The sequence below is a fragment of the Triticum aestivum genome, chromosome 1B, assembly GCF_018294505.1.
Source record: "Triticum aestivum cultivar Chinese Spring chromosome 1B, IWGSC CS RefSeq v2.1, whole genome shotgun sequence".
NCBI classification, from domain to species: domain Eukaryota; kingdom Viridiplantae; phylum Streptophyta; class Magnoliopsida; order Poales; family Poaceae; genus Triticum; species Triticum aestivum.
In genome coordinates this window covers 493605534-493677622 of record NC_057795.1, presented here as the reverse complement: position 1 = coordinate 493677622, position 72089 = coordinate 493605534, and the positions used below count along the sequence as shown (strand labels likewise).

Sequence of the window (72089 nt, the reverse complement as noted above, 5' to 3'; positions counted from 1 at the left end):
GGCTGCGACAGGGAGGCTAATGATGCCGCACACAAGTCAGCACACGATTTACGTGAGCTCCTGGACAAAAAAGCCGGTATGGCCAGGTCCATCTATGGATCTAGGAAGCGTGCTATGGCACAGGATCACAGGCACCAAAACAATCATATTGATCGAATACCAGCTCGGAATCAACACCGAACACAACAACCTTCGAGAGCATGCCATGACACATCCAAATACAGGGGTGCCACACACCCCCTATGCTTCACCGATGAGGTGCTGGATCATGAGTTTCCAGAGGGAATTAAACCCGTGAATATAGAGGCATACGACGGAGCGACAGACCCTGGGGTCTGGGTTGAGGACTTCATCCTTCACATTCATATGCCTCACGGAGATGGTCTCCACGCCATTAAATACCTGCCCCTCAAGTTGAAAGGACCAGCTCGGCATTGGCTGAAAAGCCTCCCCGAAAACTCAATTGGAAGTTGGGAGGAACTTGAGGATGCTTTTAGGGCCAATTTTCAAGGGACCTATGTCCGACCTCCAGATGCTGACGATTTAAGTCACATAATCCAACAACCCGGAGAGTCAGCCTGTAAGCTTTGGAACAGATTTCTCACTAAGAAGAATCAAATCGTCGACTGCCCGGATGCCAAAGCCTTAGCGGCTTTCAAACACAGTATCCGAGATGAATGGCTCGCCAGACAGCTTGGCTAAGAAAAGCCGAGGACAATGGCAGCCCTAACAAGCATTATGACTCGCTTCTGCGCGGGCGAGGACAGCTGGTTGGCCCGCAGTGGTACCAGCGACCCAGGCACATCCGAAGTCAGGGATGGCAACGGAAAGCCGCAACACAATAAAAACAAGCATCGTAATAATGAAGACAGCCCAGACAACACGGCGGTCAACACCGGATTCAGGGGCTCTTGACCCTGTCAACAGAAAAAGCCATTTAAAGGCAGCAGAGCTGGACTGTCCAGCCTAAACAATATTCTAGAAAGATTATGTTAGATTCACGGCACCCCCAAAAACCCTGCAAATCACACCAACAGAGAATGTTGGGTCTTCAAGCAGGCTGGCAAACTAAACGCTGAACACAAGGAGAGGGAGGCGCCAAGTGAAGACGAGGATGAGCCTCGCCAGCCGAACACTGGGGGACAGAAAAAATTTCCACCAAAGGTCAAAATAGTGAACATGATTTACGCAACTCACATACCAAAGAGGAGGCACAAACGCGCACTCCGAGACGTATACGCTGTAGAGCCCGTCGCCCCCAAGTTCAACCGCTGGTCGGCCTACCCGATCACTTTTGATCGTAGGGATCATCCGACTAGTATCCGGCACGGAGGATCGGCTGCCTTGGTGCTCGACCCAATAATTGACGGGTACCATCTCACCCAAGTCCTCATGGACGGCGGCAGTAGTCTTAATCTGATTATCAGGACAGTGTCCGCAAGATGGGGATATACCCGTCAAGAATCAGCCAAAGCAGTACTACCTTTAAAGGAGTAATACCACGCATAGAGGCCCGCTGCACGGGCTCTCTAGTACTAGAGGTTGTATTCGGTTCTCCCGACAACTTCCGAAGCGAAGAATTAATCTTCGACATCGCTCCATTCAGAAGCGGCTATCATGCACTACTCGGAAGAACGGCCTTCGCCCATTTCAATGTAGTACAGTATTACACTTATCTTAAACTTAAGATGCTCGGTCCATGTGGCGTCATCACAGTTAGCGGAAATACAGAACGTTCCTTACGTGCGGAAGAATATGTGGCGGCTCTAGCAGCCGAACACTAAATGGCCTGTCCAACCAGAATAAATGATTGGTCGTCAAGACCGCGGACACGTTTAGACGAGTCCGGCGCATCACTAGTTGTAGCAGCCCAGATAAACCTGAGCTTGGGTCGACGGATACTCCCCCGTAGGTGGTGCTAGGGGCTGCCCGCATGTAAAAAGGCCCATAGTTCGGCTTGACCCTATTAATACAATAATAGATTGCATTTTCATGGTTCATTAAGAGTAACCAATGTTTCGCACGAAGTCTTTCACCTGGGTTTTCCTTTTTACAGATGATCACCGTGCTACACCCTTCCAGGATATGGCACAACGGAGACAAAGGCGGAGATGTGCAGCAAGGCCCCACTCAAAGGTATCTTTTTAGATTAAGACCCTGTGTAAACCTTTTTTAATGTCTCTTGTTGCTTCACAACCTCCGGGCACTTAACACAACCGAGAGGGATACTAGCGTTATTGGCATTTTGTCACGCCAGATTAATGCATGTACCTGGAAACTCAGGGATCATTATCGAGGGCGTTACTCAGCCCAGTATATGTTGTAAAGTCTGAATACCTTAGGAAGTGTTCGGCGTCGCGAGTTTGGCCTTATATGCATCAGCTCTGAATCATGTGTTTGGTCAATAGTTGGGTTTGCCCAGCTCCCGTGTTTTGCTACCTTACGTTCCGCTCTCTCGGCTAAGGCAGCACCGGGAGAACTACTGCAATTGTGCCCTGGTTCATCTGGATGAGCACCTCAGTGAGAAAGCCGAAAACTGACTATCATGATAAAACGAGAGACTGGTCAACCACTTGATGACTTAGCGGAATCTTCGCGATTCCTCCGCATTAACGAAGGACCGGTTTCCCGGTCTACGCGCACTGTATCCGGATGAACGCGGAAGTACTAGGGGCTATATAATAGCCCCGCCGTCAAACTCCTATGGCTAAGTGAAAGTGTTAAAGCTATATAGTATGATTGCCTTGTTCGCCGCGCTATCACCTCCTCAATGGACCAAGACGTTGGATCAAGTGTGATTACGCGCTTTACCGAACACCCCCGCATTATATGCGTGGGGGCTGAAGTCGACAACGCAAACTTTCAGGTTATATATATATACATACATAAACGGCCGATGAGGCACTACATACTTTCGGGGAAAATTATAAACACAACCTTTATAATCAAAGTAGCATTGTTTTTACAATCAAGATACATGTCAATCGAACATGGTACACTTCGAGCACTGAGCCTCTATTAAACGGGCGCCTTCTAGGACTTCTTCAAAATAGCGCTCGGGCGAGTCCTGGCTTCTAGTCGGACCCCTGGTTGCAATAGCGGTGGCCTCCATCCCTATCTAGTATGTTTTAACACGGGAAAGAGCCATCCGTGCACCCTCTATGCAAGTCGACCTCTTTACAGCGTCGATATGCGTCACAGCATGAAGAAATCGTTGCACTAAACCAAAATAACTATCCGGACTTGGTTCCTTCGGCCAAAAATGATCCACGACAGACCTCATGGCAAGCCCAGACAACCTATGGAGCTCGACCCACTCGGCCATTTGCTCATTCAGCAACAACGGACGCTTTGGAGCACTGAACTGCGACCAGAACAATTTTTCCACCTCATGATCTTTTTGATCTTTGAAATACTCAGTCGCATCAGCAGCACTCTTCGCTAAATCCAAGTACGCATCTGCGGAACTCCATAATTGATCAAGAGGGGCATACTTCGGATCGCCGAACTTCGTCCGCAATAAAAAGGGCCTCCCAGCCGTGATATCTCCGGCTTGACGAAGCTCCTCCCGCGCCGCTCTGATTTCAGAGCGCGTTTCCTTGGCTGCTTCCAAAGCCTTCTTCAGGTCAACCGTTTTCGCTTGGTTTTCCTTTTCAAGGAGCTCATATCGGCCGGCGGCATCCTTCAGCTCAACAGCCATCTTGGCTATTTTATCTTCGCTCTGGCGATGAGCGGCTTGTTCGGCTTTTAACTCTTCGGCCGCCTTTAGGGCGGCCGCATCACTCCTCCTGGCTTGTTCCTTGGCTCAGGCAAGTTCCGCCCGAAGGGTCTCCATGGCGGTAGCTCCATCTGCAGTCAAAGCATATTATAGATACTAGCATCATGCTCCTCTTAATATTCGCTGGCCGCCAGAATATACATACCCTGTGCCTCGTCTAGCCGCTTGTTTACAAGCGTGATGTCGGCATCCGCCACTTCAAGTTGCCGGCTCAATTCGGCAAAATCAGCAGTCCGGTCAGCCGTCGGACCTTCAGTTGTGTGCGCATAAAAGCAGCACGATCATTACCTGGGACTATGATCCTCTGTTTGCCGCCTCTGGACGGCAACCAGAGTCTCAGGGGCTACTATCTATATGGAGCACACCTAGTGCGTGCAGTACAGCCGAAAATATGCATATTTCTTTGTGTACCTCAAATCCTCTTAGCAGGCTCGTAAAAGCTTCATTCAGCCTACTTTTTGCGGATGAAATCCTCTCAACCACCATACCCATTAAGGTACGATGGGCCTCTGAGATAGCCGCTTGCTCCAGAAGACCCATCAATATGTCCGGCTGTGTGTCGGACAATCCCGGACTCTTTATGTTGCTCTCCTTGGGAGCCAAATACTCCAGACATCGAGCAGCCGAAGAGTTACCTTCTGGTCTTGGCGGATCAGGAGAAATCCTCCGTGACGACACCTCGGGGTCGTCCGCCCAATGAGGCGGGGAGGCAAGAGGAGGAGTTTTGCTCTCCATCATCTTCGGAAGAAGATCCCCCAAAGACGAACTCTGTCGAGAAGGGCTACGAGCCAGACTGCAAGATATATGACTCGGTTATTATTCTCAGAGATAAAAAGCAGGATATATTTACCAAAGTACTTCTGTTCACATATAGCTCAGTTGAGGGCTGGCCCCCTTGAGGGCGTTGTGCAATGAGGACGCCCTCCGGGGCAGGGCCCCCTGGCGAAGGTTTCTTCCCTCGTTTGGAAACCTCCGTTTCCAAGTCTTCAGAGGCGGTCCTTTTCTTCCCGTGGGGAGAGGGGATTCTAGATTCACCTCCCCGATTATCCTCCTTTGTGGAGACACTAATTCCCCCGGTTTGGATGTATAATGTATGAAGCTCGCTTTTGGATTCTCTATTCCTCCCTTCATCTTCTCCTGATGACACTTGATAGGGTGCACGCTCAAGCATCCTAGTTAGTATAGGATCCGGCGAGCCTTCGGGAAGGGGGGCTGCACACCTGATCCTCTCCGCCTTTCTTATCCAGTCCTGGCCGACGGCAATTTTTCAGAATGATGTCGTGACAAATATAAAGACGGCATGTTCGGTCGTGGAATTACTTACTTGGGTATCTGGATGGTTGCCGTTGAGACCCGCATCCTCGGTGGTGTCCGGACACTTTATTCGTGATCTGAAGAACAATCTGTACATCCCTTCGAGCGTCACACCGAAGAATTGTTGAATAGTTCACGGTCCTTCCGGGTTGAACTCCATATACGGAGATATCGATGTTGGCATGGCAGGACCCAACGAACCAGCATTACTTGCATTACCTTGACAAGACTAACATCCCTCTTGAGGAGATCTCGGATGCGGCTTTGCAATGTCAGCACGTCATTAACTGGCCCCCAGTCCAGCCCCTTGTTGACCCATGACGCCAGTTGAGGCGGAGGGCCCGAGCGGAAGGCAGGGGCGGCCGTCCGCTTTGTACCTCAGGGAGCTGTGATGTAAAACCACTCCCGTTGCCATAAGTCGGACACCTCCGGGAAGGAACCCTTTGGCCATATGGCGTCGGCGCCTTTGCTTATTATAGCACCCCCGCACTCTATGTGTCGCCCATCGATCATCTTTGGCTTCACATTGAAAGTCTTGAGCCATAAGCCGAAGTGTGGGGTGATGCGGAGGAAGGCCTCACACACGACAATAAACGACGAGATATGAAGGATGGAATCTGGAGCTAGATCATGGAAATCTAGCCCGTAATAGAACATGAGCCCTCGAACAAAGGGATCAAGACTGAAGCCTAGCCCTCGGAGGAAGTGGGAAACAAATACGACACTCTCATTGGGTTCGGGAGTGGGGATGACCTGCCCGTGAGCAGGCAGCCTGTGCGGGATTTCGGCGGTCAGATACCTAGCCTCCCTAAGCTTCTTGATGTCCCCCTCTATGATGGAGGAGGCCATCCACCGGCCTTGAAGGTTGGATCCGGACATGGTTTAAGTTCCGAAGCGCTTAGCCTGGACCTTGGGTGTTGGAACTTGAGGTAGGGGAAGGGAAGGATCGGGCGTGGAGAGAAAAGAACGGGTCTTGGCCCCTTTATAAAGAGGGTGAATATCAAGGGTCCTCCGCGTGGCCGTTTGGAACTCGCCTAAAATCGAGGAGTCATACTAACAAGCACGGTTGGGTTACCCACACCCGTATTGATGAGAATCCCGTGATAAGGGGAACACGATCTCTGCTTCGACAAGACGTTCCAATAAAACCGCCTCGCAATACGTGTGGTAGCAGGCTGGGAAAAAGGTTCGTGTAATGACCGGGCCGCGGCATGATGTCACGCTATGAAAAGTTGTTAGCATATTAGATTTGTGGAATATTGTGCTCTCTACGGCGGTATGTGGAAATTGTTTTGCAGAGCCGGACACAATCCTTGTGTTCAAGATCTTCTATGGAGTATTCGGAGAAGGAACCCACCTTGCAATGTTGAAGACAATCTGCGCGCCAGAATCATCGTCATTGAAGCCTGGTTCAGGGGCTACTGAGGGAGTCCTGGATTAGGGGGTCCTCGGACAGCCGGACTATATAATTTGGCCGGACTGTTGGACTATGAAGATACAAGATTGAAGACTTCCTCCCGTGTCCGGGTGGGACTCTCTTTTGAGTGGAAGGCAAGCTTGGAAATTCGGATATGTAGATCTCCTTCTTTGTAACCGACTTTGTGTAACCCTAGCCCCCTCCGGTGTCTATATAAACCGGAGGGTTTAGTCCGTAGGACAAGAACAATCATAATCATAGGCTAGCTTCTAGGGTTTAGCCTCTACGATCTCGTGATAGATCAACTCTTGTAATACTCATATCATCAAGATCAATCAAGGAGGAAGTAGGGTATTACCTCCACCGAGAGGGCTCGAACTTGGGTAAACATTGTGTCCCCCGCCTCCTGTTACCATTAGCCTTAGACGCACAGTTCGGGACCCCCTACCCGAGATCCGCCGGTTTTGAAAGGATCGAGAAGAGGTGTCTAGACGGGGGGTGTCGGTGTCAAAACCGGCGGATCTCGGGTAGGGGGTCCCGAACTGTGCGTCTAGGCGGATGGTAACAGGAGACAAGGGACACGATGTTTTACCCAGGTTCGGGCCCTCTTGATGGAGGTAAAACCCTACGTCCTGCTTGATTAATATTGATGATGTGTGTTACAAGAGTGGATCTACCACGAGATCAAGGAGGCTAAACCCTAGAAGCTAGCCTATGGTATGATTGTTGTTCGTCCTATGGACTAAGGCCATCCGGTTTATATAGACACCGAAGAGGGCTAGGGTTACACAGAGTCGGTTACATTGGTAGGAGATCTACATATCCGTATCGCCAAGCTTGCCTTCCACGCCAAGGAAAGTCCCATCCGGACACGGGACGAAGTCTTCAATCTTGTATCTTCATAGTCTTGGAGTCCGGCCGATGATGATAGTTTGGCAATCTGGACACCCCCTAGTCCGGGACTCCCTCAGTAGCCACTGAACCAGGCTTCAATGACGACGAGTCCGGCGCGCATATTGTCTTCGGCATTGCAAGGCGGGTACCTCCTCCGAATAATTTATAGAAGATTGTGAACACCAGGATAGTGTCCGCCTCTACAAAAATAAATTCCACAAACCACCGTAGAGAGAATAATATTACACAAGATCAATCTGCTGACGTACTCTGTGGCATGACGTCACACCACTTCCAAGCCTTTACTCGAGTTGTTTTTATTGTTCCGCCTCAGCGTGTTTAGCGAAGCGGTTTCCTTGGCACGTCTTGTCGAAGCAGAGATCGTGTTCCCCTTATTCCGGGATTCCCATCAATACGGACGTGGGTAACCCAACCGCGCTCGTTGCCACGCCCCCTCCATCGAAGGCGGGTTCCAAACAGTCGCGGGGACGGCTCTCGGTATTCTTCCTCTTTATAATGAGACCAGGCTCGTTCTTTATTCAATCCTCTACCGAATCCGCCCCTCTCCCTGAGTTCCAACACCCAGGGCTCCCGATTCGGGTACCTTCAATCTTCGACAATGTCCGGTCCTGACCTACGAGGCTGGTGGATGCCCTCCTCCGTCACGGAAGAGGACGTGCTAAAGCTGAGAGACGCCAGGTACTTAACCTACGAGATTTCGCATAGGCTGCCTGCCCGAGGGTAGGTTATCCCTACTCCCGAGCCTGGCAAGAGCGTCGTGTTCGTGCCTCACCTCCATCGGGGTTTAGGCTTCCCGACGGATCCCTTCGTGAGGGGGCTCATGTTTTACTATGGGCTGGAATTCCATGACTTGGCTCCGGAGTCCATCCTCCACATCTCATCCTTTATTGTCGTCTGCAAAGCCTTCCTCTGCACTACCCCTCACTTCGGCTTGTGGCTCAAAACCTTCAACGTGGAGCTGAAGATGATTGAGGGGCGTCAGATAGAGTACGGCGGGGCGGTTATAAGCAAGAGGGCCGAAGCTCCATGGCCCGAGGGCTCTTTTCAGGAGGAGCACGACTTGTGGCAACAGGAGTGGTTCTATATCACCGCTCCCCGGGGCAGCAGGCAGAAGCCGCCGCCCGTCTTTTGCTCGGGTCCTCCACAACAGCTGACATCATGGGTCAGCAAGGAGCATGACTGGGGGCCGCCCAAAGACGTCCCCCTGTTGCAGGACCGGATTTGAGGCCTCCAAGAAAGGGAGATCAATCTGGTCGCAGTGGTACAGGTCATGTTGATCCGGCGCCTACTACCCTGCAAACGTCGCCCCCTCCGCCTGTGGGAATTTAATCCGGAGGGGCCACGAGATCTTCAACACTTCATGGGTTTGACACCCGTGGAGATGTATAAACTGTTCTTCGGATCGCAAGAGACGCATCCAGAATTGACCGAGGACGCTGGCCTAAGCTGCAATCGCCCGGATACTCAAGTAAGTAGCCCTGTGTCCGGACACACCGTCCATTTATTTATCGTGGGTTTGCCTTTTAACCAGCTATCCCTGGACAGGAGTGGATAGTGCAAGCAAAACTGATACGGTGTCCGGCCCCCCTCCCTGAGACCACGCAGGTTCCCGTGTTAATCAAAATGTTGGAGGTTGCACCTTTAAAGGAGGGCGAAGGGGGGCGCAGGGAAACTACCACCTCTGACAAGGAGGCTTTTAGTAAGGGAGGAATCGAGAATCCCTCCTTCCAGGGGGAGAAGAGGACCGCTTCCGAAGACCAGGAGGCCAAGGCCTCAAAGCGGGGAAAGAAATTTGTACTGGAAGGTCCTGTGCCGGGAAGAGCCCCGGCCGTACTGTCTCCTCAGAGGAATCAGCCCTCTAACGAGCCATAAGTAAAAAAGGGGGAATTTTGTAATAGTAGACACCCCTGCTTAATGTCTAAAGGTAACCGAAGTTTTCACCTTGTAGTTCAGATCTCAGCCCATCTCAGCACAGCTCATCGTCGGGAGACCTTCGTCCGGAGATGATGGAGAGCGAAATGCCTCCATCTGCTGCCCCGTCGTGCGGGGCAGGCGACCCTGAGGTGTCATCATGGAGGGTCTCTCCGAGTCCGGCGGGGCCGGAGAATTCGTCACCCGTTGGAGTACGGCCGGTGGAGCTACAGGATTTGCTAAAGAGGGCGTCTATCTCAGAAGATCACCCCACATTAATGAGTAATGTGATTGAGAGGATCTCGTCCGCCGAAAGAGGGTTGTATGAGGCCGTCGGAAGTTTACTGACGGGGTTTGAGGTACGCAAAAAATGACATACCTTTTGACAGTTTTGCACATAAAGTGCGCCCTGTATAGATAGTAGCCCCTGAGACTTAGTATGCTGTCGAAAGCGACAGCGTGCCTAGGATCATAATCTTAGTAATTAATAGTCGCCTTTCCTATGCAGGTGGCGGAACGTTCGGTGGCCAGCCGGACTGATGGAGTGGCCGAGCTGAAGAGGCAACTCGACGCTGCGGATGCGGACATCTCGCTGGTCAATAAACGACTTGATGAGTCACAAGGTATGTGGTTGCTCCGCGGTCGCCTAGTAAGGGAGCTGACGCCCATTCCTTACAATTTGTATGCTTGATGCAGATGGCGCTACTGCTGTGGAAGACCTTCGAGCAGAACTTGCTCGGGCCAAGGAGCAAGCCAGAAAAAGCGAGGCGGCTGCCTCGAAGGCAATGGAAGAGTTAGAAGCCGAGAAGGTTGCTCACTGCCAAAGCAGAGAGGAGATGGACGGAATGGCCGCAAAATTAAAAGTTGCTACCAACCGCCAGGAGGTTCTTGAAAGAGAACGCCGAGCGGAACGAGAGGACCTGAAGAAGGCCGACGCCGAAGCCAAGGATGCCCGTAGTGTGATGCAGGCTATGAAGGAGGAACTGCGTCAGATCGGAGACATTGTGGCTGGAAAGCCCTTTATGCTGCGTAGGAAGTTCACGGATCCGAAGTATGCTCAGCTGGGCCGGTTGCACGGTGCGGAGGATCCTTATCTGGACTTAGCAGCGAGTGCGGCGGACGCAGTCGTGCACTTCCAAAGCCAGAAGGATCACGAAATGGAAGAGTTGTTCTGGTCTCAGTTCCATAGTCTGGAGCGTCCACTTCCGCTGAGTGATCGGTTGGTTGAGTGGGCCGAGCTGAATAGATTGTCCGGACTTGCCATGACGGACGTGGTCACTCATCTGTGGCCGAAAAGGCCCAAGCCGAAGAGTTATTTTGGCTTGTTACAACAATTCCTTGAGGCGGTGCCGCGTGTTGAGGCGATGAAGCGGTCAGCATGCATAGATGGTGCATGGATGGCTCTCGCCCGTGGAAAGACATACTGGGCGGAGATGGACGCCACCGTTGTTGCATCCCGGGGTTCAGACAGAAGCCGATTCCCCACCGAGCACTATTTTGAGGAAGTCCTGCAGGGCGCTCGTTTAATAGAGTCGCAGTGCTCGAAAGATGTTATGTTTGAATGACTTTTATGATTTCTGAGATCATGTTTATAATGCAATAGCTTTTTATACTTGTGCGTTCAAGTATTGGACTATCTCCTGTGCGGCCGTATATGTATAATCTGAAAGATGGCAGTCTTTGGCTTCAGCCCCCACGCACATGGTGCGGGGGTGTTTGCAAAAAGAAAAGTGCTTTTTCACACTTAATCCAACGTCTTGGTCCTTTTAAGGAGGTGATAGCGTAGCAAACTAGGCAACCGGACTATAATGCTTTATCACTTTCACTTAGCCATAGGAGCTCGAATGTGGGGCTACTATATAGCCCCTGGTGGCACCGCTCTTCTCCGAACTCGGGGCGCGTATGTGCCTGACCGGGAAGTGGCCCTTCGTCAAAGCGGAGGAATTCTAAACATTCCAATGGTCAATCGAGTGGTTGACCAGTCTCTCGCTATATCATGACAGTCAGTTTTCGGCTTTCTCTACTGACGTGCTCGCCCGGCCGAACCGGGGCACAATCGCAGTAGTTCTCCTGGTGCCGCGTTAGCCGATGATACGGAACGTAAGGCAGCAAAACACAGGAGCCGGGCAAACCCAACATTTGACCAAAGACATGATTCAGAGCTGATGCATATAAGGCCTAACTCGAGACGCCGAACACTCCCTGAGGTGTTTGGTCTTTATAATACCGGGCAGAATAATGCCCTAAGCCCCTAGTGTCCAGGTACAGATGGGAACTTCTGACGCGGCCGATGCCAAAACACCAGCCACCTCCTCGGCTATGATAGGAAACCGGGGGATGTGTATCAACAAGAGACAGTAAGAAAGGTTTACGCAGGGTCTTAATCTGAAAAGAATCCTTGCAACGGGTCCCTGCTGCACATCTGCGCCTGTGTCTCCGTTGTGCTGTATCCTGGACGGGTGTAGCACGTGCTTCATCTGTAAAAGAGAAGGACTTAGGTTCTAAGAAATATCGTGCAAAAGTTGTATTAAAATGAAGTATAATTATGAGGATGAAGAAAGTTGAGCTTTATTGGCTCTCATCATTTATACGTGCGGCCCTTTATAAAAAAGGGGAAATGCGACTGGGAAGCCCCTTGTTAAGTTACGCCGGACTGGTCTAACCATGTCCGAGGTCTAAATGACCTATTTTTCAGGGGCTTTGACCTGCAAGGTCTGATTAGTGTGTGGCTGTCGAAGCAGTCGCACATTCTCTGTGGTCGAGGGACACTCGGAGTTATGAGATTATGCCACGTGGACCGGGCATTTCTAAGCGTAAGAGACGCGTAATGTGGTATTGCATTAAAGCGGGCGAAAGCTTCGCACCCCAGTAGTGCTTAAGGGCTACTGCTAAATGGGGCGATGGAGAGTGAGCTTTTCGCGATGAAGGTTGTCGGATGAACCGAACACAACCTCTAGTGGTACAGAGCCTGTATAATTGGCTTAAAGGCCTGGCGTCACTCCTTTGAAGGGAGTGCTGCTATAGCGAATTTTGGTAGGTTCTATCCCCTATCTCCGGACGGTCTCCTGGTATGGCAGGTGCCGCGCTGTGTGATATCACATGAAGTGAGTTCATTGTTTTGACTTCAAGTGGGAAAGCCTTTTGTTTTCCGGAGTGCTGCTTTTGGGCTTCGTCACTTTCACTTGGCGTGTCGAGCCCCTTGTGTTCGGCGTTAAGCCGGCCGGACTGCTTGAAGACCCAACAATCTCTATGGGTATGGTTTGCAGGTTTCCCGGAGGTACCATGTATTTGACACAATCTATCCAGAATCTTGTTTAGGTTGGATAGCTCGTCACTGTTGTCCTTTAGGGGCAGTGTTTTGTTGTTTGGCCGGGAGCTTTTGAATCCGGCGTTGACCGCCGTACTATTTGGGCCATTTTCCTTATTCCAGCGATGATCTTTTCTGCATCGTGATTTCCCATTTCCATCCCTGATTTCGGATGTACTCGGGTCGCTGGTGCTGCATCTAGCCAGCCAGCTGTCTTCCCCCGCGCAAAAGCGGGTCATGAGGCTTGTTAGTGCGGCCATTGTTCTTGGTTTTTCCTGGCCGAGGTGTCTGGCGAGCCATTCGTCTCGGACGTTGTGTTTAAAGGCTGCTAAGGCTTCAGCGTCCGGACAGTCGACTATTTGGTTCTTTTTAGTGAGGAACCTGTTCCAGAATTTGCATGCTGACTCTCCGGGCTGTTGAGTTATGTGACTTAAATCGTCTGCATCCGGAGGCCGGACATAAGTCCCCTGAAATTTTGCTCGAAACGCATCCTCAAGCTCTTCCCAACTTCCAATGGTATTTTCTAGGAGGCTTTTAAGCCAATGCCGAGCCGGCCCTTTGAGCTTGAGGGGTAGGTATTTTATGGCATGGAGATCGTCTCCTCTTGCCATATGTATGTGTAGGATATAATCCTCAATCCAGACTCTGGGGTCTATTGTTCTATCGTATGCCTCTATGTTTACGGGTTTGAATCCCGCTGGAAATCCATGATCCAGTACCTCGTCGGTAAAACATAGTGGGTGTGCGGTGCCCCTGTATTTGGGTGTGCCGTTGTCTTCAAATGCTTGGCGGGTTATGTTGCTTCCTGGAGTCTTCTTTTTTGGCCCATAGATAGACCTGGCTGGGTCATCCTTTTTCCGAGGATCCGTATGTTGATCATGTGCCGGCTTGTGTGCGGCGCCCCTTGTTGCTCTTGGCCTGTCATCTGGTCGTCTATCCGGCCAGGCAGCTTCTTTCTTTTTTGACTGCGGGGGCTCTAAGGCCTCCTCGTCAAATTCGGGCAACAGCTTGCGCTTCGGGTAGCTCTTTGTCTGGTGACTAGCGTCGTATTTATCTGCGGTGTTGAGTACTTTGCTCCATCTCATTCTGAGTGCGTCCTCTGCTGTTTTGAGCTTCCGTTTTTGCTTCTTCAAACTCCTTGCAGTGGCGATGAGCCTTTTATGAAGGTTCGTATGCTCTGGTGATGTGAGATCGCCTTCGCTGGGGATTGGTTGCTTGTCCAGTTTATCATGTCCGGTTGGCTGCTTGGTGACATGTGCGTTGTCCACTGCTTCACCCTACTCTAAGGCCGGGTCCGTATGGGTGCCGTTTTTATCGAGGCCGATCTTCGGGCGGCGTTTGTGTCGCTGTTTTGGTTGTTTGTTGGGGGAGTTGTCCTTCGCCACGTCCCGTTTTTCCTCGTTGTCGCTTCCCTTTGGTGTATCCACCATGCATACGTCGTGAGTTGGGGTGGCTTTTCAGTGCCCAGTAGGGGCTGGTTCTTGGTCGTCTCCGGCATCATCGTCCATACCGTCGATGTCTTCGGAGTCGTAGTCTAGCATGTCGGTTAGATCGTCGACAGTGGCTACCAAGTGGGTGGTGGGTGGGCTTTGAATTTCTTCGTCGTCCGCATCCCAACCGTCCTGGCCGCAGTCCAGCCAGGGCTCTCCTGATAACGAGAGATATTTTAGCGAACTCAAGATGTCGCCGAAAGGTGAGTGTTGAAAGATGTCCGCTGTGGTGAACTCCATGATCGGCGCCCAATCGGATTCGATCGGGGAGGGCGCAGGAGGTTTGGAGTCCAGCGAGGAGTCCGACACCTTGGAGTCACGAGCTTTATGAGGGACCAAGTCAGTGTTCGGCTCTATCGCCGTAGAGGTTGCAGCCCCCGAGGCGATGTCTAGGCATCCGTCCTCGATCTGCGCAGCCGGCTCCGGATTGAAGATCGGAGCGGTTTCGAGTGCAGCCTACAGGGTACTGTCCGGCTGCAGAGCTAAATCATGCTCGCCGTGACAGTGCGGCACGCTCGGCTGTGGCTCGAATCCATCGAGGATCAAGTCCCCGCGGATGTCAGCCGTGAAGTTCAAACTTCCAAATCTGACCTGACGGCCAGGGGCGTAGCTTTCGATCCGCTCCAGTTGGCCAAGCGAATTGGCCCGCAGTGCGAAGCCGCCGAATACGAAGATTTGTCCGGGGAGGAAGGTCTCACCCTGGACTGCGTCGTTGATGATGATTGAAGAAGCCATCGAGCCTATCGGTGACGACACAGAGGAACTCTCAATGAAAGCACCAATGTCGGTGTCAAAACCGGCGGATCTTGGGTAGGGGGTCCCGAACTGTGCGTCTAGGCGGATGGTAACAGGAGACAAGGGACACGATGTTTTACCCAGGTTCGGGCCCTCTTGATGGAGGTAAAACCCTACGTCCTGCTTGATTAATATTGATGATGTGTGTTACAAGAGTGGATCTACCACGAGATCAAGGAGGCTAAACCCTAGAAGCTAGCCTATGGTATGATTGTTGTTCGTCCTATGGACTAAGGCCATCCGGTTTATATAGACACCGGAGAGGGCTAGGGTGACACAGAGTCGATTACATTGGTAGGAGATCTACATATCTGTATCGCCAAGCTTGCCTTCAACGCCAAGGAAAGTCCCATCCGGACACGGGACGAAGTCTTCAATCTTGTATCTTCATAGTCTTGGAGTCCGGCCGATGATGATAGTTCGGCTATCCGGACACCCCCTAGTCCGGGACTCCCTCAGGGTGGCTGAATGGACTCTAAGCAAGAAAAGTTGCAGTTTTTAATTACTTTAAGTTGAAGTGGAGTTTTGGCACAAGTTTAACATTCACAATACATATCAAGCAAGCATGCAAAGAGTATATGAGCAGCGGAAAGTAAAGCATGCAACTTGCAAGAATGTAAAGGGATGGGATTGGAGTGTGCAAACGCAATTGGAGACACGGATGTTTTTTTTGTGGTTCCGATAAGTGGTGCTATCGTACATCCACGTTGATGGAGACTTCAACCCATGAAGGGTAACGGCTACGCGAGTCCACGGAGGGCTCCACCCACGAAGGGTCCACGAAGAAGCAACCTTGTCTATCCCACAAGGCCCGTCGCCCACGAAGGACTTGCCTCACTACGGTAGATCTTCACGAAGTAGGCGATCTCCTTGCCCTTACAAACTCCTTGGTTCAACTCCACAATCTTGTTGGAGGCTCCCAAGTGACACCTAGACAATCTAGGAGACACCACTCTCCAAGAAGTAACAAATCGTGTGTTGTTGATCAACTCCTTTCTCTTGTGCTTCAAATGATAGTCTCCCCAACACTCAACTCTCTCTCACAAGATTGGATTTGGTGGAAAGAATATTTGAGTGTAAAGCAACTTGGGGAAGGCTAGAGATCAAGATTCATAAGGTAGGAATGGAATATCTTGGCCTCAACACAAGTGTAGGTGGTTCTCTCTCAGAAAATGTATGTTGGAAGTGTAGGCACGTTCTGATGGCTCTCTCCATGAATGAAGAGTGGGTGGAGGGGTATATATAGCCTCCACACAAAATATAACCATTACACACAACTTGCCAATCTCGGTGGGACCGAATCGTAAAACTCGGTCGGACTGATTTAGCAAATAATGTGACCGTTAGGATTTTTGGTGGGACCGACATGCAACTTGGTAGGACCGATATGGTTAGGGTTAGGTCATAACGTAATCTCAGTGAGACCGACTACTCAAACTCGGTGAGACCGGTTTTGGTAATTAGCTAACCAGAGAGTTGGTCAGGCAAACTCGGTGGGACTGACTCACTCATCTCGGTTGGACCGAAATGTTACAAAGAGGAATAGAGAGTTTGCATTGTAATCTCGGTAGGACCGATTACACAAACTCGGTGAGACCGATTTTGGTAATAGATACATACAGAGAGATTACAATCCCATCTTGGTGAGACTGAGATCCCTATCGGTGAGACCGAATTGACTAGGGTTTGTGGCAGTGGCTATGACATTTGAACTCGGTGGCGCCAGATAGAAAGAATCGGTGGGGCCGAGTTGGACTTTTGGTTTAGGTCATATGTGGATGTGAGAAGGTAGTTGAGGGCTTTGGAGCATATCACTAAGCACTTTGAGCAAGCAAGCTATTAAGCAACAGCTCATCCCCTCTTGATAGTATTGGCTTTTCCTATAGACTCAATGTGATCTTGGATCACTAAAATAGAAAAATGTAGAGTCTTGTGCTTTGAGCTTGAGCCAATCCTTTGTCCTTGGCATTCAAAGGGGTTCCACATCCTCTAGTCCATGCCACTTCATTATTGGACTTATCTGAAACATACTAGGTAAAAGTGTTAGTCCAACAAGAGATATGTTGACATTAATTACCAAAACCACCTAGGGAGCACTTGTGCTTTCAATCTCCCCCTTTTTGGTAATTGATGACAACATTCATCAAAGCTTTAGATAAAGATATAGAGAATAACAAGTAAAGCTTTGGAAAGACATGTAACATGCATAGGCTCCCCCTACATGTATGCAATCATGTGAATATGGAATATAGGAGCAGGTGAATGCATAATTGTGACAGAGTAGGCAATGTGTTACATGTATCTTGTCTATATGCATTCGAGCAAAAGATGTGAATGTGGGAAATGTACCTTCATGCTCATGAGTCCTTCTTGCAAACAGTATGTACATCAGCAAGAATTCCTCATACACATGACTGTGATGCATATACTTACCTTGTGGTCTTGAGTTGGCTTAGGATGGAATGAACCTACGTAAACAAGGTTAGATAACACAAATACACCTACTGGCCAGAGCAAACAAAATAAACCACAAGAGTACCAAGACTAGGATGACATGTAGAGAGTGAGTACTGAGTACTCCATTTGATATGTACATGTCCCCAAAGGTAAAGATGTGCAATGAATTCAAGGATTTCCTTCCCTTAGATGTCTTGCTCCCCCTGAATCTAGCATGGGATACTGGGAGAAGATAGGGAACAGAAAATTAGAGCTCAAAGAGAATAAACAGAGCTAATGCAGAAAAATAAATATGAACATGTCTTTCCCCTCATAAAGACATGTGACTTCTCTCCTCTTGAACACCAAGCATCTGGGGTCCTTTATGATTACTCTTTCTCCCCTTGAGTATTCTCTCCCCCTAGAGATATGATTAAGCTTTGATGTGATCTCTCTCCCCCCCTTTGACATCAATTTCCAAGAAGGGTTCTTCTGGATTTTTGTCACGAATGGGTTTGGTCCTTGAGTCACAAAACAAAGCAGCAAGTTGAATGTGATGCTGGTAGAGGTCAAGTTTCATTGAGTGGAGTTGGTTCAAACGTAATGCAGGAACAAGTGGCAAGATGTATTTCCTGCTATGAAATCAGTGACTCCGAGTTTTATGCTTCGGTTGCACCAAAATATTTCGGTTGGACCGAAGGCATCCGACCGGTGAGACTGAGTTCATCGCAGAGAAAACACTTGTCACCTCGGCTCACTAGACAAGTAAGATCTCACAAGGATTTGCAAGGAATTAACTGAAAGATTTGCAATGAATTGGATGCAGGGAATGTAGAACAGAAGATAAAAGAAAAGAAATCTAGATGAAGTTTTTTTGAAAGGGGAAACAAATATGCATGAGACAAATGCAAGAGCACAGAAAAGAATACAAGAGAACTTCATCTAGAGATGGTCGGCGACAAAGTCACCTATGTTAGAGTATATTGACTTAGGAGTCAAGTGAGATCACTTGATCATAGGTCATACTCATCGTTTAAGCTCAAAATGGGGTTACCATTTTTCGTTTAAGCATTTTGATGTATTCACATCTTATAGAGTTGCTTTGACTCATGACTTGGAGTAAAGCTTCTCTAAGATGGAATAACATACCTTGGATGGTGCTGTTGATCGTGATCATGTAGTTGAACTTATCTGGGTTCATCAAGATTGATGTAGCTCATCAAGAGTTGGGAGGACCACTTGGAATTTGAGTTCGTCTACCTACATGGGTTAGTTTTGCAAGGAAGAGCACTTGTGTATCCAAAATGACAATCATGATAAACAATAACAAATTTGTTAAAGGATATGTTTGAATGGTTCCGTGCTTCCTTGTCTTCAACCACCATTGTGTAGAGACTTGGTGATGTAGAGATTGCTCAAGATGTGAGTGAGTTGCAATCTCATAGATTTAGATTCATCCAAGTACCTACAAGGGTTAGATAACATGCACGGTGCAAATATATCCAAGACATAAGATTATCATCATAAGAGAAATATCAAGGATTAGTCATAGACTCATGTCTTGCATGTATCAAATGGAGTTCCTACTCCAAGTTTGAAGCATAAATGATGTTCAATTCACCACTTAACCTACAAAACACTTTCTCATCAAGTGGTTTAGTGAATATATCAGCTAATTGCTTTTCGGTGCAATCATGCTTAAGATTAATGTCCCCTTTGGCAACATGATCTCGAATGAAATGATGACGAACTTCAATATGCTTAGTTTGAGAGTGTTGCACGGGATTGTGAGAAATCTTGATAGCACTTTCATTGTCACAAAGCAATGGAACATGTTTCACATATATCCAATAAACGAGTTTGGGTCATCCAAAGTAACTGAGCACAACTTGAACCAGCAGCAATGTATTCCGCATCGGCGGTGGATAAGGATACCGAGTTTTGTTTCTTGGAGGACCAAGACACAAGAGATTTACCAAGAAATTGACAAGTACCCAAAGTGGACTTTTTATCAACTTTGTCACCGGCATAGTCCGAGTCGGAGTAGCCAACAAGATTAAAAGAGGCCCTCTTTGGATACTAAATGCCAAAATTTAGTGTGTGAATTAAGTATCTCACTATCCTTTTCACGTCCTTAAGATGACATTCTTTAGGAGCGGCTTGATATCGTGCACACATGCACACACTTAGCATAATATCGGGACGAGAAGCACATAGATATAACAATGAACCAATCATAGAGCGATAAACCTTTTGATCAACCGGTTCACCATCTTTGGTCAAATCAAGATGTCCACTAGTAGGCATGGGTGTAGTCATACCTTTACATTCTTGCATATTGAACTTCTTGAATAAGTCATTGGTGTACTTTGTTTCAGAGACAAATGTACGTTCCTTTGTTTGCTTGATTTGCAAAGCAAGAAAGAATTTGAGTTCACTCATCATCGACATCTCAAACTTCTCTGACATTAGCTTTCCAAACTCTTCACTAAAGTGAGGGTTAGTCGAACCAAATATAATATCATCAACATAGATTTGGCACACAAATAGTTCTCCATTAACCCTTTTAGTAAAAAGAGTAGAATCAATTTTTCCAATTTCAAAGCCTTTTTCAATAAGGAACTTGGTCAAGCATTTATACCATGATCTAGGAGCTTGTTTAAGACCATAAAGAGCTTTATGGTGTTTGTAAACATGATTAGGTTTCTTAGGATTGACAAAGCCGGGAGGTTGCTTAACATAAACTTCCTCCTCTATTTCACCATTTAGAAAAGCACTTTTAATGTCCATTTGGTACAAGGTGATATCATGGTGATTAGCATAGGCAAGTAAGATGTGAATGGACTCAAGTCTAGCAAGAGGGGCATATGTCTCACCACAGTCCATACCTTCAACTTGAGTGTAGCCTTGGACGATGATACATGCTTTGTTGCGAACTACTTGTCCATCTTCATCTTGCTTGTTGCGAAACACCCATTTGGTACCAATGATGTTGTGGTTGTTGTCGGGCTTCTCAACCAATGTCCAAACTTGATTTCTCTCAAAGTTGTGTAGCTCTTCATGCATGGCGTTTATCCAATCCGGATCTTACAGAGCTTCTTCAACCTTCATAGGTTCAATGCTAGAGATGAATGAATAGTGGTCACAAAAGTTAGCTAAACGAGTTTTAGAGTGAGTGATTTTCCTGGTTTGGATATCATTGTAGATTTGCTTGACGGGATGGTCTTTAGCAACTATTGCTCGAACTCGTGAAAGCTTTTGCTTGGATCTTGGTGGAACATCTTCTTCATCGTGTTCTCCTTCTTGGCCTTCTTCATTGTTGACGTTGTCGTTCTCTTGTCGTGGTGGAGAAGGAGGTTGTTGACGTTCATCTTGGTGTACTTCCTCCTTTTCTTTGTCTTGGTGTGTCCCACTTGTGGATGCTTCCGTATCAACTCTTGGTTCACCTCGTTGTGAGGTGGAAGCTTCCACTTGGACGGACAAGGTACTCTCCTTCACCTCCGTTGGACGAATCTTGCCAATAGACAAGTCTTGGATTTCTTCCAAGGGGTCTTTGTCTCCTACATCAATTGGCAATTGCTCTACTTGCGAGCCGTTAGATTCATCAACTTCACATCTACCATCTCTTCAACCTTTCGGGTGAAATTATTGTAGACACGGTAAGTGTGAGAGTTTGAGCCATAACCAAGTAGGAAACCTTCATGAGACTTAGGAGCAAATTTAGAATGGCGATGCTTATCAAGAATGTAGCACTTTGAGCCGAATACTCGAGAGTATCCAACTTGGGGTTTGTTACCGGTGAGGAGCTCGTATGTCGTCTTGCCGAGTAGCTTGTGAAGATACGAGCGATTTGTTGCGTGACAAGCTGTCTCAACCGCTTCCGCCCAAAAGTGCTTCGGCGTCTTGTACTCATCAAGCATCGTTCTCGCCATTTCGATGAGCGTCCGGTTCTTCCTCTCAACAACTCCATTTTGTTGAGGTGTGTACGTAGCCGAGAACTCATGTGAAATCCCTTCTTCGTCAAGAAAGGTGTCCACATTTGCGTTCTTGAACTCCGTTCCGTTGTCGCTGCGAACCTTCTTGATCTTCACTTCAAATTTATTTTGGGCCTTCCTAGCAAAGTTTTTGAAGATCTTTTGGACCTGCGATTTATCATCGAGAAAGAACACCCACGTAAATCTTGAAAACGCATCAACTATAACTAGGCCCAAAGAATTTCCACCGAGGCTGTTGTAGGCGTTGGGACCAAAAAGATCCATGTGAAGTAGCTCGAGTGGCCTCCTTGTGGTCATGATGTTCTTCACGGGATGCCTTCCTCCAACCTGTTTACCTGCTTGACAAGCGCTGCAAAGTCTATCCTTATCAAATATGACATCGTTAACGCCAAGGATATGATTTCCTTTAATAAGCTTGTCAAGGTTTCACATGCCCACATGACCTAATCGGCTATGTCATAACCAACCTTTAGAGGACTTAGCAATAAAGCAAGTTCTAGGTTGAGCCTTTTTAGTGAAATCAACAATGTATAGATCACATCTACGTATACCGGTAAAGACCATATTATAATTATCTCTACGAAACACTTGGCAATCTACTTCGGTAAATAGGACATTGAAACCAAAATCAGCAAGTCTAGATATTGAAAGTAAATTGTAGCCAAGAGATTCAACGAGCATGAAATTTTGTATGGAGCTATCATGTGAGATGGCCACCTTACCGAGGCCAACCACCTTACCCTTTGAGTTGTCACCAAAAGTGGCATACTTTCGAGGGCCATCATTTTCAGCAAGCTCACGAAACATAACTTTATCTCTGGTCATGTGATCGGTAGATCCACTGTCAAGAACCCATTCCTTTCCTCCTGCCATATATCCCCGAAGATTTGCCATAAGCCCAAAGTGTCTCATTGCATCATCAAGATCAAAGTCACTGTCATCATCCTCATCATAGTCTCCATGTTCAACATCGTCATGTGGTGGATCGATTCCTAGAGAGGGTGATTTGTTAGAGTGAGTTTGACAATGATCTTCTTTATGAATTTTAATAGCTTCGGAAATAATATCACTAATAATTCCAACATCTCCTTTGGCATGCATAATGTTTGTAAGCTCAAATAGACAATCACCAAACATAGGATCATTGGAATTCATCTTACTCAAGGCAATAGACTTATGGAGAATTTCATCTAGATTTTTCAGGGAATAATTCGGAAATCGTTCCTCAAGAAATTTCCATATAGTGTAGGCACACTCAAGAGTAGGCAAACTTCCAATCAAGTTTCTAGGCAAGCCTCTAGTGATAAGATTAACAGTTCTAAGATTGCAAATCATGTTAATTGACTCATCAAGAGTAGGATGCATAGGATCAACATGAGGTGCACAAGGGCTAGCAATGTACTTGTTCAAACGATATTCATTGAAAATCACAAGCATCTCATTTTTCCACTCATGAAAATACTCTCCGTCAAGTATAGGCACTCTATGTCTAAGACTCCCCAAAGTAGACTCATCCATCTTCCTCCGATGGTGTTTAAACCAAAGCAATGGAGACCAAAGCTCTGATACCAATTGAAAGGATCGAGAAGAGGTGTCTAGAGGAGGGGGCGTGAATAGACTCTAAGCAAGAAAAGTTGCAGTTTTTAATTTCTTTAAGTTGAAATGGAGTTTTGGCACAAGTTTAACATTCACAATACATATCAAGCAAGCATGCAAAGAGTATATGAGCAGCGGAAAGTAAAGCATGCAACTTGCAAGAATGTAAAGGGATGGGATTGGAGTGTGCAAACGCAATTGGAGACACGGATGTTTTTGTCGTGGTTCCGATAGGTGGTGCTATCGTACATCCACGTTGATGGAGACTTCAACCCACAAAGGCTAACGAGTGCGCAAGTCCACGGAGGGATCCACCTGTCGGTTTCAAAACCGGTGGATCTCGGGTAGGGGGTCCCAATCTGTGCGTCTTAGGTTGATGGTAACAGGAAGCAGGGGACACAATGTTTACCCAGGTTCGGGCCCTCTCGATGGAGGTAAAACCCTACTTCCTGCTTGATTAATATTGAAGATATGAGTAGTACAAGAGTAGATCTACCACGAGACCGTAGAGGCTAAACCCTAAGAGCTAGCCTATGATGGTATGATTGTAATTGTGATCGGCCTTCTAAGGACCATCCTCTTCGGTTTATATAGACACCGGAGAGGGCTAGGTTTACATGGAGTCGGTTATAAGGAAGGAAATCTAATATCCGGATCGCCAAGCTTGTCTTCCACGCAAAGGAGAGTCCCACCCGGACACGGGCCGAAGTCTTGAGTCTTGTATCTTCATGCTTCGATAGTCCGGACAATGTATATAGTCCGGCTGTCCGGATACCCCCTAATCCAGGACTCCCTCAGTAGCCCCTGAACTAGGCTTCAACGATGATGAGTCCGGCACGCAGTATTGTCTTCGGCATTGCAAGGCGTGTTCCTTCTCTGAATACTCCAATGTACCCATCACGACGAACAATGTCCAGCATCTCATCAATGTTTGTACTCCTCGGCTTCAGTGCTTCAATAATGACCATTTCCACGTGTCAAGCGAATGCAAGGAGTTGAGGCATTTTTGCATTTGCCACCCTCGATCCTTCGGCCCAATCGTCTATTTGAAGAGACGGGGATTATCATATCCAAACCCCACTCTCCCTCCTCGAGCAATCTTCCAACAGAGTGCCCAAAAAAAACCATTCCAACATGGCCGGTCGTCGCAGCTCTTCTGCTCGCTCCCCTTCCCCCAAGCCAGGGGACTGGGGAGAATGTTCAGTTTCGCATGGCCGTCCGATAAAGTTACAAACCCAAGGGTTCCTCCCGCCGGCGTTCATGGTCCCTGTCCGAGCCGGGGTGGCCACCTATAATGGCAGAGAACAAGCGGAGAGATCTCCAATCCATCTCCAGAGGAGCGCGTATGCCTTATCCCGCACCTGTTAAGGGGCGTCGAGTTCCCTATCCATCCATTCCTTCGCGGGCTCCTGGAGTTTTACGGCCTCCAGTTGCACAATTTTACCCCAGCCTCCGTACTACATATAGCTGGGTATGTCGCCCTTTGTGAGCTATTTCTAGGTTGCGAGGCTCATTTCGGATTGTGGAAAAAGTTGTTCTGCCTTGTCCCCCGCAACCAAGGAGAATCCCTATGTCAAGTGGGCGGGGCCAAAGTATGGCGCGTCGCTGAGACCGGATACCTATCCGGCACTCCCAAGAAGGAACCGGATAATTGGGCTTCAGAATGGTTTTATATTGATGACACTCCCCTTCCGGATCCAGTCCGGACAGGGCTCCCCAAGTTCAGTAACACCCCGCCGAAGGCACGTCTAAGCAGGCGGCCCCGAGGCCCCCAAGAAGAGGATTCCAGGGAAATACATTTTCTGATGAGCAGGATAAAGTTACTGAACAAATCCGGACTGACGATAGTCGAGGTTATGGCAATATGCATAATGCGGGGAGTGCAACTGCTTCAATATCGGGGCAATCCCATGTGGCATTACAACGGGACAGACAATGCCACCCGCTGCGGCCACAAGGGTCTGGGCTCCGCCACTGCACTGGCAAGGGTATTGTCTGACCTATACAAAGGAGAAGAGGAAGACTTCCTTCATATCAAACCGCGAGACGGATTCTCCATGTACAATCCCCCCAACTGGGTAAGTCGTCATTTATGTTCCCGCTTCACTTATCGTGGTTTTTTTTGCTAAGGTTACCTGTCTTGATATTCCCAAGCAGGAACTGAGGAGGGCCGTAGAAGGAACCTCCAGCCCTTCCCCGCAGCCAGAGTACCCTGAAAGGGCCCTGGACCCAGGACTCGAAGAGGACTCGGATGCGGCTGTGGAGCTTGTAGACGGGATATTTTACCGGGCGAGCCGTGACGGCGCCTCAGTGGCTATTACTGCTGACTATCCCGGACTGCTACGTTCGTCACGTGTAAGCCATGCCGGACACTCGGTCCTCCGAAGAGGATTCTTTCCTGATATCACATTTTACCCCTGATGCGTCGTGTTTTTGCATAAACGACGCTCGGAGCGCAGGGCCGAGCCCCTAGGGACCCGTCAGCCACATGCGTCCGGATTGGGTAGGCTCAAGAGGAAGGCGGTTAGGGCCGACACGCCTCTACGGAGGTAAGGAAACAACCCATTATGTAATTATTGCTACTTGAAGTGTAACAACGCCCTTTACATCCTGGCAGGAAGAGGGGTATCCGGACTATATCCGGGGATCCTACCAACCATGCCTCTACTAGTCGGGCTCCAGGGCCAACTTTGAGAGAGGAGGCGGATGTAGGGCCAATGCCGCATAGTCCTCCGACAGAGGATGCGGATATGCTTTCGTCCACAAACTCCAAAGTGGAGAGCGCCAGAATCACCGGCGCTGGAGGGCCGTGCTTCAGAACAATATCTTTTCCAAAGAGGCCTTTAATGCCTTCAATTCAGCAGACGCATATATCCGGGCTGCTCAAGGCGGGCTTTCCCAAGCGACGAACCAGTATACCAAAGATATACGGGTAAGAAATTGTGATAAGTATGTATAGCAGTAGCCCTTGAGACTTGAAGCGGTTGGAACAACAGTTTTAAGTATCAATGTACGCGCAGGTTCTTGTAGATAAGAATGAGCAATTGTCTCGGGAGCTGGAAGAGTGCAAGACTCAACTAAGGGCCACAATTGCCAAGCTAGAGGAATCCCAGAAGGCCTCATATGGTAACATTCATTTCGATTGTACAAAAATGTATTGGTTAGCAACTGGCTGTTTGTGATAAACAGAGAATTCTGTAGATAACCCCGGGGTGAATCCAGAGGACGAGAGAGAGGAGCCGCATCTCCAGAGGCAACTAAAGGCTGGCGAGCGCATTCTCACGCAAGTGCGGCAGGAGAAGAACAATCTTCAGGATGCCAATGTCCGACTGGATGTGGAGTTAAAAGACGTCCGCGCCCAGCTGACGGACTCCATAAAGGAGAATAAAAGGCTTTGACGCGGCATTTATGGTGAGTGCCTAGACGAACTGTATGATAGTTCGGCAAGGAAGTGTATTGAAAGAATTTTTCGTGTAGGAATGTTAACGAGTCGCCCCAAGGAGGAGATGCCCTCATCTACAGGTGATGTACTGCAAGAACTTTCACAGTTGCACGAGCGAGCTCGTCGGGTGATGCACGTCGTTGCCCAGGCCTTGTGGCCCTCAAGCCCCTTGCCAAATGGCGTAGGGGAGCTTGTGGACCTGCTTCAAGGAGCCCGGCGGTGTTTCCGGCTATGGAAGATATCGGCATGCCGGCAAGGTGCAAGAGAAGCTTGGGCAATGGTGAAGACGCGCTACACCAAGCTGGACCCAAACCATATGGCCGAAGTAGGACCGGCGGGGCCCTATGGGCAAGAAATTCCCGTAAGTCTGGTATATGACCAGGTAGCATTAGCCGCTAAGTATTCTCAACAGGATTGTAACCAAACATAGAGGAGGAATATAGTCAGTCCAAGTGACTGTGTAATGTAAGGGCATGAGTAGCCCCTAGCCGGATTAAAATCATTTGTCATGATGGACCTTTTCGCTTCAGCCCCCGGATCCTATAGTCCGGGGTGTGTCCGAATACCCGCTTAGTTATATAAGACCGAGGTATGCGTGGAGACCAGGCGTAGAGGTCATAAGTGCTTGAACAGACAAGTACCCATCTAGTTATGTTATATTACATGGATAGTAAGAAACATCTTCCAGGGAGAATAGTTTCGTTAGGGGTTCCTTTCCCTGGGGGTGCATGCGGCAAAGCACATGCCCGGACTGCGAACAGAGGCATAGGATACAAGACTTCTGGGGATTTAAGTTATGAAAAACGGAAACATCTTTTGTTCACCGACCGAATATTCTCTTAAGGAAACTAGCTTTCGGCTTCACCCTGTCTGAGGTACACATCCGGCTCAACCGGCAGTAACAATCGCAGAGGTGATCCCCTTATGCCCTAGCCAAATTAACGAGAACGTAGGGCATAAACACAGGAGCCAGGCAACCCAGCTTGGCCACGTCTTAAGTCATATCGATGCATATAATGGTGAAGAAAAGGCACACATTAAAAGAAATTCATGTGTGATGGGCAAAAAGCCTTCAGAGTAATTTATATTTAGCTTCCGTATAGGAAGCCCCCAGGTATTGTTTACACACGTAGTGCGGCCGGAATAATCCGAGAGTCCGTACTGTATGAAATACTTTGTGTGAAGAAAAAAATGGATCAAGAAAGGAAGATGGGGGGAGCATAAATAAAAAGGAGGAGGTGAAGAGACAAACACTGGGTTCGGCGCTAGGCGTAGAATCTCCGGAGTCTGGCCGTGTTCCATGGGTTCGGCTCAAGTCTGTTATCGAACGCATTACGTAAGCAGTACGCTCCTCCGGTGAGAACTTGGTCGATGACGAAGGGGCCTTCCGACTTGGGTTTGAGCTTGTCCTTCTTCTTCTCCGGTAAGCGTAGAACGAGTTCGCCAATATTATAAGTTTTGGCCCGTACTTCTCTGCTTTGGTATCGTCGAGCCTGTTGCTGATAGAATGCGGAACGGGCCTTAGCGACATCGCGCTCCTCCTCCAGGGCGTCCAAGTTATCCTGCCGGTCTAGCTCGGCTTCCTTTTATTTGTACATGCGTACGCGTGGCAAATCATGTATTATGTCACAAGGTAGTACTGCTTCCGCACCGTACACCATAAAAAATGGTGTATATCCGGTGGTGCGATTCGGTGTGGTCCACAGCCCCCAGAGTACGGAGTCGAGCTCTTCGACCCAATGATTATCCGACTCTGTCAAGGATCACACTAGTCTGGGTTTAATGCTGCTCATGATGAGACCATTTGCCCGTTCGACCTGGCCGTTTGTTTGAGGATGGTATACGGAAGCATAGTCAAGCTTAATGCCCATTTTGCTGCACCAAGATTTCACCTCATCGGCTGTGAAATTTGAGCCATTATCGGTGATGATGCTGTGGGGGACACCGTATCGGTGTACGACCCCGGATATAAAGTCGATTACTGGTCCGGATTCAGTCGTTTTCACTGGTTTGGCTTCTATCCATTTGGTGAACTTATCTACCATGACCAATAGGTATTTTTTCTTGTGGCTTCCACTTTTAAGGGGTCCAACCATATCCAGTCCCCAGACCGCGAAGGTCCAAGTTATGGGGATTGTTTGGAGGGCGGTAGGGGGCATATGACTCTGATTGGCGAAGAGCTGGCAACCGACGCAATGTTGGACGAGGTCCTGTGCGTCTGCTCGGGCCGTCGACCAATAGAAACCTGTACGGAAGGCCTTGCTGACTAATGCTCGAACCGCGGCATGGTGCCCGCCCAGTCCGGCATGGATTTCACCCAAGAGTTGTCGCCCTTCCTCTTCGGAGATGCACCTTTGGAGCACTCTAGTCGCGCTTTTCTTGTAGAGTTCCCCTTCATGGACTTTGTAAGCTTTAGAACGTCGGACGATGCAGCGTGCTTCATTTTGGTCTTCGGGGAGCTCCTGCCTATTTAGGTAGGCCAAGAAGGGTTCAGTCCACGGGGCTATGATGGCCATTATTTCGTGGGCTGATGTTGTTATATCAGTGGTAGAGCCTCCGATTATGTCTGTTAGTTCGGAATCTGGGGATGTATTAGGATCCGTGCTGGTATTGCCAGACTCCCCTTCCCATACCACGGATGGCTTGAACAGCCTTTCCAGGAATATGTTAGGTGGGACAGGGTCGCGTTTAGCACCGATACAAGCAAGTACATCTGCCGCTTGATTATTTTCTCGAGCCACATGGTGAAATTCGAGCCCCTCGAACCGAGCTGACATTTTGAGGACGGCATTACGGTAGGCTGCCATTTTCGGATCCATGGCATCAAAGTCTCCATTTATTTGGGATATTGCAAGGTTTGAATCCCCGCGGACCTCTAGGCGTTGAATGCCCATAGAGACTGCCATCCGAAGACCGTGCAACAGAGCCTCATATTTGGCTGCATTGTTGGAGTCTGTGTATAATATCTGGAGGACGTATTGGACCGTGTCTCCGGTGGGAGACGTCAGGACTACAACTGCTCCCAATCCGGCCAGCATTTTAGAGTCGTCGAAGTGCATGATCCAGTTAGAGTATGCGCCGTACTCTTTAGGGAGTTCGGCTTCCGTCCATTCGGCGACAAAGTCAGCTAATACTTGCGACTTAATAGCCCGTCGAGGCTTGTATATTATGTCAAATGGGAGGAGCTCTATGGCCCATTTGGCAATCCGGCCCGTGGCATCGCGGTTGTTTATTATATCATTTAGTGGTACTTCGGAGGCCACCGTAATCGAACACTCTTGAAAGTAGTGTCGTAGTTTTCGGGATGCCATGAAGACCGCGTATGCTATTTTTTGATAGTGTGGGTATCGGGATTTGCATGGGGTGAGCACCATGGATACGTAGTAAACCGGCTTCTGTAGCGGAAATTTGTATCCGTCAACCTCTCGTTCGACGACGAGTACCGCGCTTACAACTTGATGTGTTGCAGCTATGTACAGCAGCATGGGTTCGCCGATATTTGGCGCTGTTAGGACTGGATTATTGGCCAATAAGGTTTTTATTTCATCGAGTCCGGCCGCGGCTGCATCCGTCCACACGAAGTGTTCGGTGCGCCGAAGAAGGCGGTAAAGCGGCAGTGCCTTTTCTCCTAACCTGGAGATAAAGCGGCTCAAAGCAGCCACGTATCCAGCTAATTTCTGGATGTGTTTGAGGTCTGTTGGTATAGCCAACTGCGACAAAGCTCGGATTTTTGCCGGATTAGCTTCAATTCCTCTGTTGGAAACGATGAAGCCCAGCAGTTTTCCAGAGGGGACGCCGAAAACGCATTTCTCCGGATTCAGCTTGATGTCGTATGTTCGTAGGTTGTCGAACGTAAGCCTCAAGTCATCTATTAGGGTTTCGACGTGTCTTGTTTTTATGACCACGTCGTCCATGTATGCCTCCACTATTTTGCCAATTTGCTTTTCCAGGCATGTTTGAATCATGCGTTGGTAGGTTGCTTCGGCATTCTTGAGCCCGAAAGGCATAGTGTTGAAGCAGAAGGGGCCATATGGCGTTATGAAAGCTGTAGCAGCTTGGTCGGACTCTGCCATCTTTATTTGATGGTATCCAGAGTATGCGTCGAGAAAACACAGCGAGTCGTGTCCTGCTGTGGCATCGATGATTTGATCGATGCGAGGGAGGGGAAAGGGATCCTTGGGGCAAGCCTTGTTAAGGTCTCTGAAGTCGACGCATAGGCGCCAGGATTTATCCTTCTTTGGTACCATCACCAAGTTCGCCAGCCAATCCGGATGTTTGATGTCTCTAATGAATCCGGCTTCAAGTAGCTTGGCTAGCTCCTCCCCCATGGCTTGTCGTTTGGGCTCTGAGAATCGCCTTAGGGTCTGTTTGACGGGTTTGTATCCCTTTAGTATGTTAAGGCTGTGTTTGGCCAATTCGCACGGGATGCCTGGCATGTCTAACGGGTGCCAGGCGAAGATGTCCCAATTCTCGCGTAAGAAGTCCCGCAGTGCAGCGTCCATGGTGGGGCCTAACTGTGTCTCAATGGAGGCTGTCTTCATAGGGTCCGTAGGGTGGACTTGGAATTTGACTATCTCATCTGCGGGCTTAAATGAGGTGGACTTGGGTCGTTTGTCGAGTATCACGTCGTCCCTGTCCATGGTGGCGCACAGCGTTGTTAATTCTTCCGTTGCTAGGGCTTTGGACAGTGCCTCCAAGGCTAGTGCTGCGGTTTTGTTTTCGGCGCGGAGTGCGACGTCCGGATCACTGGCTAGAGTGATGATTCCATTGGGTCCAGGCATTTTAAGCTTCATGTACCCATAATGGGGTATAGCTTGAAAGCTTGTAAACGCGTCCCGCCCTAGAAGGGCGTGGTATCCGCTGCTGAAAGGGGCCACTTGGAACACGATCTCTTCGGACCTGTAATTCTCCAGAGTGCCGAATACCACATCGAGTGTGATTTTCCCCGCGCACCGTGCCTCTCGACTAGGGATAATTCCCCTGAAGGTTGTGCCGCTTTGCTCAACGCGGCCTTTATCAATTTCCATCTTCTTGAGTGTTTCTTCGTAGATCAGGTTTAATCCGCTTTAGTGAGCCGAAAGCCGTCCACTATTGGACTAAGAACCAAAGCGGCTGGAGCCCGGATGGTCTGGAATTGAGGCTCGTCACTGGCATTGAAAGTTATAGCAGTGTCGTTCCACGGATTTACCTTTGCCACATGGCATATTTCGGCGGAGCTTCGATGGGCCCGCTTGCACCTATTGTTTGAGGCGAAAGTCTCGAAGACTGTTAGTACCGTATTGTGTTCCTTGGCGGGATACTGTTCGGCCTTATGGCTCTCGAGGAGGTCCTCGCCACTCTTAGCTACCTGCCGGAGTATCCAACATGCTCTTAGGCTATGGGTTGGTGTTGCGTTCGGCGTACTGTGAAGCTTGCATGGCCCATTAAGCCATCCTTCCAATACGGTTCCACGCCCTGGGGCAGGTTTTGGTTTCTTGGGAATTGAATTGGCCGACTTACAAGAGTTCGGCCGTTTAGTTCGGACCAAGGTACTGGTGAGGGTCGTACTATCCCAAAATTCTGTTTGGGTTTTCCAGGCGCTTTCCATCGCGCAGTACTTCTCTACTATGGTCGCTAAGTCCGCAAAGTGTGCTATGTCACGGCGGCTTGTAGCATTAAGGAGTCCTCTGTTGGTGCAATTTTTGCAGAAAAGTGAGACTACGTCCCCCTTGGGGCAGTCCTCGACCTTGTTAAGCGCAAGGAGGAAGCTGGCCCAGTAATGGTGTACCGTTTCCAGGGACTCTTGCCTGATGCGGGAGAGACGATTTAAGTCCAAGCGAGTGTTGTTGGCTGAATCCAGATTTTGATCCGATCTGATCCCGGGGGCGCGGAAGGTTCCGAGCCCGACAATCTGAGGTCCGGAGTATCATCCGATCTCTTCAGCCTGATGCCCGGCTCTAAGTCCGGAACTCGGGTCATGTCTCCCTTTGGGCAGGTGTTCGGTTTATTGAGTTCGGCGATCCAGACATAATTCATCCTCAAAGTTGAGGGACGACTCGTGTGTGGTTCCTCCACTACCGCTATCTCATGGGTGGCCGGCAGGGATTTAATGTCCCTCTGGTCGGGTTTAAGCCCAATCCGTTCATAGTCCGTGGCGACTCCCAAAGCGGCGATGCGGTCCAGGAGCTCATTAAGAGAGGAGAGCTCTACTGGATCCATCTGTTCGGCAAGTTCCACATTGATGCGAAGGTCATGTGTGATGACCTGAGAGGTCACCGTCGGTGCGACAGCCAATGGTGTGGCCATAATGAAGCCGCCGAGTCGAAGGATCTGGCTGACAGCCAGCGTTCCTCCGGAGATGATGTCGTCCTTGACAACGAGACGAGCCATCAAGCCTTGCAGCAACGACACAGAGGAACTCTCAATGAAAGCACCAATATTGGTGTCAAAACCGGCGATCTCGGGTAGGGGGTCCCGATCTGTGCGTCTTAGGCTGATGGTAATAGGAAGCAAGGGACACAATGTTTACCCAGGTTCGGGCCCTCTCGATGGAGGTAAAACCCCACTTCCTACTTGATTAATATTGAAGATATGAGTAGTACAAGAGTAGATCTACCATGAGATCGTAGAGGCTAAACCCTAAGAGCTAGCCTATGATGGTATGATTGTAATTGTGATCGGCCTTCTAAGGACCATCCTCTCCAGTTTATATAGACACCGGAGAGGGCTAGGGTTTACATGGAGTCGGTTATAAGGAAGGAATTCTAATATCCGGATCGCCAAGCTTGTCTTCCACGCAAAGGAGAGTCCCATCCGGACACAGGCCGAAGTCTTGAGTCTTGTATCTTCATGCTTCGATAGTCCGGACAATGTATATAGTCCTGCTGTCCGGATACCCCCTAATCCAGGACTCCCTCACCACCCATGAAGGGTCCACGAAGAAGCAACCTTGTCTATCCCACCAGGCTGGTCGCCCACGAAGGACTTGCCTCACTAGGGTAGATCTTCACGAAGTAGGCGATCTCCTTGCCCTTACAAACTCCTTGGTTCAACTCCACAATCTTGTCGGAGGCTTCCAAGTGACACCTAGCCAATCTAGGAGACACCACTCTCCAAGAAGTAATAAATGGTGTGTTGTTGATGAACTCCTTGCTCTTGTGCTTCAAATGATAGTCTCCCCAACACTCGACTCTCTCACACAGGATTTGGATTTGGTGGAAAGAAGATTTGAGTGTAAAGCAACTTGGGGAAGGCTAGAGATCAAGATTCATAAGGTAGGAATGGAATATCTTGGCCTCAACACAAGTGTAGGTGGTTCTCTCTCAGAAAATGTATGTTGGAAGTGTAGGCACGTTCTGATGGCTCTCTCCACGAATGAAGAGTGGGTGGAGGTGTATATATAGCCTTCACACAAAATCTTACCGTTACACACAACTTGCCAATCTCAGTGGGACCGAATCGTCAAACTCGGTCGGACCGATTTAGCAAATAATGTGACCGTTAGGATTTCCGGTGGGACCGACATGCAACTCGTTAGGACCGATATGGTTAGGGTTAGGGCATAACGTAATTTCGGTGAGACCGACTACTCAAACTCGGTGAGACCGATTTTGGTAATTAGCTAACCAGAGAGTTGGTCAGGCAAACTCGGTGGGACCGATTTGCTCATCTCGCTTGGACCGAAATGTTACGAAGAGGAACAAAGAGTTTGCATTGTAATCTCGATAGGACCGATTACACAAACTCGGTGAGACCGATTTTGGTAATAGATACATACAGAGAGATTACAATCCCATCTCGGTGAGACCGAATTGACTAGGGTTTGTGGCAGTGGCTATGACATCTGAACTCGGTGGCGCCGGATAGAAAGAATCGGTGGGGCCCTGTTGGACTTTTGGTTTAGGTCATATGTGGATGTGAGAATGTAGTTGAGGGCTTTGGAGCATATCACTAAGCACTTTGAGCAAGCAAGCCATTAAGCAACACCTCATCCCCTCTTGATAGTATTGGCTTTTCCTATAGACTCAATGTGATCTTGGATCATGAAAATAGAAAATGTAGAGTCTTGTGCTTTGAGCTTGAGCCAATCCTTTGTCCTTAGCATTCAAAGGCGTTCCACATCCTCTAGTCCATGCCACTTCATTGTTGAACTTATCTGAAACATACTAGGTAAAAGTGTTAGTCCAACAAGAGATATGTTGACATTAATTACCAAAACCACCCAGGGTGCACTTGTGCTTTCAGGTTTTGACACCGACATCTGCCACCAGGGGCGCTCCTTCCCGTGAAGTTGGAGCCAGCATCCCTTCCACGCTCTCCGCCATCGTGCAGCAGCGGCGTCCAAATTGGACGACGCCGCATCAAGGAAGAGCGGCTCTTCTCGCCGCCCTGGCATGCCGTGAAGGAAGAGCCGCGTGAAGGTGGAGCACCACTCGCTGCCTCCTCGCCGAGTCGTCAAGGAAAAGCGCCGCTCGCCATCGCCCCCTGCCAAGGCGCGCGGGTACATTTCACACTACCTCTATGGCGGCTCCTCCTCGTCATTGTCATCGCCCTAGAGCGCCATGAAAACATAGGAGTACGCCGACCAGGAGCAGCGCCGGCGGGACAGGCGCAACGTCGCGCACTGTCCCAGTCCGCGGAATCTGAAGTCCCGCTGACACACATCGCAACGGATCCAAACCTGGCGTATGCCTGGGCCCTAGACCGCTCCATGAAGACGTCGGAGACGGCCAAGCGCCGTCTCTGCCACCTCGACGGGGAGATGGCTATGTACAACGAGGAATGGTCCCTCGCCGAGATCCCCGTAGCCAGAGACGACGCCTTCAACAACCGCCGCCCTCTCCCCCAGCCAATGTCCTTGGTGGCGGCGACCGCACCGTGCATGGCATAGGACGAGGCGGAGAGGATCATCCACGAGCGTCAGACGGCCGCCGGAAAGGCCTGCCGCGACGTGACACGTCTTCAACGTATCTGTAATTTTTGATTGTTCCATGCTAATATAGTATCAATCTTGGATGTTTTATATGCCATTATATATTATTTTTTGGGACTAACCTATTAACTTAGTGCCAAGTGCCAGTTGTTGTTTTTTGCCTGTTTTTGGTTTTCCAGAAAATCAGTACCAAACAAAGTCCAATTGCCACGAAACTTTTTGATGACTTTTTCTGGATATAAGAGACCCTGGAAGGTTCGGGAGAGGGCCAGAAGATGGAGTGGGCCACGAGGCACCAGAGCGCGCCCTGGTACCTCGTCGGCCCCTCGTTCCCCCGTTTGACCTAATTCTAGCTCTATAAATTATCTAAAACCGGGAAACTAATAGGGAGCCCCCCGAAACACTTTTTCTGCCACCGCAAACTTCTGTTCTCTCAAGATCCCATTTTGGGGCCTTTTCCGGCACTTTGCTGCAGGGTAAATCAACCACAGAGGGGCTCCACGTCAACCTTCCTACCCTTCCGATGATGTGTGAGTATTTTACCACATACCTATGGGTCCATAACTAGTTGCTAGATGGCCTCTTCTCTCCTTTTGATCTTCAATACAATATTCTCATTAATGTTCTTGGAGATCTATTTGATGTAGTCCTTTTTGCGGCGTGTTTGTTGGGATACGATGAATTGTGAGTTTATGATCAGATTATCTATGATTATTATTTGAGTCTTCTCTGAACTCTTTTATGCATGATTCCTATCGCTTTGCATTTCTCTCCGATCTATTGCTTTGGTTTGGACAACCGGATTGATTTTTCTTGCAATGAGAGAGGTGCTTTGTAATGGGTTTGATCTTGCGGTGCTCAATTCTAGTGACAAAAGGAGACATGACACGTATTTGTATCGTTGTCATTAAGGATAAAATGACTGAGTTTATTCATACTGATTGAGTTTACTTTGTCTACATCATGTCATCTTGCTTAAGGCGTTACTCCATTCTTTATGAACTTAATACTCTAGATTCATGCTAGATAGCGGTCGATGTGTGGAGTAATAGTAGTAAATGCAGGCAGGAGTCGTCTGCTTATCTTGGACGTGATGTCTATATACATGATCATTGCCTTAGATATCATCATGATTATTTACTTTTCTATCAATTGGCCAACAATAACTTATTTACCCACCGTATGATATCCTCAAGAGAGAAACCTTTAGTGAAAACTATAGCCCCCGGGTATATCTAAATCATATATTAAAATCCAAAAATATATTGTTGCACTTTAATTTAATTTAATTTATTTCTTGTTTTTATCTATCTATCTATCAGTACGAGATTTGATCTTTGCAATTAACCGGCAAGGGATTGACAACCCATTGTTTGCGTTTGGTGCAAGTATTTGTTATTTTATGTGTAGGTACTGCTAAGGAGTTGTTGCGTGGTTCTCCTGCTGGATTGATAACCTTAATTCTTAACTAAAGGAAATATTTATCTCTACTGTAGTGCATCATCCTCTACTCTTGGGGCGAATCCCACCTTCTGCCGCCCCAAGCCCGATTCCGACGACTTCGACAGCAGGTCGGGCGACGATGACAGAGGAGGAGCAGTCAATTAGCCTGGTATCGGCTACGAGGTCACCGTGAAGTGTGTGATAGTTTAGGATTTTAGTTTTAGGTTTTAGTCCACCGGACGAAATATCGTCCTGTTTTATGTATAAATTATCCTACTTTCAATGAATTCTGTCGTGTTTATATCAAAATTCATCGTGTTTCCATGTATTTCGTCCGATTAGTTTGAATTATTGTGAAAATATGTGCGACTAGTGTTGTATGACTGCCTCCCGCATCCATGTCCGCGAACAGATGCGGAAGATTTTTTGCCGGTTGCCGTTGGAAATGCCCTTAGTCAGCCAACACACACGAGTCATAAGATAAAAGATTGAAATAATGTCTTCACCACGTTTTGTAAAAAGGGCATCAACGTATGCACGCAGCCACAATCCACAAATAAATCAGACTCGCAAACAGATCAGTCAACAAAACCACGACACAACTCACGCACCACAAGTGACTGGCTACCAAGCCACCCAAACCAGGTGAATAAACCGTGATTAATGACGTGCAATTAGATGGTGTTGCAGGACACACGCCATTTCTCTTTTGCTTCAAGATGGATCGAAGACGACAGAAAACGAGAGACCACGACTTGCTCTTTGCCCGGATGAAGATGAACCCATGACTGCCGAACAACCTTCTACACGGTTTCGTAGGAAGCGTGCCCGCTTTGGGTTTGCCGTCCGCTAAACGGCGAGCATGTGTATCCAGAAACGGGGCAGCACACATTTCGTGGCTCGTTTAAGGATAACAATGGAAGACTGTTTAAGCCAAACAGAAAGTTTAAGTATAGCATTGGACAGATATTCCCCGCGGTCGCTATCACCGGCCGCAAGTTTCAAAGCTGTACTAGCCCATATCTTCCAACGCACAGGTAATCCGATTGGTTAGGCGCGCTAATAACGACGGGCCGATTTAGCTGCTGCTCCGCATGCTTTCCAGAGCAGAGCAAGTGTTGTCATGTCACTCAGTCAGCCAGCCCGTGTGACATGACAGCGATCTCTACTAATTAGAGACGGCAATCTGACAGTGGATGCTTGCTTGGCGTACATGAACCGGGGCGGCTTAGCATAAAGTTTAGAGATTAGATTTCTAATAAAATTACAGACCCCAGTAGCATTTATTCCACTGGTTTCTTGCAGCGCCGTCAAAACAAAACCTCGGCGATGGCGTAGAAGAAAATGGCAGCTGTCCGTCCTCACTGTTCTTGACTTTCTTCCGAGAAGAAGGCAAAGAAAAGGAAGAGAGAGGGGGCGAAAGCAGCAGAGCAAAAAGGTTGGTGTCACGCGAAGCAATAATACTACACCTACGAAAACAACCTAGGCGCCTCCTGCGGGGAGTGGGGAGTGGGGAGTGGGTGGACCCAACGGCAGCGGTCTACTCTACCTAGGCGCCTCCTGCGCGAGGGCCCTGCTCGCTCTGCTGTGCTGGCTCTGCGTCGCGCATGCTTCCAGCAAAGCAAACACCAGCCAGCCCTCCCTCTCCCTACAAATCTCTCGCCTCCCTCCCTCCCTCTCCCCACAGATTCTTCTCTCTAGCGCACGCGCTCCTAGCTCCCACCGCCTGCACGCGCACACTTCCATCCCGTTCCAGCTGCAGCCGTGTCGGGTAGTATCATGGCCGAGGAGACCAAGCAGGAGGCCGCTGCGGCGGCGGCGGTGGCGGAGGTGGCCGTGACGGAGCCGGAGCCGGAGACCAAGGCGGAGGACAAGGCCGTCGAGGTGGAGAAGGTGGACGAGGCGGCGGCCGCGGCCAAGGAGGAGGAGGAGGAGGAGAAGAAGATGGAGGAGGCGGTGGCGGAGGCCGGCGCCGACGAGGCGGCGGTGATCGAGGGCAGCACCGCCTCCTTCAAGGAGGAGAGCAACCTCGTCGCCGACCTCGCCGACCCCGAGCAGAAGGCGCTCGCCCAGCTCAAGGAGCTTGTCGCCGCCGCGCTCGCCAGCGGGGAGTTCGACCTGCCCCCGCCCCCGCCCCCGCCCGCTCCGGCGGCCGAGGAGCCTGCCAAGACCGACGAGCCAGCCAAGAGCGATGTGGCGGCCGAGAGCAGCGAGCCCAAGGCCGAGGCCCCCGCACCGGAGGAGCCCAAGGCGGAGGCGCCGACCCAGGAGGAGCCCAAGGCCGAGGAGCCTGCCAAGGAGGAGTCCAAGGCGGAGGCGCCGGACCAGGAGGAGCCCAAGGCCGAGGCACCGGCGGCGGTGGCTGTCGTGGAGGAGCCCAAGGCGGAGGCACCGGCGGCGGTGGCTGCCGCGGAGGAGCCCAAGGCGGAGGTGACGGCCGAGGAGGCCAAGCCGGAGGAGAAAACCGTCGTGGTGGCCGAGGAGGAAGGCACCAAAACCGTGGAGGCCATCGAGGAGACCGCCGTCCCCGCCGCGTCGGAGCCGGAGGCAGCGCCCGCTGCCGAGCCGAAGGAGGAGCTGATCTGGGGCGTGCCGCTGGTGGGCGGCGACGAGCGCTCGGACACGGTGCTCCTCAAGTTCCTCCGCGCGCGCGAGTTCAAGGTCAAGGAGGCCATGGCGATGCTCAAGGCGGCCGTGCTGTGGCGCAAGAGCTTCGGCATCGACGCGCTCCTCGGCGCCGACCTCGGAGTGCCGGAGCTGGAGAACGTGGTGTTCTACCGCGGCGCCGACCGCGAGGGCCACCCCGTCTGCTACAACGTCTACAGCGAGTTCCAGGACAAGGACCTCTATGAGAAGGCCTTCGGCGACGACGAGAAGCGGGTGTTAGACTGAATACCGCTTCTACAGGCTACTCAACGACTGCATCTATCCATGCAGCATGCAACGTCGGCAAGTCCTACTAGATAGGATCTCTAACTGTAATTGGTTACAGAGTGTGCGTGCGTGTGTATCTTCTTCTCCTCATCCTCCCTGTAACTCTATATATTGTACCCCTTGAGGATGAATACAACACGCTGATTACTTCTTCTATGCACACTAAATACATTCTACATGGTATCAGATTAGATCCTTCGGCCTCCATGTCTCCTACCACACCTGCCACCGGCGCGGCCACCCTCGGTGCTCTCTCCGATGGCACCAGCGCCTCCACGGCCGCCGGCACTACTCCATCCTTCTCCACTTCCTCAACCTCCTCGTCCGAGTTGGCTGGCTCTACCTCGTCCGGCCCCAACCCGTACGCACTCGGCCTCTTCGGCATCCGCTCCGTGATCGACTACAAGCTCGACCTCCACACCGGTCCCTACTCCACCTGGCACGATGATATGGAGCTGCAGGTTGCCAAGTTCGGCCTCCTCCATCACCTTGAACCTGATGCCGCTGCTCCGCCCGGTGATCCGACCTGGCGCCTCCTCGACCTCGACATCAAATCGTGGATCCTGGCCACGATCTCCGACGAGCTCAAGGCCATGGTGAAGGGCAAGCCCTCCGCCCGCGATGTGTGGGCAGCCATCGAGGCGATCTTCACCGGCAACCAACGCGCTCGCCAGATGCAGCTGACCACGGAGCTCCTCCACCAGGTCCAAGGGAACCAGCCCGTCGCCTCCTACTGCGGTCGTATCAAGGCCATCGGCGACGCGCTCGCCGACGTCGCGCTGCCCCAGTCCGACGACGCGCTCATCGTCGCCCTCATCCGCGGCCTCCACGCCCGTCACAAGATGACGGCCAAAATCATCCAGCGGGAGGCGGCCACGATCTCCTTTGCGGAGGCTCAGAACATGCTCGTCCAGGACGAGACGATGGAGAAGTCCGCCGACCGGCTCACCTCCAACACCGCGCTCCTCTCCGTCAATCGGTCGGCGCCCTCCGGTGGTCACGGCGGCCAGGGATCCTATGGTGTCTCCGGCGGCCCGGGCTCCTCTGGTGTCTCCGGTGGCTCTTCTAACGGCGCCCCCAACCCCGGCAGCTACGGCGGCAGTGGCCTCCCGCCGGGTACTCCATCGCCCAATCAAGGTAAACCGAAGCGCAAACGGTTCAGCAACCACGGTGGCTATGGCTGGTCTCCACCGACTGGCGTCCGTCCTTGGACTGGTGTCGTCCAAGCATGGCCGCAGCAGCTTGTTCCTCCACCTCGTCCAGGCAGTGGCGGCGCTCCTGGGCTCCTCGGACCTCGGCCCATGCCACCCCAGGCGTACACCATGTACGCGCCGCTCCATCCTCCTGCGCCTTATGGTGGTCCGGCGGGCTTTGCGCCGTTCCAGTACGGCCAGCCTCCACCGCCGCCCACGTTCCAGCACGGTCTTCCCCAACCCGCCTTCGCCCCGCCGACTGCACCCAGCTTCGAGCAGTCCGCTCTGATTGGAGCGCTGCAGGACATGTCGCTCGCCCAGTCCGGCGGCTGGTACGCGGACTCTGGTGCCTCTGCCCACCTCTCGGCAACGCAAGGTATTCTCTCTCACGCTAGCCCTGTTGCTCATCATGCACCGGTTATTGTTGGTAATGGCGATCACCTTCCTGTCACCCACCTCGGTTACTCATCTATTCCTTCCCTCTCCCGTCCCCTGTATTTACAACATGTCCTTGTTGCCCCAAACGTCATCAAAAATTTATTATCTGTCCGTCGCTTTACTACTGATAATCTCGTTTCTATGGAATTTGATCCTTTCGGTGTTTCTGTGAAGGACCTGCGAACCCGGGCTCTTCTTCTCAGATGTAACAGCAGCGGCGACCTCTACCCGATCTTTCCGTCAACATCTACCGACCCGCCCGTCGCGCTCGTCGCCGCCACCTCCAACCTATGGCATCGTCGATTAGGCCATCCCGGCGTTTCTTCCAATTTTAATAAATCTTTTCCTTGTAATAAAACCGACGGCCTATGTCATGCTTGTCAATTAGGAAAACACACGAGATTGCCCTTTAGCTCGTCAACACGTTTGACTTCCGCTGCATTTGAGCTTGTACACTGTGATCTATGGACAGCACCGACTCCTAGTATATCTGGTTGCAAGTATTATTTGATTATTGTTGACGATTTCACACACTTCATGTGGAGTTTTCCTATGCGTTTCAAATCTGATGTACACCCCGTTCTCTCAAACTTTCATGCCTTTGTTCGCACTCACTTCCATTGCTCCATCGGCACGATCCAATGCGACAACGGCAAGGAGTTTGACAACGTCGCCAATCGCACCCTTCTCGCTCCATTCGGGACTTCTCTCCGCTTTTCTTGTCCCTACACTTCACCACAAAATGGCAAAGCGGAGCGAGCTATCCGAACCACTAATGACGTTATTCGCACAATCCTAATCCAAGCTTCCATGCCACCGCCCTATTGGGCTGAAGCCCTCACCACAGCCACCCATCTTCTTAACATTCGCCCCACAAAACCCCTCTCTCTCTCCACACCGCATGAAGCCCTATTTCGTGTCCCTCCGTCGTATGATCATCTACGCGTATATGGTTGCCTTTGTTTTCCAAACATCAGCGCCCAAACCCCGCACAAACTTGCACCACGATCTCTTGCGTGTGTTTTTATTGGCTATGCCACGGAGCACAAAGGCTACCGCTGCCTCGACCCAAAAACACAGCGCGTACACATCTCTCGACATGTCACGTTCGATGAGAACAAATTTCCGTTCGCCGAAACCCACACACCCGATCCTCCCTCCTACAATTTCGCCCACGATCACAGCGATCTCCTCCTCCTACCCGACGCGATTTCCCCTCTGCATGGCCTCGATTCCCGTGGCCATGCACGCCCCGCCGAACCGCCTACGTCTCCGCAGCCTGGCCCAGCGTCCCCTAGCCCAGCCCAGACTCCCGCTTCTTCCTCTCGCTCTGGTCCATCTTCTCCCGAGCCTAGCGCCCCTCCCCCTCGCCGCAACCCTCCCTCTCGCCCCACTAAACCGCCACCGGTGCCCTCTACTATCCAAACCAGATCACAGCACGGCGTCTTCCGACCCAAACGGATCTTCGATCTCTCCGTCACCACGCCTCCCTCCCCCATACCCCGCAACTATCGCGCCGCCCTCCTTGACCAGAATTGGTCCGACGCCATGCATGCCGAGTTCACTGCCCTTCTTCAGAATCACACCTGGACGCTTGTTCCCAAACCTCCCGGCGCCAACATTGTCTCTGGTAAATGGGTATATCGACACAAATTCCATTCTGATGGTTCCCTTGCTCGTCACAAAGCTAGATGGGTTGTTCGCGGCTTTTCTCAAGAACACGGCATCGACTATGATGAAACATTCTCCCCTGTCGTCAAACCAGCCACAATTCGTATCGTTTTGTCCCTCGCCGTCTCATCTCATTGGCCAATTCATCAACTCGATGTTAAAAATGCGTTTCTTCACGGCACTTTAGCAGAGACTGTATATTGCCAGCAGCCACAGGGATTCGAAGACCCCTCTCATCCCCACCATGTTTGCCTTCTTCAAAAATCCTTATACGGCCTCAAACAGGCTCCTCGCGCGTGGTTCACCAGGTTTTCTTCCTTTATTTCTACCATCGGTTTCTCTGCTTCTAAATCTGATTCCTCCCTATTTACTTTCCACTCTTCTACAGCCACTGCCTATATTCTTCTTTATGTCGACGACATAGTCCTCACAGCATCTTCCACTGAATTCCTTCAGCAGGTCATTTCTACTCTCAGCTCCGAATTCTCCATGACAGATCTTGGGCCTCTTAGTCATTTCCTCGGCATCGCTGTCTCTCGCTCTCCCGACGGCCTTCATCTATCTCAGCGCCAATATGCCCTTGAACTCGTCCAGCGCGCGGGCATGTCTGAATGTAACCCCGTCACTACTCCCATCGACTCCGGTTCAAAAATTTCCATCAACGACGGCGATCTCTTAGACAACCCTTCCGACTACCGTAGTCTCACCGGCGCCCTTCTCTATCTAACTCTTACCCGTCCCGACATTACCTACGCCGTTCAGCAGGCATGTTTGTTCATGCATGCTCCCCGCTCCACGCACCTAAATCTTGTCCGACGTATCCTCCGGTATGTCAAAGGTACACTCCACTTCGGCACCTTAATCACTCCCTCCTCCAGCACTTCCCTCACCGCTTACTCGGATGCCGATTGGGCCGGGTGTCCCGACACCCGCCGATCGACCACCGGTTTCTGTGTTTATCTCGGTGACAATCTTATTTCGTGGTCGTCCAAACGCCAACTAACCGTGTCCAGGTCTAGTGCTGAAGCGGAATACCGCGCGGTCGCCCATGTCGTGGCTGAGACATGTTGGATCCGACAGCTCCTACAGGAACTTCACCGGCCGCTCGACAAAGCTTCTGTTGTTTATTGCGATAACATTTCTGCAGTGTACCTCAGTGCCAACCCCGTGCAGCACCGTCGTACCAAACACATTGAGATCGATATTCACTTTGTTCGAGACAAGGTTCAGGTTGGCGACATTCGTGTTCTCCATGTGCCCACGTCTATGCAGTTCGCCGATGTGTTTACAAAGGGCCTCTCCTCTACAGCGTTCTTGGACTTCCGCAACAGTCTCACCGTCGGCGAGCCTCCCGCTGCCACTGCGGGGGGGTGTTAGACTGAATACCGCTTCTACAGGCTACTCAACGACTGCATCTATCCATGCAGCATGCAACGTCGGCAAGTCCTACTAGATAGGATCTCTAACTGTAATTGGTTACAGAGTGTGCGTGCGTGTGTATCTTCTTCTCCTCATCCTCCCTGTAACTCTATATATTGTACCCCTTGAGGATGAATACAACACGCTGATTACTTCTTCTATGCACACTAAATACATTCTACAGCGGGAGCGCTTCCTCAAGTGGCGCATCCAGCTCCTCGAGCGCGGCATCCGGGAGCAGCTCGACTTCTCGCCCAGCGGCATCTGCTCCATGGTGCAGGTCACCGACCTCAAGAACTCGCCACCCATGCTCGGCAAGCACCGCGCCGTCACTCGCCAGGCGCTCGCGCTGCTCCAGGACAACTACCCTGAGTTCATCGCCAAGAAGGTACTAAACTTCTTTCTTCCTTTTGTGGCATCGTGTCCTAACTTTTATTCCAAAATTCGGTAACATCAGCACAGGGATTATGCATTTATTTGCTTTATTAGGCAGCGATTTTTTGTGTTTGTAGTGGGTTCAACTGAATTCGTCTGATGTAGCTAGTGTAATGCTGTGATTTCGTCCTGTGGGAAATTTGACTGGTGTCATTCTTATAGCACCCGTAGCACAATAATCTAACTATATATGGTGGATTGGTGGTGCAAGTAGGATGACATAGTGGCACCATTTCACCTATAGTTTTCTTGTTTGAGTTATGTTCCTTGCTATTGAAAATGGTATTTGCTTATTACGAACTGGAGCGACTTCATTATATGATGAATTCATCTGATGAACATGACGTTGTAGTAGGTTCAACTGAATTCATCTGATGTATGTATGCTGGCATGACTACTATATCCTTAGGGGAAATTGATAAATGTCTTTGTTATAGCACTTGTAGCTCAGTAATCTAACTAGACAAGGTGGATTAGTGGTGCAAGTAAGCTGAGATGGTGGCATCATTTCATCCTCTCTTGTTTGAATTATGTCTTTTACTATTGAATATGGTATGTGCTTGTTATGAGACTGGAGTGAATTGGATATATGATGAATTGCGTGAACTGAATTAGGATCAATTTGTTCGACCATATGCAGGTGTTCATCAATGTGCCATGGTGGTATCTCGCGGCAAACAAGATGATGAGCCCGTTCCTCACACAGCGCACCAAGAGCAAATTCACGTTTTGCAGCCCAGCCAAGACCGCCGAGACCCTATTCAGGTTTGCACATGATAATCTCTGCAAGTCTTCTTTTCTCGTTTAACAGTCATACTTTCTTACCATGTTCTTACATGTTGTTTGCCTTCACTAATCTGATGCAGATACATCGCGCCGGAGCAGGTCCCTGTCCAATTTGGCGGCCTCTACAAAGAGGATGATACTGAATTCTCCACTTCTGATGGCGTGACCGAGCTCACTGTCAAACCTTCTTCCAAAGAAACTGTTGAGATTCCTGCTACTGAGGTTGGTTCCTGCTTCTGTCCTCAAATTTACACTACAATGCTAGAATAAACACTCAATAGTTCATTTTGTCAATGTGCTATCATTGTAGAACTCCACGGTCGTGTGGGAGCTCCGTGTGCTTGGATGGGAGGTGAGCTACGGCGTGGAGTTCACCCCGGACGCAGAGGGCGGCTACACTGTCATCGTGCAGAAGACGAGGAAGGTGCCCGCCAACGAGGAGCCAATCATGAAGGGTAGCTTCAAAGCGGGCGAGCCTGGCAAGGTCGTGCTCATCGTCAACAACCCGACATCGAAGAAGAAGAAGCTGCTGTGCCGATTCAAGGTGAAGAGCTCCACCGAAGCCTCCGCCTGAGGCTCCAGCTGATACAATCGCCAACCAGGTCCATACCACCACCATTTGAACATGTCGCATGATAGGAGATGGCCGTTTTGTGTCGGGTTCTTTAATTTGTTGGCTTGCTGTTTTTTGGGGGTCGGATTTGTATGTGTTTACTTGAAACCAAAGTGGGCTTGTTCTATGAATGAGATACCCCTAGCTGGGATCAGGAGGTGGGGAAATGTTGAGATAGTGATGGTTTGTTGACATCTTGGAGGGGCCGAAGAAGTGTTGCTGATCTGTAAAAAAAAACCTGTCTTGTACATGGTATCCATGGATTCTCTTTCGTCGGCATGTTGATTTTGTTTAGAAATTATTCATGTTTGGTTGGTCACCAACCCCATGTTGCTCTCCATGTTCCTCTGCTCCTTCCCTTTTGTCGCTGTTCTTGCCTGTTTGGTGCGTTGCATATGGCAATGATCTGTGAGGTCAGGGTCTCGGCCATTGTTTTGCTTGCCTATTTGCAGTAAAAAAAAGACACCATGTCTTGTTTGGGAGCATCCAGTTTTTGAGAAGAGAGATTCTTTGACATCCATTTGGATGAAAGAGAAGCGTTCTGAAAGTGGCAAGACGGACAGGGTGCGCAGGCCGAACCAAAAGCGGGCATTTTTTGATCGTTTATACGCTGGTAATGATGAGCATCAGCCATGCTTGGGTTGGGTGGTACAGTTAACAAAAGGCAAAACACCCCAAGCAAACAGCGAGAATGGCAAGAAAGCAAGCTGTGGACAGATGGATGGACTGTGCCAAGGAGCAGGAACTTTCCCTTTGACCACCATAGCATACCACAGGCAGGCAGGACCATGAAATCCAAAAGTGGAGGCCGCGGCATTATGCTTGTCCAGCTTGGCCATGATCCCCTCTCTGAATAATGGTGGTGGTGGCCGGGGATGCAGTTGGAGGGGGTTGGCTGTCTGTGATACTTGGAGGGGCAACGGACAAGCTGGTGAGCTGCTTCCATCTTTATCAGAAGGTAAGGTATTGGGGATCTCATGATCAGGGGGGAAACCTCATGATTGTTGGCATGGACATGCGGCACTGTCAATTGCCATTCCATGCTGTTTTTACGGCCAGGGTCATTGGACGTGTCTGGTGTCTCCACTTCCATTGTTCCCTCCGTATGTTAGGGCCTGGTTAGGAGCGGCTGCGACAGTAATCTGCATGTCTTTGACTGCAATCGGCATGAGTTTTTCTATCTTTTTTCGAGAACCTCGAAAAGGCCAGGGTGTTAATTGAGTACTCCCTTCATCCGAAAATACTTGTCATCAAAATGGATAAAAGAAGATGTATCTTTTAGTTCTAGATACATTTCTTTTTATCCATTTCGACGACAAGTATTTCCGGAAGGAGGGAGTATTACAACAAAAAAAAGAAAGAAAACGAACATAAGGGAAAAGCCTTACTGCATTCCCTATCCCCATTGCAGTGCAAACAACTAAGCGATTTCATTGCGCATACAAGCATCACCACGCATGGTATGAGGCCAACTCCACCGCGCGACCCTATCCTGTCCGGCTCCGTCCGTTTGGAGTAAAACGGACAAACCGGAAGGCTCAGCGCGCGGGAGCAAACGGACTTTTGTCCGTTTTGTGTCCGCTTGCGACCCATCCACGGCCCAAGTTTGCGCCGGTTTTGGGATGAAACGGACAGCGCGCGGACGGGCGGGACGCATGCGCGTGTCCGCCCCTGGCCCGCCTGTCGGTGACACAAACAAAAACCTCCCCGCGGCCCCTTTGGCGCCACCCCCCTCCCCCCAAACCCTCCTACGTCCCGCCCGTCCCGCCCCCTCCCCGTCCATGGCCGACGCCCAGCCGAACTCCGGCGGCCCAGCCGTCGACCCGCCCGGAATGGCCAAGAAGAAGAAGAAGGGCAAGGCGCCAAGGAAGCCGCGGTCGGAGTGCACGCCGGAGGAGATTGCCAAGTTGGACGCGGAGTCGGCGAAGAGGAGGGACCGGAGGGCGGTCGCCAAGAACAACATCGCCGCGGCCAAGAGAGCGGCCGACCGCGCTGCGATTGAGGCCGCGCGGCACAAGGAAGAGGTCGATGAGAAGGAGGCCATCGTCAGCAAAGCGCACGCCCTTCTCTGGCTGGCATTTGTCGTCCGGCCGGTTTCTCTGGAGGGGCCGTTGGTCCGGCGAGCACAGGGTCGTCGGTCGCCCGGCCTTCGCACTGCCAGTCGCCGACGTCGCGGACCACGCCCTTGTCGCCCGGCTTTCCTCCACCAAAGCACGACAGCCAGACCCGTTTCGGGGGGTCGCTGGACGTTGGCATGTTCGCGTCGTCCACGCCGCGCCCCTCGGCCGTCATCGACCTCAACGTCACCCCTGGGTCCAGCAGCGGCGGCCGACCGTTCGTTGAGATGCAAAGAAAGCAAGCACGACCGCCGTTTACCGGCATCATGTCGTCCTCCCTGCGTCTTGTTCGACGGAATGCCAACACCAACGCCACTGGTCGACGACCCCTACTATGACCAGTTCATGGAGGAAGTGACTACGAGGGTGGGCACGTCCCTGTCTACGACCTCGAGGAGACCCAAAGTCAGATGGCCGCGGCCAGTTCACTGCCGATGAACAGGCCGACGACCGTGCTGACTACGACCATGGTGACTCGTGGCATGAAGACGATGACATCTATGTCGAAGGTGATGGTGATGAAGAAGAAAGCAATGACGTTGACATTAGTGGCGAGCCATTGTTCATCGACGAGCTGACATAAAGAGCGGAAGCATAAAAGAAGAGGAAGAGCATTCGCACGGGTTCATACACACAAGATGAGGACAAGTTGATTTGTCAAGCTTGGATGGAGATTAGCCAAGATCCAAGGACCGGCGCACAACAAAAGGGTATTGTTTTTTGGACGAGAGTCCACAAAACATTCCATGAAAGGAAGTTCTTTGAGCCCTACCAATTTGAAAGCAAGCGTGGCATCGGCTCGATTCAAAAGAGATGGTTGTTCATCCAACAAGAGTGCAACAAGTATCAAGCCGCATTTGAGAGCGTTGAAGCACGGCCTGTGAGTGGTCTCGGCGTTGGGGACTTGGTATGCTCTCCTCTTCCTAGCCCTTTCCTTGCTACGGCCATGAGATTTCGGCCTTGTACATGTTTGCATGTTTACTTGTTGTTGATCATGTGGTGTAGGCATTTCAATCTTTGGAGGCATTCAAGGCCCGGCACAATGACAAGCCGTTCACTCTTACGCACTGTTGGACTATGATCAACAATTTCCCAAAGTTCAAGGACCAATACCATGAACTCCAAAGGAAGAGAGGCCTGAAGACGGCCATGTTCGCCGGAGGTGGAAATGGCGAGGCGTTGAAGAGGCCGAGGGGCAAGACCAACTCCAAAGTTGACGACATACGTGATGCCTCATCCATGGAATTGCATGACACTTTGCATGGCATGATGTCGCAAAAGGATGTGAGGGACGAGAAGAAGCGGCAAAGCAAGGACGAGCAAATGAAGCAATACCTAGAGCTTCAAAGGAAGAAGCTTGAGATGGAGGAGACGACCAAGAGAAGGAATATCGACATGGAGGAGGCAGCCCGGCAGAGGCAGCTCGACATGGAGGAGGCGGCCCGACAAAGGCAGCTCGACCTCGAGGCCGACAACGTCAAGGCTAGGCAAAGGCAGCTCAACATCGAGGCCACCAATGCCGCCACCAAAGCGAAGGAGGTGGCCCTTGCGATCATGAGCGTGGACTTGTCGAAGATGAGCGAGAAGACGAGGGCCTGTTTCGAGGCCAGGCAGAAGGAGATGCTCGACGCCGATGGCCTGAACTAGGTCGTCCGATCGGCCGTGGCCGTTCTTTTTTGGAGGCTGGCATGGGTGCCGCCCGCCCGCTGGGCCGCTGGCTGTGTGGCGGTGAGAAAAACATTCATTTTGAAGGCCGGTTGTGTTGCCGGCGAGGACAACCATTCATTTTGGAGGCTGGCTGTGTTGCCGGCCGCTGGCTGATGCCGGCGATGGACGTGTAGGCCGTTGGCTGATGCCGGCGTGATGAACTTGGGCCGTGAACTAGGGCTTGGCATTTGAAACGTTGCTTTTTTAAAAATAGACGCGAACAAGATGGGGTAAAGGATGCGGCCGCGCGCTGGGGCACAACCACCGCATCCCAGAACAGGCCCGGACACGACTCCATCGCCCTGCCGAAACGGACAGAATCCGGACAAAACAGACGTCCGTTTGGGGTCGCGCCGTGAAGTTGGCCTGATGATTGTAGATTTTTTTTCCGAAACGGAGGCAAAAGATTTGCCTCGTCGATTAATTAAGCAAAATAGAATTGCCCAGTTAATTAAACGGAAAACCAGGCGAAAACCGATACAAACCAACCATATGCACGGAGCATGCAACCCTATAAACACGTAATCCGACAACCAACCCTCACACCGCAACATCCCAAAGATAGCCCCAACAAGAGTAATTCGGCCGAAGACCACGCGCACCACCAAAGCCACGAAGACAAGTCAATCCATAAGGATAACCCAAGATACCGATGACCATCCATCAAGTAGCTGCAGACGCCTTTCCTGTGACACCACTCTTCTTTTCTTTGCTCCTAAGAGCCTCCTCCACAATTGCCTTGCCAGACCCCGGGCTAACTCTCTCCAAACATTTGAGCAAGCCATGAAGCTCTATTTGGAAGAGAATCTCATTGACCTTATTACGCACAGAAACCTATCCAACGGTCAGTAGATTTGAAACGCGGTAGGGAAGCATGGGAGGACAAGTCACGGGCGCGGCGACAAGAGCTCTCTGTTCGGCTGACCACTGGTCACTAGAGGCTCCTACTTGCTTTGCACCTTCGTGGTCACCATCTCCTGTTTAAAAGAAATGGACGTGCTCATGCGCAGCTGAGCTTGGACGGATGGGGCAGAGAAACCAGGAACAGCAACTTGAAGTGCAAGCTAAGCCGTCGACCTGGTTCACGCTAGTATATTTTTTGCTCTGTCGAGGAGTGGTAACCAGTTGACCAATAAAAAGCTGCATTCACGTTTGGGGATTTCTGAACCATGGATTCTACGTCCACGCCGGTGCCGTGCCGCAAACGGTGAGAGAGAAGCTAGGATGCATCTCCAGCTGCCATAGTTTTTAAAAACCGAACCGGACCGAACCAACGCCTTACCCGATTTTGTAAGCTGTACTGGTCTTTTTAGTAAAATCAGAAAAAAAAATACATAAACAAGGAATCGAAGCCTTGAGGCAAGGGTGCGCCTTTTTTTTGGAAACAGGCAAGGGTGTCTCGCGTTCAGCGAGTCGGGGCTTCCGACTCGATGATGAAGCGTGCACGAGGCCGGCCTAGTTCGCGGGCACAACACCGCCTTGTTTTCTTTTCTGTTCTTATTACGTTTTTATTTCGTTTTTTGATTCCATTTTTTAATTTGGTTTACACTTTCAAATGGTCTAAGCATATATATTACAAATATAGACTTTAGATAATATTTTAAAAAATGTTAATCATGCATTTGAAAAATGTTGATCATGTATTAAAAAATGATGAATTCTTTTGGCTATGTATATAAAAGTATTAATCAAAGCATTTGAAGAAAATAGTGAGCATGTATCTAGAAAATGTTAGACAAAACATTTGAAAAATGTTAAATGTGTATACAATTTTTTCTTGACCATGTATTATAAAATTGATGAAATTTCTTTATCATGTATAACAAAATGTTAATCAAGTATTTGAAAAATGTTTAAGAAGTATTTGTAAAATGTTGGTCAAGCATTTAAAAAATGTTAAATGTGTATAAAAAATGTTTAACATGTACTAAAAAATGATGGATTTTTTATTATGTATATACAAATTTTTATCAAGCATTTGAAAAATGTTGAATAACTACTTAAAAATGCTAATAAAGCATTTTATAAATGTTGAATGTGCATAGAAAAATGTTGAAAATGTGTTCCAAAAAATGTCAATATTGCATATAGAAAATCTTAATAAAGCATTTGAAAAATGTTAAATGTCCATAGAAAAAATGTTGACAATGTATTAAAATTTTTTGGTCTTGTATTTGAAAAATGTTAATCAAGCATTTGAAAAAGTTTTAAAGTGTGTAGAAAAATGTTGATCATGTATTAAAAAATGTTAAACATGGATTGGAAAAATGTTGTTAAGATATACAAAAAATGTAGATTGAAAACCAAAAGAAACAAAGGAAACAAAAGAAAAAGAAAACCGAAGAAATAAAAAAAGAAATAGAGAAATAAAAATGAAGAAAAATGCAATAAGAATAAAAAAACGGACAAGAAAAAAGAAAAGAAATAACAGAAAACCAAAAAAAAAAACTGGAGAGAACCGGCTGCAGTCGCTTCAAGTAGATCACGTCCTTATACATATCACGGATTGTATGCTGACATGATGGCTAGTAGGCTAGTAGCGCTGGTTATCTTCACGGTGACCAGGGATCGGTCCCTCCAATTTTCATTTGCCTTCTCTTTTTCCCATTAACTATGCGCGAAAATGGGCCGGCCCGTAACGACCACGACCGGGAAAACTCGACGCAAGATTTTCTACGGATTGGCTTAATGCGAGATATAGACGCCGTGTTCAGGCAAGGCAGGCTAAAGAACGATCTAGAAAAAGGCACACTAAAGCCCAGTAACCAACTAGGCTAACAACAATGTGATTTGTTAATGTTTTATCATCAATATTACGTGTATTCAGTCGATGTAAAGTAGAAAAATTTAAAAATTATCTTAAATATTCCCCTTTTTTGTTGCAAATGAACCAATGAACTGGCGGTTCGACCAATAATAAACTGAACCGACAGCCTCATCATTTTGTTTTGTAAACTATGCCAGCAACAAACCAACAAGGCAGTCGTGATCAATTTTGTCCACTCTGTAAACCCTGATGATAGATTTTTTAAACAAGCGGCCAAAGGGTGTGTGGAGGGCCCGCGCGGCCGCCTGGTGCTTTTCCATCGCCTCTCGACGCCTATATTTTATGTTCACTCTGAAAACCCTAATGATCGAGGAGTTTTTCTATTTTCGCCACCGCACCTCTCTATTTCATGTCGATCCAATCTAGAGGCCTTCTGCCGAAGGGGGAAGTCATCACGGTGGCATATCCGTTAACTTGAAGGTCACTATGATTGCCCGTGAGTAGTTCCCTTTGGACCATAGCAGTAGCTAGATGCTTTTCTCTCCCTTGCTTCTCAATACAAAGATAACATGAGTTGCCCTACATGATTATGATCCATTTGATGCAAGTGTGTTTGTTGTGGTGTGATGAATTGTCACTTTATGATTAGATTTATCTATGATTCCTTTTGAGATCAAGATGGTTTCTTTGTTGCATAATTCTTATTCATATATGTTCTCCAATCTATTTGTCTTTCTTTAACCAAGTTTGGTGAGTGATCTCCAAGAGAGAGTTGTGTATGATAGTTGGGTTCAATCTTGCAAGTAATCCACCACAACTACAGAAAATGGAAAAGTCTTGTATTTTGTTGTTCTCACTGGGAATAAAAAATTGATTGTATAATTGTACTTTGCACGCAGGGTGAAGACAATATATCATGTACTTCATGTCATCATACTTAATGCAATAGTTTGAACCTATGGATCCCGGTCCATTCTTTTTTCTATTTCTCTCAACCTCGATCAATGCTCTCTTTTACAATCCCTTACTTTTACTTTTTCGTTGGAATCAACCATTCATACACAATGCATTTAATCCTTGTAGCTAGTAAGGCTATGGAAACTAACAACCTCCTAGTTTTGTTGGGGGCCAAGGCAATTTTATATTTTTATGTGCAAGTACTTACCATTGGTTGTGTTGCAAACTCCTACTGGTTCGATAAACCTTAAGGTTATCCACTTGAAAAAAATGGTTGATTGCAACAAACCCTTGCACTTGGGGCCCAACACCTTCTCCCAACTTGATGCAACAGTGCATGACCTTGGAAGTAGACAACTCATCGTGAAGATAGCTAGTAGTCGCGCAAAGTGCTTCCCAGAAACCTAATTCTCTCTCTACCGGCGCAGGATCATAAGGATGAGAGGTTTCGAAGACCCGCTCTCCCGCTCGTTTACAAGCCGGCGTTTTGGACGGAGTAGACTAAGATGGCAACGCAAACATCGAGAGGAGGCAAAACCCTAACTTGATTCCAGTATGTCCTTGGCGGTGGACGGTAAGTCATATATATAGGAGATCCCACGCGGTCTCATCTCGGCCACGATCTAAATCAACTTGGTTTTCAACGTATTGGTCAAGAAAATAATAAACTTTTATGCTAAGAAACCAAAAAATAAAATGGAAAAAGGAAGTTGCTTTTACAAGGACATGTGTAGGATTTCGGTGGATCCTTCATGTGCATTTCACATGCCTATGCCCTTTGCCCTCATCCCGACAAGGCGAGGCGCGCTCGTGTGTGGTGTTCTCTTTCTCTTCTCATACCAATCAGTTAGTGGTGTGGGAAGACACTATTTAAGTTGGTCATCCACCTCCTACACTAGCAAGGTGGTACTCAAGATCGCACCTTCACTTTTCATTTATTTATGGGCCTTTGAGATTTAATTAGGAATTTCAGAAAATGTGTGGGCCAAGCCCATTAGTTCAAACAAAGCTGACCCGCAACTCCCAGTCGTGCAGTGGACTCTATGTTGTAATCACCTGAGTCGCATTCCTCGCCAGCGATCAGTCATGCACTCCCCGCCGACCCCAACGTGGACAAGGGCAACTACGCCGATGCCAGACCAACCCACAGACACTAAAACCGCTTCTGATGTGACTCAAAACCACTCAAGTGTTTGATTTATCCATTATTGACAGTTTTAGGGTGCAAATTATATGGTATTGAAGTTCAGGGGACATGGAGACATTGAGATGGATTTGAGGGTGAAAAATACAATTTCCTCCTTTAATAAATAACTAATTACGCGTAGGTTAGGTTTGGTTTTGTTTAGAGAAGTTTAGCTATGATATCTTTTATTTTGTCTATGCTCGTATCGCCTAGTGTGACCATCAAGACATTTTATCGAAATACCAAATATTTCATCAATGAGATTTTAAACAAATAGCATATTCTCAACTTGAGATTGCTTATTTTGTTATTTTGTTGCTTTTTCTTCTATTTCCCTGCAGAAAAATCTTTCGTGGATAGGTCTATCGTGCTTGGTCGATAACACCATGAAGTTAGTTTAACGATTGACGTGGTTGTTAGTTATGTACAGTTCTTTTTGTATGATTGATAGCCGGATCATGAGGCTCAAGTCCTCTAAAATTGTAGTTATCTCTTCTCATCAAATGATCGGGACTTCAGTTCATATCATATGCGCCAGCCTACCAGGAACTTTGCATTGAGGAGTGGTATATATCTTGATGCAAAGTTTTTGTGTGAAATAGACAAATCAATGGCATGGGTGGAGTTTGTCTTGCTATATAAGAGCATCTACAGCTGGGCGCCTCAAATCCGACTCAAATGCCCGGGCGGGCTAACCGGTCATAAAAAATTGACCCAGTCGGGCGCCTCAAACGGGCCTCAAATGCCCGGGCTGACTGACACTACCCGTCATATCCAGCCCAAATGTAAGACGGATATGGGGCGGCCCGAGCATGTCGGGCGCGTCTGTCTGACAAGTCCGGCCCACCACTGACCCCACGACTATCCCACAAAAAACATCTGGCTCATCGAAGGAAATATGCCCTAGAGGCAATAATAAAATTATTATTTTATATTTCCTTATTTCATGATAAATGTTTATTATTCATGCTATAATTGTATTAATCGGAAACTTGATACATGTGTGGATACATAGACAAAACACTGTGTCCCTAGTAAGACTCTACTAGACTAGCTCTTTAATCAAAGAAGGTTAAGTTTCCTAACCATAGACATGTGTTGTCATTTGATGAACGGGATCACATCATTAGGAGAATGATGTGATGGACAAGACCCATCCATTAACATAGCATATTGATCGCTCAGTTTTATTGCCATTGCTCTCTTCATGTCAAATACATATTCCTTCGACTATGATATTATGCAACTCCCGGATACCGGAGGAGTGCCTTGTGTGCTATCAAACGTCACAATGTAACTCAGTGATTATAAAGATGCTCTACAGGTATCTCCGAAGGTGTTTGTTGAGTTGGCATAGATCGAGATTAGGATTTGTTACTCCGAGTATAAGAGAGGTATCTCTGGGCCCTCTCGGTAATACACATCATAAGCTTGCAAGCAAACGACTATGGAGTTAGTCATGAGGTGATGTATTACGGAACGAGTAAAAAGACTTGCCGGTAACGAGATTGAACTAGGTATGAAGATACCGACGATCGAATCTCGGGCAAGTAACATACCGATGGACAAAGGGAATAACGTATGTTGTCAAAACGGTTCGACCGATAAAGATCTTCGTAGAATATGTGGGAGCCAATATGAGCATCTAGGTTCCGCTATTGGTTATTGACTGGAGAGATGTCTTGTTAATGTCTATATAGTTTTCGAACCCGTAGGGTCCGCACGCTTAACGTTCGATGACGATATAGTATTATATGAGTTATGTGATTTGGTGACCAATTATTGTTCGTAGTCCCAGATGAGATCACATGCATGACGAGGAGTCTCGAAATGGTCAAGAGGTAAAGATTGATATATAGGACAATGGTATTCGGACATCGGAAGTGTTCCGGAGGGTACCGGGTACATATCGGATCACCGGAAGGGGTCCCGGACACCCCCAGCAAAAGATATGGGCCTTATGGGCCAAGAAGGGAAACACACCAGCCACAAGGGGCTTGTACGCCCCCCATATGGGCCATCCTAAGTGGAGAAGGAAAGGGGAAGAAGGAAAGGAAAGAAAGGGAATATGATTCCCCCTTCCTTCCCCCTTCCCCATCTTTCCTTCCCCCTCCGATAAATATGGTAGGGGGGCCGAATTGGGGAGGGACCCCAAGTAGGATTTGGCCTACTTGGGGCACCCCTTGGCTGCCTCCCCTCTCGCTCCCACCTTTATATATGTGGGGAGGGGCGCTCGAGCACACCCAGACAATTGCCTAGTCGTGTGCGGCGCCCCCTCCACAGTTTAATCTCCGGTCATATTTTCGTAGTGCTTAGGCGAAGCCCTGCGGAGATCACTTCACCATCACCGTCACCACACCATGGTGTTGACGGAGCTCATCTACTTCCTCGATGTCTTGATGGATCAAGAAGGCGAGGGATGTCACCAAGCTGAACGTGTGCAGAACTCGGAGGTGTCGTATGTTTGGTACTCAATTGGTGGATCGCGAAGAAAGTTCGACTATATCAACCGCGTTGTGAAACGCTTCCACTTACGGTCTACGAGTGTACGTAGACACACTCTCCCCCTCGTTGATATGAATCTCCTAGATAGATCTTGCGCGAGCGTAGGAATTTTTCTGAAATTGCATGCTACGTTCCCCAACAGTGGTATCCGAGCCAAATTTATGCGTAGATGATATGCACGAGTAGAACAAAAAGAGTTTGTGGGCGGTGATAGTCATACTTCTTACCACCAACGTCTTATTTTGATTCGGCGGTATTGTGAGATGAAGCGGCCCGGACTAACCTTACATGTCCACGCACATGAGACCGGTTCCACCGGCAGACATGAAACTAGTTTTGCATAAAGGTGGCTGGCGGGTGTCTCTTTCTCCTACTTTAGTTGAATCAAATTTGACTGCGACTGGTCCTTGAAGAAAGTTAAAATAACAAACTTGATGAAACACCGTTTGTGGTTTTGATGCGTAGGTAAGAACGTTTCTTGCTAGAAGCCCATAGCAGCCACGTAAAACTTGCAACAACAAAGTAGGGGACGTCTAACTTGTTTTTGCAGGGCATGTTGCGATGTGATATGGTCAAGACAAGATGAGATATACGTTACTGTATGAGATGATCATGTTTTATAGAAGTTATCGCAACTGATATGTCTCTGTCATATCTAATTTTCCTAACGCTTTTCCTCTTGTTTTGGACTCTAATTTGCATGATTTGAATGAAACTAACCCGGACTGACATTGTTTTCAGCAAAACTACCATGGTGTTGTTTTTGTGCACAAACAAAAGTTCTGGGAATGGAACGAAACTTTGCGAGGATTTTTTATACAATAAAAGGGAATTTCTGGAGCCAGGTACCACCGGAGGGGGGAACCTGGGTGGGCACAACCCACCAGGGCGTGCCACCCCCTCCATGCACGCCCAGGTGGGTTGTCCCCACCTGGTGGCCCTGCAGACCCTGAAACCGACGCTATAAAATAATATATTTCGAAAAAAACCAGGGAGAAAGAATTATCGCGTTTCACGAGACGGAGCCGCCGCCGGCTCCCGTTCTTCGTCGGGAGGCCAGATCTGGAGTCCGTTTGGGGCTCCGGAGTGGGGGATCTTCGATATTCGTCATCACCAACACTTTTCCATCGCCAATTCCATGATGCTCCCCACCGGGAGTGAGAAATTCCTTTGTAGGCTCGCTGGTCGGTGAGGAGTTGGATGAGATTCATCATGTAATCGAGTTAGTTTTGTTAGGGCCTGATCCCTAGTATCCACTATGTTCTGAGATTGATGTTGCTATGACTTTGCCATGCTTAATGCTTGTCACTTTGGGCCCGGGTGCCATGATTTCGGATCTGAACCGTTTATGTTATCACCATTATATCCATGTTCTAGATCCGATCTTGCAAGTTATAGTCACCTACTACGTGATATGATCCGGCAAACTCGGAGTGACAATAGTCGGGACCACTCCCGATGATAACCGTAGTTTGAGGAGTTCATGTATTCACCGTGTGCTAATGCTTTGTTCCGGTACTCTATTAAAAGGAGGCCTTAATATCCCTTAGTTTCCAATAGGACCCCACTGCCATGGGACGGTAGGACAAAAGATGTCATGCAAGTTCTTTCCATAAGCACGTATGATTATTTACGAAATACATGCCTACATTATATTTATGAACTGGAGCTAGTGCCGTATCGCCCTAGGTTATGACTGTCTCATGATGAATATCATCTAGCAAATCACCGATCCAATGCCTATGAATTTACCTTATATTGTTCTTGCTAAGTTACTACTGTTTCTACTGTTATTGTTATTGCTAAAAAATCACTGCTATCACTGTTACCGTTACTATTGCTTTTGCTACTACTATCAAAACTATCATATTGCTATGCTATTGATCACTTTGCTGCAGATAATTAATCTCCAGGTGTGGTTGAATTGACAACTCAGCTGCTAATACTTGCAAATATTGTTTGGCTCCCCTTGTGTCGAATATATAAATTTGGGTTAAATACTCTACTCTGGAAAACTGTTGCGATCCCATATACTTGTGGGTTATCAGCAATCGGTGGGAGCCTTATGGTTGTATCTTTATTGTATGAAATGCAAACACCATGTAATTGCTTTACTTTATCGCTATGAGTTAGCAATAGTCATAAAAGCAATAGTTGGCGAGACGACCACGACACAATGATGGAGATCAAGGTGTCGAGGCGGTGACGATGGAGATCATAACGATGCTTTGGAGATGGAGATCAAAAGCACAAGATGATGATGGCCATATCATGTCACATATTTTTGATTGCATGTGATGTTTATCCTTTATGCATCTTATTTTTCTTAGAACGGCGTTAGCATTATAAGATGATCCCTTCACTAAATTTGAAGGTAAAAGTGTTCTCCCTGAGTATGCACTGTTGCTATAGTTCATCGTGTTGAGACAACATGTGATGATCGGGTGTGATAGACTCTATGTTCACATACAACGGGTGTAAGCTAGATTTACACACGCGGAATACTTGGGTTAAACTTGACGAGCCTAGCATGTACAGACATGGCCTCAAAACACTGGAGATCGAAAGATCGAACATGAATCATATAGTAGATATGATCAACATGGAGATGTTCACCATTGATGACTACCCCATCTCACGTGATGATCGGACACGGGTTAGTTTACTTGGATCACGTTACACTTAGATGACTTGAGGGATGTCAGTTTAAGTGGGAGTTCTTAAGTAATTTGATTAATTGAACTTTAATTTATCATGAACTTAATCCTGATAGTATTTGCAAATTATGTTGTAGATCAATAGCTCGTGTTGTAGCTCCCATAGATTTTTTGATATGTTCATAGAGAAAACTAAGTTGAAATATAATAATAGCAATGATGCAGACTGGGTCCGTTATCTGAGGATTATCCTCATTGCTGCACAGAAGAATTATGTCCTTAATGCACCGCTAGGTGATAAACCTATTGTAGGAGCAGATGAACGTTTGGCAAGCTCAATATGATAACTACTTGATAGTTTAGTGCACCAAGCTTTACGGCTTAGAACCGGGACTTCAAAAATGTTTTGAACGCCACAGAGGATATGAGATGTTCCAAGAGCTGAAATTGGTATTTTAGACTCATGCCCATGTCGAGAGGTATGAGACCTCTGACAAGTACTTTGCCTACAAGATGGAGGAGAATAGCTCAGCTAGTGAGCATGTGCTCAGAATGTCTGGGTACTACAATCGCTTGAATCAAGTGGGAGTTAATCTTCCAGATAAGATAGTGATTGACAGAGTTCTCTATTCACTATCACCAAGCTACTAGAACTTCATGATGAACTATAATATCCAAGGGAAGACGAAAACGATTCCATAGCTTTTCGCCATGCTGAAATCGGCAAAGGTAGAAATCAAGAAAGAGCATCAAGTGTTGATGGTTAACAAGACCACTGGTTTCAAGAAAAAAGGCAAGGGAAAGAAAGGGAACTTCAAGAAGAATGGCAAGCAAGTTGTCACTCCCTTGAAGAAGCCCAAAGATGGACCTAAGACTGAAACTGGGTGCTTCTACTGCAAAGGAAATAGTCACTGGAAGCGGAACTACCACAAATATTTAGCAGATAAGAAGGATGGCAAAGTGAACAAAGGTATATTTGATATACATGTTATTGATGTGTATCTTACTAGTGCTCATAGTAGTCCCTAGGTATTTGATACCTGTTTGGTTGCTAAGATTAGTAAGTCGAAACAGGAGTTGCAGAATAAATGGAGACTAGTTGAGGATGAAGTGATGATGTGTGTTGGAAGTGGTTCCAAGATTGATATGATCATCATCGCACACTCCCTATACTTTCGGGATTAGTGTTGAACCTAAATAAATGTTATTTGGTGTTTGTGTTGAGCATGAACAAGATAGGATCATGTTTATTGCAATATGGTTAGTAATTTAAGACAGAGAATAATTGTTATTCTGTTTACATGAATAAAACCTTCTATGGTCATACACCCAATGTTAATGGTTTATTAAATCTCAGTCGTAGTGATACACATATTCATAATATTGATGCCACAATATGCAAACTTGATAATGATAATGCAACATACTTGTGGCACTGTCGTTCAGGTCATATTGGTGTAAAGCGCATGAAGAAACTCCATATGGATGAACTTTTGGAATCACTTGATTATGAATCATTTGATACTTGCGAACCATGCCTCATGGGCAAGATGACTAAAACTCCGTTATTCGGAACAATGGAGCAAGCTAATAACTTACTGGAAATAATACATACCGATGTATGCGGTTCGATGAGTGTTGAAGCACGCGACGGGTATTGTTATCTTTTCACCTTCACTGATTATTTAAGTAGATATGTGTATGTCTACTTGATGAAACACAAGTCTGAAACATTTGAAAAGTTCAAATAATTTCAGAGTGAAGTGGAGAATCATCGTAACAAGAAAATAAAGTTTCTACGATCTGATCGTGGAGGCGAATATTTGAGTTACGAGTTTGACCTTCATTTAAAACAATGTAGAATTGTTTCACAACTCACGCCACCTGGAACACCACAGTGTAATGGTGTGTCCGAACATCGTAACCGCACTTTATTAGATATAGTGCGATATATGATGTCTCTTACCGATTTACCACTATTGTTTTGGGGTTATGCATTAGAGACATCCACATTCACGTTAAATAGGGCACCGTCTAAATCCGTTGAGACGACGTCGTATGAACTTTGGTTTAGCAAGAAATCTAAGATGTCATTTCTTAAAATTTGGGTTGCGACACTTATGTCAAAAAGCTTCAGCCTGATAAGCTCGAACCCAAGTCGGAGAAATGTGTCTTCATAGGATACCTGAAAGAAACAATTGGTATACTTTCTACCACAGATCCGAAGGCAAAATCCTTGTTGCTAAGAATGGGCCCTTTCTATAGAAGGAGTTTCTCTCGAAAGAAGTGAGTGGGAGGAAAGTCAAACTTGATAAGGTAATTGTACCTCCTCTCGAAATTTAGAATAGTACATTTCAGAAAACCATTTCCGAGGTGCCTACATCAACTAGAGAGGAAGTAAATGATAATGATCATGAAACTTTGGATCAAGTTACTACTGAACTTCATAGGTTGATACGTCTCCAACGTATCTATAATTGTTTATTGTTCCATGCTATTATATTATCCAACTTGGATGTTTTATATGATTTTTGGGACTAACCTATTAACCTAGAGCCCAGTGCAAGTTTATGTTTTTTCCTTGTTTTTGAGTTTTCCCTTTGAAGTTATCTTATCGGATTGAGTCTTTAAGGATTTGAGAACACTTGATGTATGTCTTGCATGTGTATATCTGTGGTGACAATCGGATATTCACGTGATCTACTTGATGTATGTTTTGGTGATAAACTTGCGGGTTCAGTGACCTTGTGAACTTATGCATAGGGGCTGGCACACATTTTCATCTTGACTCTCCGGTAGAAACTTTGGGGCACTCTTTGAAGTTCTTTGTGTTGGTTTGGATAGATGAATATGAGATTGTGTGATGCATATCGTATAATCATACCCGTAGATACTTGTGGTGACATTGGAGTATCTACGTGACATTAGGGTTTTGGTTGATTGTGTCTTAAGGTGTTATTTTACTATGAACTCTAGGGTTGTTTGTGACGCTTATAGGAATAGCCAAGTGGATTGATTGGAAAGAATAACTTTGAGGTGGTTTCATACCCTACAATAATCTCTTCTTTTGTTCTCCGCTATTAGTGACTTTGGAGTGACTCTTTGTTGCATGTTGAGGGATAGTTATATGATCCAATTATGTTATTATTGTTGAGAGAACTTGCACTAGTGAAATTATGAACCCTAGGCCTTGTTTTGAAGCATTGCAATACCGTTTTCGCTCACCTTTACCACTTGTTACCTTGCTGTTTTTATAATTTCAGATTACAAAAACCTATATCTACCATCCATATTGCTCTTGTATCACCATCTCTTCGCCGAACTAGTGCACCTATACAATTTACCATTGTATTGGGTGTGTTGAGGACACAATAGACTCTTTGTTATTTGGTTGCAGGGTTGTTTGAGAGAGACCATCTTCATCCTACGCCTCCCACGGATTGATAAACCTTAGGTCATGCACTTGAGGGAAATTTGCTACTGTCCTACAAACCTCTGCACTTGGAGACTGTCTACAAGAAGAAGGTTGTGTAGTAGACATCAAGCTCTTTTCTGGCGCCGTTGCCGGGGAGGTTAGTGCTTGAAGGTATATCTTTAGATCTTGCAATCGAATCTTTTAGTTTCTTGTTTTATCACTAGTTTTAGTTTATAAAAGAAAATTACAAAAAATGGAATTGAGGGTGCCTCATATGCTTCATCTTTTTAATGTCTTTCATGAAAATAAGGATGACGATAATTGTGCAAACGTGTTAGAAGAAGAATGCAATAAAATGTTTGGCACTAAATCTTTGAATGATGAGCATGATTGCAATTTTATTAGTATGAATTCCTTGAATATCCATGATGCTAATGATATACAAAGCCACAAGCTTGGGGATGCTATGTTTAATGAAGATGATATTTTTAGTCCCCCAAGTTTTGATGAGCAAAATTATTATGATGAAAGCATGCCTCCTATCTATGATGATTATATTGATGAAAGTGGGTCTGGAAGAGTTTCAACTTTAGGTAGTAATGATCCCACTATTGTGGAGGGAGTTGAATCTTATTGTGATAATTATGAAAGTGGACTTGGAGAGGTCATGACTTTATTTAGTGATGAATCCACTATTCCGGAAGAGGTTCCAATTGATTATGAGAACAAAGTTGCTACGTATGACGATTATTGTGATTACATGTATGATATAAAGAATAATGATAACCATGAAACTTGTCATCTTGATTTTAATTTTCAATTGGATTATGCCTCACATGATAGTTATTTTGTTGAGTTTGCTCCCACTACTATTCATGAGAAGAAATTTGCTTATGTGGAGAGTAATTAAATTTGTATGCTTGTAGATCATGAAAAGAATGATTTATGTGACGGTTATTGTCGTGGAATTGTCACGTCAGATATCCTAGTGGAAGGACTTAGTCGTGGAGCCATCACAACTAGGAAGTTTAAAGGGGTTAATCGGGACAAAGGACACGAGGTTTATACTGGTTCGGCCCCTTACGGTGAAGGTAAAAGCCTACGATCCAGTTTTCAGTGGGATTGCTTATGACTCGTTAACCAGGGAGCAAATCGCTTGACCTAGCTCTCGAGTTGATGTTACTTGCCCTGAACCGCCGCCGGGTCGTCCCTTTATATACAGAGGTCGACGCCCAGCGGCTCTACAGAGTCCCGGTCGGCTCATAAAGAGTGTCCGACTCGGTCTCTTAACTATTCTTGCCTTACAATACAAGTCACTCATACATGGCGGTTTATCACTATGGGCCTTAAGTCACCTCTGGGCTTTGGGCCCTTACTTGAACCGCCATCTCTCTCCTGGGTCTTGAGCTTCAAGAATATTTCTAAGTATAACCCGACCCCTCCTAGGCGGGTCATACCAATAGTTATATCCCCAACATTAGGCCCCAGATTGATTTGAACTAGTTCATGTCAATCTTCGACACTTTAGAAAAAAATCTTCTGCTCTTATAAGAATTTTTTGTAACCCGCCATGACGTCACCTGTCATAAAAACACATTTCATTCAATGCATCCCAACAGATCTTTGTCTTGATGACCATCCTGAAAATCGAGGCATCCTTGTAGTTGGTTAACTTATATTTCTGGCCTCCTTGTTTTTCGTGCTCTTTTAGTGGCCCTTCCTTATAAATAGACCCGATTAGGTCTTCCTCATTCTTCCCTTCCGCGTCTTGTTCCTTTCGCCCCCATCTGTCACTGGAGCTCCGCTGCTGCCACCCCAGCGCATCTCGTCTCCATCAACCTGAACTCGACCAAAAAACGGCGGCGACCCTCCGCAGCAGATCTACCGTAGTAAGTTTTCCCCTTTTTGCACCATAGATCCATGCTAGGGCTAGCTTGTTCATTTGCACAGTTCCTTGTTCATCCCAGTTCTTCGCATTTGCTTTTGCCATGGCTTCTTTGATCTAGCAGTAGCATATATCTTGTGCGGTAGTTGCTCCGCATCCATTTTCAATACTAGCAGATCTTCTTTCTTTATAAAGAATCCTCAGTAGAACGCATGAACTTCTCCGTACCATGTTTTTTAGGTCTAGGAATTTTTCTTTTCTGAACGTCTGTTTGATCCAAAATAATAGCTGCAGTTTGTGAAATATGTTTATGCAACACTTAGGCAAAAAATCTGCACTTGTTAGATTCCTCTAGCCATGGCGACTCTGATTACCGGCTTCGAAGAAGCAATGCTCAATTGATAACTTGAACCACCCATGGCGGTTTAGATAGAGCTGACGGCTTATAGAGCATGTGGCAGCTAAAATAACCATGGCATAATCATCCTTATACCATTAGGCCCCTTCATAAGCCGCCATCTGAAATATATACTGCAATATTTTCCTGCTCGGCTTAAATTTGAACCGGTACTTTTTACTCTGTCTTAGGCTTTCAACATAATGGCACCAAAGGCGCCCACTTCTTGCAACTGGGTTAAATCCATTGTCACAGACAGTACCTTTGACGACTTTGTGAAGACCGGCTATCCGACGAAGAAAGAAATCATGACTTATCGTGCTCCTAACCCGGAGGAGGAATTTCCTCAACCCAAAGAAGGAGAAGTTGTTGTCTTCACGGATCATATGAACTGGGGTTTTACTCCACCTGGTTCAAAATTCTTCAGAGACGTGTTGCATTTCTTTGATCTTCACCCACAAGACATCGGACCCATTTAAATGTCTAATATCCACAACTTCCAAGTATTCAGCGAAGTATACCTTGGAGAAGAACCCAATCTGCTGCTCTTCAGAGAGCTGTTTTATTTGAACCGCCAGAATGAGTGCACCAACGGTCAAAGTTTAGAGCTTGGTGGTGTCTCCATCCAGCGTCGTAGAGACGTGATCTTTCCTTATGCTAACCCGCCGAGCCACCTGAAAGACTGGAATCAGATGTGGTTTTATTGCCAAGACACCTCTCGTGCTGGTGAAAACCCTCTGCCCGGCTTTCGTGCTCTTTGTCTAGGGCCCAATCATCATCTGGCTGACAAGATTACAGCCGCCGAACGCAAATCACTCGCCCCCACTTTGGCCAAGATCAAGGCTCTTCTGGGGAACGGGTTAATAGGTATTGACCTGGTCCGGGCTCACCTGGCGGGTTATTCCGTTGAGCCGCCGCCCCGGCTTGATGTGCGATTATACCGGCACAAAGAATGACCATCTGCGTCATAGTCCTGATGATTTGCCTAAAGACGTCATTGATGATATGACCAAATCCCTTTTGAACGAGAGCCTAGCGGATTGTGGTAAGGTGGGCTTAGCCCCCTTCTATAAAGCTAACCTGGCTCCAAAGGTAAAACGCCCATATGAATAAATTACTTTAATTTTTTCCATGATTCCACCCATATTTACCTCTGTTAACTCTTACAGGCGGGTGATAAATTCTGGAAGGTCAAATATGACCATGAGGCTGCCAAGAAGGCCAGGAAGGAGAAGAAAGCTGCTAGGAAAGAGGCTGCCAAGAAGAAGGGCAAGAAAGCCACTGCCTCTGATCTGCTTCGGCTAGCAGATTCTTCTGAGTTGGAGGTAGCCCTTGACCCTCTTGGCTCCTTTTTTAACCATCTTATTGACACTAATTATCAGCAGGAGGACACAGGAGCAAGCCGTAACAAGGTTGATGAGGTAGCTATCCTTTCCTCTGACTCCGAGCCTTTGCCAAGACAGAAAATCCGCAGAGTGACCCGGAAAGTAAGGTTTTCCCATCCTTTAGCTTATCACGATCCTCAATTTCTTTTGAAGCGGTAGATTCATGAGAGCCAGAGGCATACCCGGACCAGCAAGGATGCAGAGCTCTCCTCCGGCTTACCAAACACTCCAAGGAAGCGCCGGAATGAGGTCACTTCCATTTTAAATATTTTTTACCCTTAGCGGGTCTTACTCGTCAACCACTCAACTCTTCTAACTCGGATTATCAGGAAACTTCCCATTCCTCCGGCGACTCAATGCAGTCCAATCTACCAGCTTTTAAGACCGCACCAGGGTAACAATAATCTCCTTATCTTGTATTTACTTTAATCCCTTGCATCTGTACTAACCTTTGTTCTGATGAAGTGGACAAGCCAAACCCAGCAAACGGGTTAGAAAGAGCAAGCCGGCTGAAGACACGGTCGTGACTGGGCCTGTTCTTGAAACAGCTGTACCAGACTTGGCAACTCATGAGCCGCCGTCTGAGCCAGCTCAAGACATACCAGCTCTCGCTGCTAACCTGCCTGCTGAACAAGCCGCTGATGACTCAGAAAATCCAGAAGCCCTTAGCTCGGTCAGGACAGATGACCCGCAAAACACTGATGTTGAGATTAACAGAACTGGTTTTGTTGAGCCGAGAAGGCCAACTGTACTGGCCAAGTGTCCCACCAAGGAAGAACTTTTGGACCACCGTCGAGTCAAGCTTGATGTTCAAATTATGCTCACATGAGTATTGGAGACATCTTTTCGGACTACATGAGCCAAGTGCACAGCAGTCGGAACCTCGAGATTGACATGGTGAAACAGATGCACCATAAATTTGAGGTATAACCTCCTCTTTCCCCCAAGTCTATTGCTTATGAGGAATATGCTGTAGACTTAGGAAAACATCAGACACTCATTAACAATACCTTTAGATTAAAAACCTGTAAAAATCTGGCTTAATCCGTAGCCCCCAAGGGCTGGGTTAATCAAAATGAATGAGCCAGTCCTTCACATGCTTGTATAGGTCATGTTAACTGTGTAATTTTGAACTGCAATATGCATTAGCCCCCAAGTGCCAAGTAGTCTTGCTTGCAAAGTGCTTGGGACTTTAATTTTGTGAATCGCCAAGCTTTATAAACCACCATTATAAATAGACTTCCGCGGTAGACATTAGCCCCCAAGTGCCAAGTAGTCTTGCTTGCAAACTGCTTGGGACTTTTGAATGTAAGATGCTAATGATCATGATTTTGATCCGGTCCTTGTGCAGGTTACCACCAGTCAATTACAAATAGAAATTGCTGATTTAAAGAAACGCCTGCAATCACAAGAAACAGAAATCCAAAAAGCCAACTCCAAGTTTGAATTCAGCATATCTGAACAAGAGAAGCTGAAGTCTGACTTTGAGGTGGAGAGAAAAACTTGGGCTGATGAAAAGGATGCTTTAACCCAACGAGCTACTAATTCAGAGGCGGCTCTTGAGAAGGCGACTAATGAACTGTCCGGCTTGAAACGCCATGTGACCTAGATGGTTACCGCAATTTCTGGTAAGTCACCCTGCAAATTTGAAAGACTGTACTTTTCAATGATTATAAAATTTGTTTCTTAACGCACCTGTCACTGCCACGCAGGCCCCAGGAGCTCAAATCTGAACCAGGACTCTTTGATAAAACTGAAGGCGGTTTATACCCTAGTGGAGCAACTCTATACCGGGTCTCAACGCGCTTTAGCCACCATGGCCCTGTCCAATGAAGTTCCTACCCTTTTGGCGGATGTATTAAGGAAGCTGTCTGTCTTGCCCCAACGGATTACCGAATTGAAGCAAGCGTTTACGAGAGCCGGGGCTGTAGCTGTGTTGAGCCGGGCCAAGGCTTGGCTTCCGGAACTAGACCTGGCTGACATTGCCATTGGTATCCAAGCCTCAAAGAAGATGGTGCGCCCTTTGAACAAGAAGATTTTGTTGCCTGTGTGAAGGCAATACGCCCTGTGGCCACCATAATTGCTGAAGAAGCGGATCTCTCCAAGTACCAGGCGGGTTACGATGCAGAGAACCGGAGAATTCCAATGCCTCATTATGAAGTGACCAGTCTGATCCCCCCACTCCATATGCATACCTTCGCTCCTGAGGTTGACCCGGCTGGGCTCATTGATGACGAAGCTAAATTTAAAGCTTTGAGTGGCATTGACTGGTCGTCATCAACCTTCCAGGCTCAGGAGCAGAAAGAAGAAGCGGAAAGGGTTGATCCGGGAGCTTCAGGCAATCAAGAGAACTAATTCGTCGGGCGGCTCATATTTGTAGCCTTGCTGAAAAACAATGCTTGATCATTTTGACTCGGGGAGTCATGTAATAGGAGTAAATATGACTTTGCTATATCGCGCCTTCGTGCACGTTTTGATGCCTTGACACTTATTTAAATCGCCATCATATGCTTACTCCTATCTTATGCTTTTCTATTTCCTTTGTGCATAAGAAATCCTGTAATCAGGCCTACACATAGAGGTACATTACAGAGACCCTCGCCGGCTCACCGCAGGGTGGGTTATAATTATCCCACATTTATAAATGTGAAATATAAGTTATAAACAATTCTGATCAGAACTTGCAATATAACTGTGATAACATCAAACCTGAGATATCAAATTTTTACTGCCGGTTTAAACGACCTGGACAGTAAGGGTGATGACTCAGTTTATAAACCATGACCTTCTCCTGGAATTTTCCATAAGCCGGGCCACTGAATGCTTCAAAGTTAAGCTGGCTCAAAAAACCTTATATATCTTAAATCATGGACAAAAAAGGTCATAAGACAAATCCAAAGTGTTCTTTCAAAAAGACTTTAAGCAAAGAGAACAAAAGGACAAACTTAAGGCTTCTGATTCGAATACGATCAGTAAACCGTCCCAAAGGGGTTAAGCTAGGGTTCGAATACGACCATGTAGCCCCCAGTGGCTTTGGCATTGCACCGATCAAGAGGGTACCGACAGCTATGTTCTCTTTGGTTCGAATACGACCTATGTTTGAACAGGAAGCCCACAAATGACCTTAAGAATATTTAATGACTCTGATTTTTATACGATCTGGGTCGGACCCAAGAGGGGTTAAGCTATGATTCGAATACGATCAAGAAGCCCCAAAGTGGGTTTTGGCATTGTGCCGATCAAATGGGTACCGACAGCTATGTTCTCTTTGGTTCGAATACGACCTATGTTTGAACAGGAAGCCCCCAAGTGACCTTGAGAATATTTAACGACTCTGATTCGAATAGGATCTGAGTCAGACCAAAAGGGGTTAAGCTATGATTTGAATACGATATAGCCCCCAAATGATCAAGTTTGTTTGAACAACTATGATTCGAATACGACCAGGAAGCTGTGCCAAAGGAGTTAAGCTAGATTCGAATACGACCAGCCCCCAATGGTCTTGTTGAATTTATGACAATGAAGATATATGATCTTTGGGAATGAAAAAGACAGAGGTCCTGCTTTATTACTTAATATATACATCACCAAAAATATGTACATCATGAGAGCCGGTGGCTCAAGTTTAGTAAGGCCGAAGATGAGCTATATTCCACGGTCGGTGGGTCTCCTCCTCCGACTTACGTGAGTCTTTGTGCTCTCGAACATCGATAAGGTAGTATGACCCGTTGTTTAAATTCTTGCTGACCACAAAAGGCCCTTCCCAAGGTGGGGATAACTTGTGTGCATCAGTCTGATCCTGGATAAGCCAGAGCACCAAGTCGCCTTCTTGAAAGGCCCTAGACTTAACCCGGCGGCTGTGATAACACCGCAGGTCCTGTTGGTAAATCACCGAGCGGGCTGCTGCCAAGTCACACTTCTCATCCAACAGGTCAAGTGCTTCCCGTCGTGCTTTCTCATTGTTAGCTTCCACATAAGCCGCCACTCGGGGCGAGTCATGGCGGATGTCACTAGGAAGAACCGCCTCTGCTCATAAACCATGAAGAAAGGGGTATAACCCGTAGATCTGTTGGGGGTAGTATTGATGTTCCATAACACTGATGGTAACTCCTCCACCTAGCAACCCAACGTTTGTTGCAAAGGAACTAAAAGTTGGGGTTTGACACCCTTCAAAATTTCCTGATTGGCTCTTTCTGCTTGACCATTGGACTGGGGGTGAGCCACTGATGAGACATCAAGCTGGATATGCTCACGTTGAGAGAACTCCTCCATAGCCCCCTTGGACAAGTTCGTACCATTATCGGTTATGATGCTATGAGGGAAACCAAAACGGAAAATCACCTTTTTCATGAATTGAACCGCCGTCGCCGCGTCACATTTACTGACCGACTCTGCTTCCACCCAATTTGTGAATTTATCCACTGCTACCAACAGGTGAGTCTTTTTATCCTTGGATTTTTTGAAAGGCCCAACCATATCAAGCCCCCACACCACAAACGACCAAGTAATTGGTATCATCCTCAATTCTTGAGCCGACACATGAGCTCGCCGTGAAAATTTCTGACACCCGTCACATTTACTGACCAGATCTTCTGCATCTGCATGAGCCGTTAGCCAATAAAACCCGTGACGGAAAGCTTTGGCCACAAGGGACTTTGAACCGGCATGATGGACACAATCTCCTTCATGAATCTCACGAAGAATCTCTTGACCTTCTTCAGGAGATACACAATGTTGAAACGCCCTAGTGACACTACGATGGTGTAACTCGCCATTGGCAATCGTCATTGACTTAGACCGCCGGGTTATCTGTCTAGCCAAGGTTTCATCCTCAGGCAATTCTCCCCGGGTCATGTAAGCCAAGTATGGCAC

The 72089-nt window shown here is 47.8% G+C and overlaps 2 protein-coding genes across 2 annotated transcripts; both read left to right on the top strand.

The window, feature by feature from the left end:
* Positions 1-38349: 38349 nt before the first annotated feature.
* LOC123134355 (patellin-3) lies at positions 38350-46518 on the top strand. The gene is made up of 5 exons (XM_044553626.1): positions 38350-39630; positions 44593-44793; positions 45481-45605; positions 45707-45848; positions 45937-46518. The coding sequence occupies exons 1-5, from the start codon at positions 38530-38532 to the stop codon at positions 46198-46200; spliced, it is 1833 nt and encodes a 610-aa protein (XP_044409561.1). The 5' UTR covers positions 38350-38529; the 3' UTR covers positions 46201-46518.
* On the top strand, positions 39649-42235 carry LOC123134365 (uncharacterized). The gene is made up of 2 exons (XM_044553635.1): positions 39649-41253; positions 41490-42235. The coding sequence occupies exons 1-2, from the start codon at positions 39840-39842 to the stop codon at positions 41522-41524; spliced, it is 1449 nt and encodes a 482-aa protein (XP_044409570.1). The 5' UTR covers positions 39649-39839; the 3' UTR covers positions 41525-42235.
* Positions 46519-72089: the final 25571 nt, after the last annotated feature.

What these genes read in the sequence shown, in the direction of transcription:
- LOC123134355 (XM_044553626.1), top strand. Translation starts at nt 38,530, where the DNA reads ATGGCCGAGGAGACCAAGCAGGAGGCCGCTGCGGCGGCGGCGGTGGCG. An exon ending in CTGAGTTCATCGCCAAGAAG is followed by an intron (nt 44,794 to 45,480) that starts GTACTAAACTTC and finishes GACCATATGCAG; the next exon opens with GTGTTCATCAATGTGCCATG. An exon ending in ACCGCCGAGACCCTATTCAG is followed by an intron (nt 45,606 to 45,706) that starts GTTTGCACATGA and finishes AATCTGATGCAG; the next exon opens with ATACATCGCGCCGGAGCAGG.
- LOC123134365 (XM_044553635.1), top strand. Translation starts at nt 39,840, where the DNA reads ATGCACACTAAATACATTCTACATGGTATCAGATTAGATCCTTCGGCC. An exon ending in CCACCTCTCGGCAACGCAAG is followed by an intron (nt 41,254 to 41,489) that starts GTATTCTCTCTC and finishes GTTTCTGTGAAG; the next exon opens with GACCTGCGAACCCGGGCTCT.